This window comes from Neltuma alba, unplaced genomic scaffold (genome assembly GCF_004799145.2).
Source record: "Neltuma alba isolate B1F8T4 unplaced genomic scaffold, ASM479914v2 tig00011416_pilon, whole genome shotgun sequence".
NCBI lineage: Eukaryota > Viridiplantae > Streptophyta > Magnoliopsida > Fabales > Fabaceae > Neltuma > Neltuma alba.
The window spans coordinates 77,699-137,549 of NW_021636100.1; the positions used below are offsets into that span (position 1 = coordinate 77,699).

The window sequence follows — 59,851 nt, forward strand, 5'->3', positions numbered from 1 at the left end:
CAGTGGACGCTGTTCCCCATCTACGTGCAGGACTGGAAGAAGATCACCTCAGACAAGAAGCAGCAAGGCTGGGAAATAATGAAGGTAATATAAAATTGTTATTTATAATTTTTTTTAATTTAAATAAATGATTATATATTTTGTTTTCAAATAATTTAATTGTTTGATTATAATTTTTTATTTATTTAATTTGTTTGTTATTTATAATATTTTTAAAAGTAGTTAAATGAATATATATTTTTAATTTAAATTATTTAAAAGTAGTTAAATGAAAATAATTTGTTATTGATTTCATTAATTTATTACTTATAATAATTTTAAATTTAGTTGAGTAAAAATATTTTTTTTTTTAAATTACTTAATTGTTTAATTATTATTAAACTTTGATTATTTATATTTTATTTATAATATTGTTAAATTAGTTAAAAACTAATTATTTGTTTTTAATTATTGAAATTGCTTAATTATTTGTTTATAATTTGTTATTTAGTTAATTTATTATTTTAATCATAGAGTAAATTTATTCTGGGGGAGGAGTTGAGGGCTGACACGATCAAGAGGCTGGGGATGGCATGGAAGAACAGGAGGGCCGACCTGTGGAGGGAGAAGAAAGGTGACGGGACGAGGCCCCTCCAGGAGATACTGGCAGATGTACCTGGTGGAGTCCCGGACCAAGACTGGTCTACTTACGTCTATTTTAGGATGACGGCTGACCAGATGGTATGATAATATTGTATTAATTATAATTTCTTTATTTTTTATCCGACTTGACTCATTTAATTTAATTTTTTTACATTTTGCTTCAGGCTCTTTCTAGGAGAAATGCTAGGAGCGTCAGGCATCAGACGATACGTCATAGGGCTGGATCCAGGAGCTTTGCGATCACTTATGACGAGATTGTGAGTACTTGAAATAAATTTATTAAATATGTAGATGTATTTAATTTGTAACTAATTATTTCTTTGATTTCATTTACAGATAGAAAAGACGCAGCAGGAGCGGGGATACACGCCCACTTATGGCGAGATGTGGCCGATGGTGTATAGACCCCGAGACGGGCGTGCGTCGGATGAGGTTGAGGAGATAGCGGTAAGTAATAAATTAAATATTAATATAATATCACAGTGTAGATATCATTATATTATAATTAACTTCTTTATATTAATTTTGGTAGGCACGGATGACTCAGGTCGATTCCGAGTTGCGTGAGTCTCAGGGGTCTGCCTTGGATCCCACCGCCTCACTTTTAGCGGGTCTTGGCCGGCCGCAGCACCCTGGTCGAGTTAGCGGGCTTGGACTTGGACCTACACCGACTAGGCTGCCCCGCTCAAGTGGCGCTGGCCCTTCATATACTGCTGGGAGCTCTCATGCGAGTGCGAAGCGGCCGGGTTCCTCATCTTCAGAGGAATTGCGAGAGGAGCTCAGACAAGAGTTCGAGGCCAGGATCGTGGAGCGTGATCGTCAGTTCCAGGAGCGTGATCGTCAGCTCCAGACGCAGCTTGACCAGCTCTTGGCAGCTGCTACGGCTCTGCGTCATGTGGTGGTCAGTATAGCTCCAAACATCTCGGTTCCTGACATCCCCGACCTACACATGCCACCAGTCCCGCCCCTACCCCGCCATCCGCCAGTCCAGTCCCAGCAGGTTGAGCGGCCTGCCCACCGTCAGCCGGAGGATTCAGCAGAGGATGATCCCGATGATGCTGCTTCTGCCCCCCACCCATGATTTGCTTTCATTGTATCGGATTTTATTAGAATCTTAATTTTACGGTTTTATATATTATTTAGATATTTATCTAAATTTTATATTTATTTGTTTCCTTTATTGATTTATTTCTATAATTTTATTTATGTCAAGTACTAATTAATATTGAAATATTTATTTATTTATTACAACATCAACATTACAATTTATTAAACACGTTAAACATATTAATTACTCGAAATAATTCTATAATCATTTATTAATTTAATAAATATTTTTAAAACTGTAGAATTTTTCTAGCGGTTCTGGTGAACCGCTAGAAAATTGAGAATTTTCTAGCGGTTAGAATTTTCTAGCGGTTCACGTGAACCGCTAGAAAATTCTAATTTTCTAGCGGTTCACTGAACCGCTAGAAAATTCTCAAATTTGACCGAATTTTCTAGCGGTTATAAAACCGCTAGAAAATTCAAAACAGATGGAGAGAAAATTCCCGTTAAACCGCTAGAAATTTCTATCGGTTTGTAACCGATATTTAGAATTTCTAGCGGTTAATAACCGCTGGAAATTGAAATTTTCCGTTAAAACCGCTACAAATTTGTAGCGGTTTTGTAACCGCTACAAAAAAATGACCGTTCCTCCACCCTCCTTTATAAGCTGAAGCACTTCAACTGAATTTCATTTTAACTTCTCTTTGAGCTCTGTGGCATATTTTCACGAAATTTGAGCATTATTAGTCATGGATAGGTCGTGGATCAACTTGCACCGGTCGACTCCGCAATACTTGGCTGGTCTAAACTATTTCTTGGATTTTGCTTTCGCCAATGCTGCCGTAAATGGTAAGATTCAGTGTCCCTGTCCTAAATGTAATTTCAAAAAGTGGCATCCCAAAGATATTGTTAGGGAACATTTAATCTTTAAGCCTTTTCCGCGAGAGTACGTATTTTGGCAACTACATGGGGAACGGCTAGATATGGGTGCTGAGTCAGTGCCAGTAGTTTCACGGATGGGAGTTCGAGTGGATGAGGCCGATGCCGTGAATGATGCTGTGCGTGATGCTTTTGGTGTTCACGAAAGCTCGAATCCCAACGAAGATGAAGTAGAGGGACCTCAACCGGAGTTTCTAAGAAACGAAACTGCTCGGGAATTTTTTGACCTCATGACCGAAGCTGACAAGCCTCTTTATTCTGGGTGTACAAAGTATTCGAAGTTGTCATTCTTGGTGAGGCTGTATCACATCAAATGCTTGTGCGGTATGACTGACAAGGCGATGTCTATGTTGCTGGAGTTACTGGGAGATGCTTTCCCCCAAGCTGAATTCCCTCCGTCTTTTTACGAAGCAAAAAAGATTATTAACAAGCTTGGCTTGAACTATAAGAAGATAGATGCATGCCCAAACGACTGTATGCTATACTGGGGAGATGATGCCAACAAGAGATTTGTACGAGATGCAAGACGTCACGCTATAAGTCGGTACGAAAGGGCAAGAAGCAAAAGAAGAAACCGGCCAAAATTCTCAGGTACAAATTATTACAGCGTGTTACTTGTTCCGTCTCTAAAAATATTCGGTATTTTAAATTTTTAATATATTATTTTCTTAGATACTTTCCTTTGAAACCACGGTTGCAAAGAATGTATATGTCATCAAAAATGGCTCAGCACATGAGGTGGCACGCGACTGAGGAAAACCTAGATGGTAGGTTAAGGCACCCACGAGACTCGGAGGCGTGGAAAGCGTTTGATGCGAAATTTCCAGACTTTGCCAATGATCCTAGAAATGTACGTCTTGCATTGGCAACCGATGGTTTTAATCCCTTCGGAAACATGAGCACAAGTTACAGTATCTGGCCGGTGGTGTTAATTCCATACAATCTACCACCTTGGATGTGCATGAAGCAGAGCTCCTTTTTGCTTTCCATGATCATTCCTGGCAAGAAAGCACCAGGAAATGATATTGACGTATACCTGCAACCGTTGATACACGAATTGCTCGACCTATGGACGAATGGTGTTGAGGCATATGACTCACATGACAAGCAACTATTCAATCTCCGTGCAGCCTTGATGTGGACAATAAGTGATTTTCCCGGTTTGGGAACTTTGTCTGGCTGGAATGTGCATACTGGGTTGGCCTGTCCTGAGTGCAATTTTGATTCTGTGCCATGTCGCCTTCCACACAGTCGCAAGTGGTGCTTCATAGGACATCGACGGTTCCTTGATTCCAAGCACAGACTTAGATTGCAACGGATTCGCTTCGATGGGAAACAGGAGAAGAGAGATCCTCCTGTTACTTTGTCTGGTATGGATATTTTGCGGCAGTTAGAAGATGTTCATATCGAGTTTGGTAAGAGTGTGGATCCCGAACGATTGGGACGACGATCTCGTGGGACATCTGATACGCAACCTATGCAATGGCGGAAGAGAAGCATATTTTTCACTCTTCCTTATTGGGAATCTAATTTGCTACGACACAGTTTGGATGTTATGCACATTGAAAAAAATGTGTGCGATAATGTGCTATATACGTTGCTCAATGAAGCTGGAAAGTCCAAAGACCATCTCGCAGCTAGAAAAGATTTACGGGCCTGGGGAATTCGTGAAGAGGCTTGGCCTGATGAAAACGACAAGTTTCAGCCAGCTAAATTCACCTTGACAAAGCAGAACAAGGATATCTTCCTCTCGACGTTGAAGAACATAAAAGTACCAGATGGATATTCTAGCAACATCTCAAGGTGTATCGATCTGCAGGCTCGAAAGGTTACTGGGTTGAAAAGTCATGACTCTCATGTTCTTATGCAACAGTTACTTCCATTGGCCTTGAAAAACACACTTCCTTCTGATGTATCGGTGGTTTTGGTAGAATTATGTTCATTTTTCAAGAAGTTGTGTGCGAAGGTCTTGGTAGCGGAAGAGCTTGATCAGCTGCAAAATAAAATTATTCTTACACTTTGTCACTTGGAGATGATATTTCCTCCATCATTCTTTACTGTTATGGTTCACTTGACTGTCCACCTTGTTCGAGAAGCAAAGGTTGCTAGCCCAGTTCACTATCGATGGATGTACCCTATAGAGAGGTACTAGATTATCTTTTATTCCCGCCTCTTTAAATTTCACATTGTTCTTTCATTTACTCGTAATTATTAATGCAATTTTAACTTACAGGTACTTGGGAAAATTAAAATCATATGTTAGGAATAAGGCATGGCCTGAGGGGTCAATAGCAGAAGGTTATTCCGGAGATGAGGTCCTAACTTTCTGTTCGAGGTACTTTGATGACATGGAGACATCTTTTAACCGCCCGCGTCGCGTAGATGATTCTCCTCCCGGTCCTTCCACGTCAACTTTATTTCCTCCTGTTGGGAAACCAGTTGGAGGATATGAATTCTTCAGACTCACTCCTACAGAGAAACTCCAGGCACACAGACACGTTTTGATAAATTGCAGCCAAGTTGAACCCTTCATGCAGTAAGTATATATATCATATAAGCTCACTAGCTTTTACACTTTATATTTGTTTCTTATTGACTCTTCTAACAAATTACACTTTACTATAGTGAGTTTAGGAGTTATCTCAGGCGTCAGCTACGGGGCCGTGCGCGTTCTGCTGACATTGATAAAAGAGTCCACAAAGAGTTTCCCAGTTGGTTTACACGTCGAATACGTAATGACAACAGCCCATACACAGATGAATTCAGAGCTCTTTCTCTCGGTCCGTTAGACCATGCACGGAGGTTTACCGCGTACAATGTCAACGGCTTCAAGTTCTGTACGGTTGCACGTGATCAGGGATTGCTCACACAAAACTCTGGAGTTTGCGGGACATTCGGAACGAGATGTTATGCTAGCAGTAGTGATGGCGATATGCGCTTTGGAGGCGTCACTTACTATGGAAAGCTAATTGACATTATTGAGTTGACTTACCAGCTTTTCACCGTGACACTGTTCAAATGCTCCTGGGCAAATACGACAACTTCACGGGGACTCGCTACTGACCATTTGGGCATCACCTCAGTCAATTTCTCAAGACTTATTCATACGGGGGCATCTGAAGATGATGAGCCATATATCCTTGCTTCTGAGGCACACCAAATTTACTATGTCGAGGACGAGAAACATAAAGACTGGAATATGGTCGTTCACCTCAAGCCACGGGATCTTTACGATATGGGTGATGGTGACATTATTTACGACAGTGAACCCTTCCAACCCTCGAATTTTGAAGACTTCTTTCCTCAAGGAGATGATAATTTGCCACTTATCAGGTACACGTCTTTTCTTAAATTATTTAAATAATTAACTACTAATTACTAATTTTTTCCAAATACAACATAAATTTAACAAATTTTTTTAAAATATGTCCTTTCAGGCCGGATGATGATGGAGAGTAGCAGCATCCAAAATAAATTATTTAACAAATTTTTCGTCCATAAATACATATGTATAAATTAAAATTCGTAAAATTTTTTTAAAAATAAAAAAATTTTCATTTGTAGCGGTTATTAACCGCTACAAATTTTTCCACGAAATTGCAATTTGTAGCGGTTATTAACCGCTACAAATTACAATTTCGTGAAAATTGTAATTTGTAGCGGTTAATACCCGCTACAAATTACAATATCGTGAAAAAATTTGTAGCGGTTATGAACCGCTACAAAATACATACCTGTAAATTAAAATTCGTTCAGATTTTAAAAATAAAAAATACTAACTTTCTAGCGGTTAATAACCGCTACATATGTAACCGCTACTAATTACTAGCGCTTTTATATACGCTAGAAAATGAATAACAGCTACAAAATGTTATAAAACGCTACAAAAACACCGCTACAAATGTGTCGCTGATCTCTATAAATACCATATCTTCTCTACATTCATTTACTCCATCTCTTTTCCTTCCTCTCCTATTCTTCTTCATAATTCTCTCTTTTTTTCTTACTATCTCATATTGTGATTTTTTTCTCTTTACTCTATGGTAAGTGAATTTTATTTTATAATTAATTGTATCTTTTATTTGTTTTCATTTAAAATTTACTAACATATTTATTTCTCCTTTCCTTTCAGATTTTTCTTCTCCACATTTGTCATGCCCTCCTCAACTGATTCAAATACTCATCAACTTAATACTATAGGTTCAATATTCCAAAATATATCATCTTCAATTCAACTATCTTATTAAATATTCAATTAAATTATCTTGTTAGATTAAATTCACTTCTTTTAACACATTCATAATTTAATTACATATTTTTTATTACAAAATTTGAATATATAAAATGTAACATATAACTAATTATACAAATTAACAAAAATTCTTCAAAATAATTTATTTAATGGTTTTTAAAATTATAATATGAAAAACCATAAATTTTTTTTTCTGGCACGGTAAACATTTCTAGCGGTTCAGAACCGCTAGAAATATTTCGTCAAATTTAAATTTCGCGCCAAACTTTCTAGCGGTTAAGAACCGCTAGAAAATTTTCCCGCCATTCTAAAAATTCAATTGGTGTGAAAATTTAATTTCCCAAAGATTTCTAGCGGTTCTATAACCGCTAGTAATTTTCGCGCGCTACTGAAATTATTTAATTCCCGTTTAGCAGGTTTCTAGCGGTTACAAAACCGCTAGAAATTTTTTCCGGGGAAACTTTTCTAGCTGTTATAAAACCGCTAGAAACGTTTCCCCGGAAAAAATTTCTAGCGGTTTTGTAACCGCTAGTAATGTGTCTCCTTCAGATAATTTCTAGCGGTTCGTAACCGCTAGAAATGTTCTATCGTTTTGACCATGATGTGTAGCGGTTGAGATAACCGCTAGAAATTTTTTCTAACACCTGTTTTTCTAGCGGTTTCGTTAACCGCTACAAATGTTATTTGTAGCGGTTAAAACCGCTAGAAATGTAACACCATAACCGCTAGAATTAACATATTTTTTTGTAGTGTTTTACGGTATACGAAGCAAATATGCGGAAGAATTTGTCTCGATTTGTAGAAAAATACTTCTGTCTATTTGATTGATTTTCAGTAAAGAGCTTTCTGACTGGTTCCTACCTGTTAAAGCACTTGCTGCAGCCTTAATCTAAGATGTTTTGAATGTAATTGTTCCATATTTAGTTAAATGTGGTGTGCTCAAAGCCACTCTTGAACTCTTGCGCCGTTGCATGAATTATGTAGTTGCGATGGATGTTCTTGAATGCTTTAATCTTGTAATCGACCCTCATCATTTAGTCATTCCCTGCTCTTTTCATGCCTTCGGTGTTCCGGTGATGGAAATTTTAATCCCTGTCCATCTATGTTTTCCTCTTGTTATCCAAATTATGGCATCAATTAGGGATGTGTGGGTTTGCATTTTGGGTTTTCCTTTAATTTAAACCCTTAACATGGGGTACTATCTCCATTGATTGATTTTTAGTGGATAGCCTGCTTATTGGTTCCTACTTAACAAAAGAAATATACATACATAATAAAAAAGAAGAAAAAAACAGACATAGGAAACAAATCAGAAATATCCTTGACTTTTCATATAAACTTGCTGCTGAAATCTCAGGCCTGTACAAATTTGCGGCATAAGTTCGAAATTTGTTTGCTAGCTGGTGCATGTCAACCCTGTGAGGTCTTGCATACTGGTTGCTGGTGCTATTAGGTCGTCCATAATCTGACCATTAATTCAAGGGTTATTACGGACACATTTCTTTTTAATTTTTGTACTCGATTGAGGACCTGTTTGGAACAGCTTATAAGTAGCTTTTCAATAGTAATTTATAAAATACGAGGAAAGTATATGAGAAAAGTTTTGTCTCGGTTTAGGTGAAATGCACTTATAAGGGATTTCTTAAGTCCTCCCAAACAGCCCTGAGTGGTGAATGCTCGTTGAGCCTTGCGCTCTTTTGCTGTCAAGATCCATATGGAAAATTTTAATTTGTCTAAGCACTCACTGTGCTTATGGCTAAAACCATAAACCTTAACAAATGAGTTTAGTTTAGTACGATAACTCTGTTGGTGCATCTCTCACTGACTTTGACCTGTCCTTTCCATCTTAAAACTGAAAAGTTATTTCTCCAATTGTCCATAAATTATAGGTGTGTGGGTTTTCCTCTAATTGTCCCAATTATGTCATTTCCATTTCGGAACTGAAAAGTTATCAGCTCTGTGGGTTTCCTTCAGGTGTGCTCTCAGGAATTTTAAGCGAATGTGTTATGACTCACCTGAGGAAGCTTTGAATACGCTAAAGACCATCACATATACTCCTCCTCCCATGAATGTGGGAAAACCTCCTTTGGGTGTTTCAAGGCCATTGTTGTTGAGGAGCAAGCATTTGTTGTGCCGCACTGTCGAGAATCAACAAATGGAAAAACTTTAAGAAGGTAATTCCAGGGCTTTGGTTTTAATCCTTTCCCTTGTCATTTAACTTTTTCTTGTGTTTTTGTAGGAACGAAGCTTTTAGGTCCCCGCCATCGTGTGGGATGGTGATGAAATATTTTGAAAGCACCAAATGAGAGAAGAGAGAAAAGTACCAAAACTGAAGCTACTTCAAAGAAAGTGAAAACCAACCAGCACAATATTGAAGAAAATCCGAAGAAAAAAGTCCGTCTACCCGTTTAATTCCAACTCTAAGATCATCCAGTATCTTGAGCTGTGAACCTCCTTCGTCCAAGTCATTTGAGATGTGAGACAAGGGTGGGGCAAAGTGAAGGTGAATGTTTCTCACTATGTCTTTAAAAGGGGTAGCGCATGCTCGTTTTAAAGGGGTAACTTCGATGCTTTGGCATTCTCACTGTGTCCCGCTTTTTACCTGTATATGGTTTCCGATGAAAGCACGTTTAGGCCTCTCGCCAGAGTATTTTGTTTCTGTAATTGATACATGGGCAAATTTTAGACACTGTCCGATTTGCTAGCTAGTGCACGTTGCTTTATGTTCTAGATTACATCAGCACATTAAAGAATTTATCCACTGTCTAGTTTGGTGACGTGTTCTGCAACTTCTCAATAAACAAGGTTTTTTAGAAAAGACAAGTTCCAATCCTATGAGCCCTTCTTGCAGTGATCATTATGTGCTTCAATTAACCTCATATTCAAATAATCCAACCAATAAACTACTGTAAAGGTTACTTGAAACAAAATAAATAAATATTAGAGATAAAATGAAATTGGGATATTGTATTTAGAACTAAATTCAATATCAAACTAGTTTTTATATTGGAATCTGGAGCTAGCATGTCATCATTATACTATCTTCGATTCTAACTATAAAATTTCATTTGTCCTAATTATATGACGTTATCTATAATCTACAAACAAAATTTTATAATTAGGATTGGAGTTAATATTAATTATCACACATGAGCCCAAGTTTCATCTTCTCTCTCTCAACTCTTTCTCCTATTTGTCTCTATTACCGTATTACTTATTATCTCCCTGTAGTATTCTAAACAAAGTGTATTTTTTGACATATTCACTACTTTTAATTCATTTTAATCAAACTTTTATCTACACCATTCAATTGTTTAGATCTTATATTTAATATGAGAATTAATTGACTAATTTGATTATATTAAAAAAATTTGTTTAGTTAGTTATTTGTAATAAATAGGTGTTTTTTTTAGAATATCCTTACAAATTATGCGTGTTAACTATAAAACTATTCAATTAAATTTTTATCATATATAACTATTAAAAGGATTACTTTAAAAAAAATAGTTAAATATGAGATATAAAATGAATTGTGATCTTATATTTAAGATCAAATTAAAAATCAAATTAGATTTTATATTAAGATATAATCAAAATTAAATGATCCATCATACATATACGGGGAAAAAATCTCCTTGGTTCAAGTTGGCAAACGACCAGGCAACCATGTGTCGTTTGCGAAGCCTAAACGTTACAGTTTCCGACTTGAAGCGACAACACATTGGCACCGTTCCCCACACTTGGCTCGCCCACCAAAACAAAACCGTCATTCCCACGCCCACGCACACACAAAGAGGCTCCCATTGACGTTCTCGTGTTTTCCATTTCACTCTCTGTATCGCTCAGAATCTGAGAGAACAGTTAGTCTCAGAAATTTTCTTACCAAAAGCGCAATAATAATGACTAAGCGTTGCTCAATCTTGCAATCCAAACTCCAGGAACTTGAATCCAAACTCCACGAAGCCTTGCTTCTTCATGATCACGACGATCAACATCAATACCTCGCTGAAGACATCAAGCAGAAATTCGTGTTCATTAAGAGTCTCTTATCGGCTGAGATTTCTTCTTCTCCTCCAGCATCGACGACGCCTCATCATCTGCAGCACGTGGCTCGGAGGATCCATCAATTGGAGGACGCCTTCCTGAAATGGCACAGTTCCAGAGGTTTCTCCGGCGGCGAAGAATTCGAAGTGGCTTCGTCTTGTTCTTGCACCGAATCGTGCTTCAACGACGATGGAGGAGAGGCCGGCGGTGAATTGAACGTCGCTGAATTTGCAGAACCAGAGGAGTTTCCTGAGGGCTGTAAGGCTATGGTGGAATGGAAAGGTGAAGCGACTGGAATTAGACTTGCTTTATTCCTATCCTCAGATTCTACATGCATGAGTAACAATTTTCTATTTTCACTTGCGTTGATAGCATTCAATTTGTCGTGGAAATGTGCTTTTGGTTTTAAAAATTATTCCTGAGAGTTATTTCATTTTAGTTCCAGTCTACGTTACAAAGAGATAAGAAAATTAATTACAGAGATAAGAGATCTTATGTATGCCACTATATTCTAACTCATTTATGCTGTGGAAAGATCTTTCGTTGAAGCAAAAAAGAAGCAACGGATTTGAACCGTTTGGATTTAAACATTCCTCTGTTTATGCGTAATACGCACACATTGTAACATGGCACCACACAAAATGGCAAGTTCTTTATCTTTGAAAGACTAAGTTGTTAAACCTTCTGTCTCTTCTAAATTTTGTTCGGCCATGAGGTTCTTTTTGGGGATCATTTGATCAGTGAAAAATGTTTAAAATTTGATGTCATTTTCTTTTTCACTTCTTAATATATATTTCATGATTCTGAATAAGTTTAAATTTGAAGTTTTATTTATTTCCAAACAAATTTGATAACTTAATTACCTCTTCTTAATTGGTTGGACGTGCCTTATAATAGAGACTGGTGTGTTATATGGATGAATAAATTCAAGGATGGCATGCATGCATGCTTTTTTTTGGGGGCAAAATTATCATTTGAAGCAAGTTATGTACTATCTGGTAAAATTTCATTCAATATGCAGAAACAGAGGAATGTCCAGAAGGTTTTGATGATGAGAAGGAGAAGGCAATGGCGAAATGGGAAGGTGACGAGGAGAAAGAGACACAGAAATTGGGATCTCTGGTTGACTATGAAGATGCAAGAGATCACTTTCTTGAAGTTGAAGGCCTTGATCATGGAGGATTGGTGATTAAAAAAGAATTAGGGAATAATGATGTAATATTAGAAAGTATTGAAATGACAAGAGAGAATAGCAAGACAGGTAGCGAATTAGGGCATGTTTGTGGTGCAATGGCCTGTGGGGTTGTGCTTGGGATGGTCTTTTCTGGGTTCATGATGCTCAGAATTTTAGGCTGCTTTCAGATTGTAGATCAATCATATTTTCCAATTCCAACTTAGGAATGTAGCTCAGTGGTTAATATTAAAATGTATATAATTATATTTCTATTTTTATAGTTGAGACACTTTTATGTCAGATAGGACAAGTAAATTTTCACATGAATACTGTTATTTTATTATTAGTAGTAGTTAAAATGCATGTGCACCTGTAAATTTTCTATCTATATGATTAAATGAGTTTAATGGCACGTGATCATCAACTTTTTTATGAACTTTTTGTGAAAAACCTGGGAAGGATATTTTAGTCATCTAACATAAAGCATAATTTCACTTTTGTTCTTAAATATTTTATTAAAATTTCTGAACTTTTTAAAAACCTTTAAAATAGATAAAGAATTTGATTTGAATTTAACTGTTCAAATTTGCATAACCTTAATGACTGACCTTGGTGAACGGGCCCAATTTAATTCTAGACAGAAAATTATGTTAGATTCGATTGGAATTCTCTCTTTCTTTTGTCAAATAATAGTAGGGAGAATTTCAGTTAAGCTGATTGCTGAGGCTTGATTTCTGTTCTAAAATTACACTTCATACGAAAGGACAAAAGTAAACAGAGTGTTTAGGTTAATGTTTGACAGTATAATATAAGTTCATCTTACCTAACATTGAAATAACTTAGGAGCAATAGTTTACATTAAGGCTGCATATGGGTAGGGCTAGTTAGGATAGGACCCTTGCTCGATGCCCAACCCGAAAAATAAACGAGTTGGAAAATGTAGCCCATTACCCGGCTCTGCTTATGAAAAGGCCTAGTAAGTTCTGGCTAGGCAGGGCAGGCTTCCATGCCCAGCAAATTAATATACTATATTAATTAATTAGTTATTTATATTCTTCTAAATAGTATAATATAACTTTATATTAAAATGGCAACTTGGCCTTAACTTAGTTATTACTAATTAATATAGTATGAAACTGCATTTTATAGTAGCTAAGAGGAGTGAACTATGACAAATAAAAATGTTGTTAGTATATTTTATTAAACTTAATTGCTTTTCTAGTTTCTAAAATTTCTTAACCAAATGTAAATATTTTTTTCCATAACTCTCAAATACTCATAAGAGGATGGATCAATTATACAAATTGCCAATGGTCATAATGTTTGCATTAAAAAAGAGAATGGTTTATGCCCGATGGGATGCCAATTAGCAGAAGATCAAATGCACCTTATTCGGGATTGTTCAAACGCTAGTGATTGATGGAAATCTGTTGTGTCCTCTATGTACTAGGATACTTTTTTCTCCCTTTCGGATGCAGAGTGGGTTAAATGGAATCTCAATCATAAGGCTAGTCGCTCCTACACTAGGAAAGTACCATGGAAGATTCTTTTTGGGTATATATGCTGGGACATTTGGATATCACGCTGTAACAGAGTGTTCAACGAACAGGAGACAGCAGTGAGAAGGGATGCAAGGGACAGCTTCTTCAAGGCGGCCTTAGATCAAGACCTTTCCAACACCTCCTATGTCTATAGGGCTACTACTGAACGACGGGAAGAGGCCTGTCGTGCTGGGGAGATATACACCAGATTAGAAGTTGATGGTTCCGTGCTAAGGGAAGGTAAATGCGGATGCGGAGGAGTTATTCAAGATCATCAGGACCAGTGGATCAGCGGTTTTAGTGTGAAATTGACGAATGTTCCTGTTACATCCAGTAACATGACAACTAGGAATAAGGATATTCCTAAATATTTAAGGGTCAAAAGCGATAAGGAGAAATAGAAGAATTTTGTTGGAAAATAATTATTATAATTTTTCAAGCCAATTATGAAAGTTTGACTAATTAAGGAAAATTGGTCAAGAATAATTATGGAAAATATTTCCAAGCCTCAAAAAATTAAGAGAAAATAAGGAAAATATTCCTTGAGAATTATATGGGATTATAAAATTGGTTTTATAACCAATTTGCCCTTAGAGAAATTATAAAGGAATTTAAGGGCGATTTAAGCTAGTTTAAGGTCTTTTATTTGGAAAATTCCAAATAAATATTTGGAAGGAGAATAAAATCTCAAGAAAATTCTTATGATATCCCAAGGAAATATAAGAGATTATGGAATTAAAAGAAGGCCCTCAAGTATCCAGGATTTTTCCTAATTCTTTGGAAGAGTGGAAAAAAATCACTAAAGAGAAGGAAACTAGTTTTCCTTTTTATTTAATTATTGAGAAATTAAATTTGAGACAAAGAGGGCAATTTGGAAAGATAAAAATAAGGAGAATAATTTATGGATCTGAGAGAAAATAATTACAGAGGCCAGAGCACTGTAATTATAGAAAAGAAGTTAAACCCGGAGTAAAAGTGCACCGATAAAGTGCTAATCAGAGTCTTGCACTTTACTTGGCCTACAAGTTGCCACTTGTCAAGCCTTTAATGGGTGGTAATTAGAGCTTTCTAAGTGTCAAGCCACCATTGGAGAGGATCTTGACTTTTGAAATTAATTTCAATTGTCATTAAGTTAATTAAGAGGGAAAATTAAGAAGGAATAGGCACTTGACACTTGGCTCTTCATTAATGATGGTTGGTGGGATATTTTGTGCATTGAATGAGCTCATTTCCTCCCCTAAATCTGATCCATATTTCGTGCAAGGAGGGTTAGAGAGGAAAAAGGAAGAGCTTCAAAGGAAAACCAAGGAGAAGGCATCAACTTTAAGCATACAAGTGAGATCCAAGGTAAGTTTTCGGTTCTAAGATGTTCTCCACCTTGTTTGCTTGAGTTGTATGGTTAAAAATCATAGCTTTTCCTTCTCTTTTGATGCTGGACGAAATGTATATATAGTAGAGGAGGAAGTTTTATGGTTCAATCTTACTAAGACACAACAACACAAGTTAGATCCTAGTGTTTGCAAGTGACTATAGGTTGTTTAAAGCATTTTTCTTGGTTGTGTTACTTGAGACCCATTTCGTCCAAGACAAGATCTGAACCCTAGGATATGTTTTTCAAAGTTTTAAGGCTTCCATTGTGTTCAAAATGAAAAATAGTGTAGGGTAAACCTAAAGAACAAGTGTTGGAAGCCATAGAAGCAAAGTTGCAATTTTTGAGTTTTAAACCCTAAGGGTTTGGTCAAGCTGAAACTGAAAGAAGGAGATTTATTTTTTTAAATCCAAGTAGATATTTGGAATCTACATGAAAAACTATGTAGGAAAAGGTCAAGAGGGAATTTTTAGGGTTTATGGAAAATAACTCTAAAAGCTCAAGAACAAAGATGGAAGCTTTAAGGGATTAGAGGTTACTTGATTTATGTTGTTAATTTTTCATGAGGAATGGTTGATGATTCTTGCTGCCATTTTTGTGGATTTCCATGTTAGAGTTTGGCATTTGTGGAAGCAAGAAAGAAGAACAAGAAAATCAAAGAGCATTGGATTAAGGTAGTAAGATTTAATTAGCCTTAATGTTGAATGTTGCATTGATTGCTGTGCAATTTCATGTGCTATTATGTGGTTGAACTAAATGATGATGATGATGATGATTGTGTAGCTATACTTCTTGCTTTATGTGCCTTGGCTATTGCATGTTAGAGTGCTACATGTATGAGGTAAAGTAGTTCCCTATTAATAGCAAAAGGTTGGAATGCTTGTAATTGATGCATGTTAATGTTTTGGTTGATTGATCTTGCTACTGGGATTTTCAAAAATCTCATCCCCCCAATTATAATGTAACATTTTAGGGCCTGTAACTCTCAAGAGCAAGCTGCAGATTGGAGGCTAAATTATGGTGAAACACCATACAAATTCGTGGACATTTGGTCATGTATAATTATCTATGGTTGGTGCTGTAATCCTTAAGCAAGACGTTAGTTTAGAGCCGTGTTTTATTTAGTTACCGAGCGAATCTCTGCACGAAATTTGGCATGGTTATATTTGACGTCCTGAGCTTCAAATTGATAGGCAGAACGTTAAAAATGGCCAAGTATATGATTTTTAATGATTTTTCAAAGTTAAGGTTTAAAATCTGGAATGAAGATTTTTGACAAATAGACAGTGTTACCTTTCACAAAAACCTGACGCTTTTTCATAAGGAATTGTATCATGAGAGTATTTTTCCTTGAAAGAGGACTTAAAGAGCTTTAAATAGAATTTTGAACCACCCCAATTGGATTTTTGTGGAATAAGTTATGAATTTTTGAAGTTGGGCCAGAAAACTGGATTTTTACCCGATGAACAGTAAAAAAATCCGAAAATCAGCGTTTTTCAAGAGTTTTTGAGCCCAAGACCATCCAATGTGGTTTAAAATGGTTTTAAATTAAACCCTAAGTGGATCCAATAGTAAGGTGTGACAGTTCCCCCAGCAATTGCAGAGCTTATGGGCCTACATGGATTAAACCTATGCTAGGCTAAAGGTTTCAAAAGTATTTGTTTGTTTTTGGACTGTATTGAGGTAATTAATCTGGCGACTAGGGGATGCGATGATAATTACCCTTTCAAGGACTTGGTAACTAATGTAAGAGTAGCTATACACAGGGATTGGCATGTTATTTTTTGTCATACAGATAGGGAGAGGATTCCCTTAGCTGATTTTTTAGCAAAGACATCTCATAGGATGAGTAGTAATTTTTGTGTCTTTGATCACCCTCCCCCTCTATGTTTGGAGGTGGAAAGTGATGATAGACAGTAGGCTTAGCTAGTTGGACTGGTTTTCTTGTGTTTTTATTTGTATCTCAATTATCATTAAAAAAAAAAAGAGAATGGTTATACAAATCGCAGTAAATGATAACACGTATAACTCTCAAAATCATTTGAAAATAAATAAGTATAATGAACATTGAATATTGATGCAACGGTGTGTTTGATTTAGGAGATAAATATGCGGCAAATAAAATATATATAAATAGAACTATATATATTTTTACAGGCAGGGCCAAATGGACAGGGCAGCATACCATGCCTGATGCCCAGCCTTGTCCGACAATTTACCCTAGCCAAACATGCCCAATATTTCTTTCGGGCCATTTTTTTTAGGGCGGGATGGGTTTTTTTTTATGGGCTTGGACGAGTATAGTGGGCAACTGGCTCCATGAACACCCCTAATTTACACGCACTACCCTGGATTTAGGTTAACATTTGAGATTATAACGTAAGTTCACCTTACCTAACATGACATAACTTAGGAGAAACAGTTCACACGCCCTATCCTTGGTTTGGGTTAATATCTGAGAGTATAATATATGTTCATCTTATCTAACATTGACATAACTTAGGAGGAATAGCTCACACGCCTTACCTTTGGTTTGAGTTGAGCCTGAACTCTTGCCTAAAATTTTTTAGGACAAAAAAAGACCCAAGTAAAATTATGTTTTGATAATAAATAATTAAAATGCCCTTTTTTGATATAAATATTTGGGTAAATGACAGTAAAATATCATGTGAATTTCAAAAAGACAAATAAGGCACCTGAATAACTAAAATAACAAATAGGGCACTGGGTATCAATCTTGAATTCAGATTTTTGGCCAGAAGACAGAATTGCCCCGATGAGCAAGGTAAAAGGAAGTGAAACTGATGAGAAAATAAACATAGTAACTGGTTGAGTAGCACGTGAAGAAGGAAAGAGGAATGCTGGAGCAACACATTAAAGCTGAAAAGAGGTAAGTTTAAGTTGCTAGTCTTTGGAAATGGTATAATCTTACTCCTTCACATCACCATTTTGTTAGGATTGCTGATTTAGTAGATTTTGGTTGTGGGCAAGAGGGTTTATAGCAAGAGAGAGTGAACATGTCGCATTACGTGATGGTGGGTTTGGGTAGTTCTTTTTTTTCGGCTGCTTTATGGCGTAATGGTGGGGACGGGTGTGTTGGAGATGAGGTTTTATACTTTATATTGAGTATTTGGAATGACGTAGCGGAAATCAAAAAAGGTGGCAAGCAATTACATAGGCGTGAAGTTTGCGTTCAGGTGGTGAACATTGTTAAAATCAATAATGGAGTTGTGAAACCCTATAATAAAGTTGCGAATAGAAGAAAAGTTTCTCTCTATGCGTGTGTTTTGGGTGTCACGTACATTGATGGAAACTAATTCGCGGAGAAGTTAATTTTTTTTTATTTAATGTTGTTTGTTGTAGGTTAGCAAGTGGTGATGTCTTGTAATATTGTATCAACATCTTCAAAAAGACTTGCTTGTTATTTTCACGTAGATGGAAAGTTTGTAGAAAATGGCAATGGTGAAGTTAAATACTATGGTGGGACTGTCAGAGTAAGAGTAATAAATGAGGGGGAAAAACTTGAAGATTTGAGGGCAATGATAGGAGAATGGTTCAGCATAGATTGTAGTGGCTGTGATATTAAATACACTTTGAGTTTTGATGACAGGGTATTAGTAGATCTTATAGATGATGGTGAAGTTGATAATCTATTTGAATATAATGACCGTAATGCACATATTTATATAGCACATAAAGGTAATGACAATGTGGAGGAAGGAATGGGTTATCCAGAAACGTAAGTGAGAAATTTTTTTGGTGGTTGTGAAAGTTGATAATTGTTATAATATTGTAGTAAATATCTTAACAACAGTGGTAATTATAAATGCAGGATCTCGAGAATGGTGGGACTGTCAGAATAGAGTGATGAGCCTACATTAGAGGGAAATGCTTTGGAAAGTACAAGTTATAGAGGTAGTGAAAGACCTAATGTAAGCCTGCCATACGGAGTAGTGAGTGCACCAACACCTTTACCGGAGATGAATTCTTTGAAATGAAAGAAATTGTTGTTAGGATGGAACCAGACTTTTGCAAATGCAGAAGATTTCAAGAAGAAAGTACATAAGTTTAGTATTGCAAACAAGTTTGAGTATAAGTATGTGAAAAATTATAGGGAAAAATGGTATGTGAAATGTAATGTTGAAGGTTGTCCATGGAGGATAAGTGCAAGAGTGGGTAGAAAGAGTACTCTCTTTTTACGTGTGGCAACATTCATAAATGAGCATGTTCATAATGCTCAAGACAATCTTCGTGTGGAACATGGTGGTTTAGCTAGCTTGACATCATCAATCATCATTGATAAGGTAAATGATCACATAGACAGGCGTCCAAATGATATAAGGAAGAGTTTGGAAAGAGATTATAGTGTGAAGTTGACATATAAACAAGCATATAGGGCGAAGCAAAAAGTGTTAGAGGACATACATGGCAGGCCTGACTAGTCTTATATGCTTATTCCATGGATATGTGAACAGTTAAAGGAAACAGATAACAAAACTATAGCCAAATGGGTGGGTAATACAATAACACATTTGAGCGTGCATTCATAGCATATGGGTGTTGTATAGAAGGCTTTATAGCTGGTGCTAAACATGTACTGTACATTGATGGATGTCATTTAAGTGGACTGTATAAGGGAACGTTACTGTTAGCCTCTGCTTATGATGCTGACAATAAATTGTTACCTTTTGCGATTGCTATTGTAAAGGGAGAGACACTTGAGGATTGAACATGGTTTTTATACATGATTAAGGAGATAGTTGGGTCGATGGAATTGACAATTGTGTCAGATTGACACAATGCAATAATAGGTGCTGTGCAAGCAATATTTGGTGGTGAGAGGCACGCATACTATTACAGACATATTAAGGAAAACTTTAGTGCACAAATGATTAAATTAAATAAAGGAAAGAGGAAGACTAGTAGGAAAGCAAGGGAGGAGGGACTGCAATACCTCGATGCCATTGCATATGCAAGGCTTGACACCGAGTTTGATGGTGCAATGGATAACATGAGAAAGTTCAATCCACAACTATTTGAGTGGCTTCTTAATCATGCTGATGTTGAAAGGTAGGCCTTAAGTAAATTCCCATTTAAACGATGGGATAACATCACAACAAACCTTGCTGAGTCATTCAATGCTTGGATGTTGAAAGAGAGACGATATAATGTTGCCCAACTTATACATGAGCATCGTGAGAAGGTGGCAAAGAAGATGTATGCAGCAAGCATAACAATGAGTAATTGGAAAAATGGTGTAGGCCCAAACATAGATGCAAAATTGGGGGACAATGTTGCTAGATCAGCATGCATGTTGAGTGTACCTTATGGAGGAGGTAGGGTGTGTCTCCATACAAAGGAGCTATACATGTTGATCTTGGTTTAGGTGAATGCACCTGTGCAACTTGGCAAATGTCAAGCATTCCATGTCCCCATGCCTGTGCAGCTATTAAGGCTGTGAATTGCAATGTGTATGATTTTGTTGACGAATGCTATAAGATTATATCATAGCAAAAGATTTATGGGAGGACTGTGATTCCAATGGTGACAATAGACATGCCAAATCCTAACAACTACTGGGTGGAAAATATAGCAAGTCAAGTGTTCTTGGCATTGCCTTTGACTAGTCAACCACCAGGAAGGCTTAAAATAAAAAGACAAGAGTCACAGTTCCAAAATAGGAAGATCTACTATTGTAGCACATGCCAACAAGTTGGGCACACAAGAAGAACGTGCAAGAATCCAAACCCAAGTTGAAGTTAGATGTCAATAGATATGGTGATTTTTTGGTGTAAATGGAATGACTTTTGAACCCGTCTTAACTTTTTTGGTATATAGGTTAGTAGACAGAGTATCTATGATTTTAATGAATGGGATATTGACAAACTCAATTATTTTTATATATTTTGATATCTTTTATATGGGTTTTGTCAACTTAATTAGTCCATTTTGACCTTAATTGATTATTAATTGATTTAATATGTTTTATTTTGAATTATTATTTTTTAGGGGCAAAATTGTCATATTTTGGTTTAATTGTGACTCATTGTTTTTTTAGGACAATTAATGCTACCTTATCTTTGAATTTTATTTGCAGGTTTTTGGAAGATTTAAAAATAAAAATGAAAATTTTAAAAAATATAGATATAATAAAAAAATAATTAAAAAAAAGGGGAGCAAAACGTTGCGTTTTGCTCCCCCAACCTAATATTCATCTTCTTCATCCGGTAGCTGAAGAGGGGGACAGGCGGAGGCGCAGCTGGAGGAAAAAAAAACAAGGGAGGCACGGCGGAAGCGGAACGCGAGGAGGGCGACGCTGAATGAGCTGGGACGGCGCAAGTCCAAGGAGCATTCCTCATTCTTCTCCGTTGAACCTTCCTGGTGGCAGGGATTTCGCGACAGCAGGGGGCGAACCAGTAGCACAAAGGAACAGAGGACAGTGGCGTGAACTGAGATGCACACGAGCAGACAGCAAATCAGAGGGAGAAAACGAACAGCTCGACGGTGTTCTCTTCATTCACCATTCATCTTCTCTACGTCTTCTCACTAGTGGCAGAGAGAAGATAGCGAGAGAGAACAGAACAGAGTCTTGACGGAGGTAGAAGGAAAAAAAACAGAGAGACAAAAACAGGGAGTTGACGGCAGACGCGAGAGAGAGGCGAGGGAGCTGAGTGAGGTCCAGAGCTCGACGACGCAAGAAACAGAGTGACGGCATTATTCATCTTCATTCTTGAACTAGAGGACGCACACACAAGGACCTGGGACTCACATGAACAGAGTGAGGAGACGACGCGAGCAATGAAGCAAACGGTGGAGGCAGATACGAGCAGGAGCTTGAACGGCAAAATGATACCTCCAGATTTCATCTTCCATTGGCTCCTTCACTGTTGTTCTGCTATGGTTGTGATTATTGAAGCATACTGTGGAGCTTGAGTAATGCAGGGACTTGGCTAAATCCTTCCAATTCTCTAGAGCAATGGTTATGGCTTGAACTTAGAGCTTCAAAGAGGAGTTTCAACTCTTCTAATCTTTACTTCATTCATTCTAATTGTGATTTCTAAGTCTTAGAATGAATTTTATAATGTTTAAATGGGCTGTGATGGTTTATATTTGTATTGAGATTGGTTGTAGTTGTTAGAATCTTTGATTAGCATTTAACATTATGCTGTGATTAGCTTTTCTTTACATTGTACTGGGTTAGACTATGTTTTGGAATTATTGTGAATATTCAGTGGTAATTCAAGGTGGCTTGGTTATTGGACTAAAAATGTTAATTGTTTTTCCTTGATTCTTTTTGGCTAATTGTGCTGAAATAGTTTAATTGTGAGTAATTAATATGCAAGGTGGCTTGGTGTTGATTATTCTAATTAAACCGAGTCAAGGGGTGGCCCTTAGAGTCTTTTGAATTTAGCTAACTCCCAAATTAATTGAAGTAATGATAGCCTAAATCATTATGCTAAAGGATTGCTTTTTCATTTGTTGTCACTTGTTAATTCTCTTTGTTTATCTCATTCATATCCATTTTATAAACTAAAAATCCAAAAATTATTTACTCATTTTGCATCCTTTTAAATTTTGCCAATTAGTTAGTTAAAAAGAAAATCAATCCCTTTTCAAGTCAATTCTTTATTTTTTGATACTTAGTTGCTTAGGATTTCAAATAAAGGCTCCTCAAAGTGAAATGACCCGAGTTTTGCACTATATTGCATTGCTTGGATTTATTTTGATTGGAAACCCCAAAGTGAATGACAAAGGCTCTCATCAGATATGTTTTGTACATTAAATGACAAGAAAACATTAAGTGCTAGTTTAATCTTAATGTTAACTTGTCATTTGAATATATGTAATGTATCTGCTGTCATATGGCTGCTGGTTTTTGGTAAATACTGTTGCGTGAATGGTACATTCCATTACACATGTAGTTAGTATGAAAGTTACTGGTTTAATGTTTACTGTGATGTACTTGAGGTGCAGTCATTTCAATATATGTAATGTATTTGCTGTCATATGGCTACTGGTTTTTGGTAAATATTGTTGCGTGAATGGTGCATTCCATTGTACATGTAGTTAGTATGAAAGTTAATGGTCCAATGTTTATCATGATGTACTTGAGATGCAGTCATTTCAATATATGTAATGTATTTGCTGTCATATGACTGCTGGTTTTTGGTAAATACTGTTGCGTGAATTATACATTCCATTGCACATGTAGTTAGTATGAAAGTTAATGGTTTAACGTTTACTATGATGTACTTGAGGTGTGGTCATTTGAATATATGTGATGTATCTGCTGTCATATGACTGCTGGTTTTAGGTAAATACTGTTGCGTGAATGGTACATTCCATTGCACATATAGTTAGTATGAAAGTTAATGGTTCAATATTTACCGTGATGTACTTGAGGTGCGGTCATTTCAATATATGTAATGTATCTACTGTCATATGGCTGTTGGTTTTTGGTAAAATTCAGCGTCGAATTGTATTGTTCATGGCAGAAAATCTACCCAGCCCGCTAAAAGGTTGCAAAACCCAGTATACAAGTAGTAAATCGCACTGTGAAAGTTGTATATCCCACTATGTGTTTTGCAAAATTCATCGCCGAGTTGTATCGTTTTAAAACCAAAGTTGCCTAGCCCAATAAACATAAGGCTGCAAAACCCACTATACAAGTAGTAAATCGCACTGTGGAAGTTGTAAATCCCACTATGTGTTTTGTGAAATTCAGCGTGGAATTGTATGGTTTCTAAAAGAAATATTGCCTAGAGAAAAACAGAAGGCTACAAAACCTATTACAGAAGTTGTAACACTCACTGTGAAAGTTGTAAATCCTACTATGTGTTTTGCAAAATTCAGTACTGAGTTGTATCGTTTTAAAAACAAAGGTTTCTAGCCCAATAAACGTAAGGCTGCAAAACCCACTATACAAGTAGTAAATCGCACTGTGAAAGTTGTAAATCTTACTATGTGTTTTGTGAAATTTAGCATAGAATTGTATGGTTTTTGAAAGAAAAGTTGCCCAGAGAAAAACAGAAGGTTGCAAAACCCATTACAGAAGTTGTAACACTCACTGTGAAAGTTGTAAATCCCACTATGTGTTTTGCAAAATTCAGTGCCGAGTTGTATTGTTTTAAAACCAAAGTTGCCCAGCCCAATAAACATAAGGCCGCAAAACCTACTATACAAGTAGTAAATCGCACTATGAAAGTTGTAAATCCCACTATGTGTTTTGTGAAATTCAGAGTGGAATTGTATGGTTTCTGAAAGAAAAGTTGCCCACAAAAAAATAGAAGGTTGCAAAACCCATTACAGAAGTTGTAACACTCACTGTGAAAGTTGTAAATCCCACTATGTGTTTTGCAAAATTCAGTGCCAAGTTGTATCGTTTTAAAACCAAAGTTGTCCAGCCCAATAAATATAAGGCTGCAAATCCCACTATACAAGTAATAAATCGCACAGTGAAAGTTGTAAATCCCACTTTGTGTTTTGTCAAACTTAGCGTGGTATTTGTGTTTTTGTAGAGAAAAGTTGCCCTGCCTCTCAAAACAGGTTGTCAAACCCCTTGAAGAAGTGGTCAAATTTACTTCGAGAGTTGTAAATCTCGTTACATGTGTAATAACATTATGGAAAAATGGTTTAACATTACTTGAAATCAGGCACCTTTACATTTCCTGAAAATAGTTTGCAAATCCCCTTACATACATAACTTTAACTAAAACATCATTAAACTTAGATAGCACAATTTAGTGCCGTTATGCACGCTGCTTTTTTCTCAGTGTGGGTTCTATGGATGACAGCAATTTCAATGCTTCTTCACGCCTTGAATTGAGCTCATGATTAACAAGCCGGCACATTAGGTTTTGTCGGAAATCAGCAACATGTTCTTCACTGTAGTTAAGCATCACACCGGGCTCCCATTTGCTCAACCATATTAAAACATAAATACAACAGTCTCGCTTACACATGGCAACAATGTCCATGAGTGAAACACAAAGTAGCATTCATACATTATTACATCAACAAGTAGTACCACTCACAGATTGTTTTGTTGAGGAACAGGGGCCCAAATAATGTCACTCATCTGCTTCTTTCCAACGGTATTGGGCTTTACTATCTCAATCATGTCATAAAATCGATCCCTCTGCACAATACATACTTGCATTTGTAAATAAATTGGTAAACAAACAGCATCTTACACAAGAACAGTAACAATATTCTTACACATCTGGTGACCACAGTAATCATATCATCATCAACTGCACCTTTCTTCTTACTCTTCTTAGCAGTAAAACTTGGCTTTATTGAGTGCAGCACATAGAAATTCATTGTCTTAGGCTCAAGCATAAGACAAAACCAGTGAACACCAACAAGTGTAGGTCCAAATATCAAGTCACAGTCTCCTATGTTATAACCAACATATTCAGGCAAAAACTGCTTTTCTCGTTTTTCTAGCATCCCACCGAGATGGGTTCGCAACCAGTATTGCCTGCAGCATTGAATGATTAGTCATGTAGCAGTAATAGTTTTGTAAACATCTTAGCAACCTTACCATAAAGTCATCATCAAATATGTGTCGCTTTACTTCTCATTCGCTCTTCATATCAGCCAGTAAAGTCTTGCACACAACTGACATGAGCTATTTGCAAGTAAATTTTAGTTTTTTCTATAGGTATACGTGAGCATCAAATATAAAAGTTATAGTACTCAGCTCAAGATCACAATACTAACTTACCTGGTTACCTATTCTCTCAATTCCTCCAAGTGTCCTTAGCTGATCTCGAGTGATATCCTCATCAAATATTTTAACTAAAGGCCTAAAAATGTGTTCCCAGTATCATTATGTGTGTAGTTAATCAGTAAATAACCCATAAGTAATATCATTCACAGTCATGCGAATAGTAACTTACCAGTCACCCTCCTGACTTGAACACATGCGGGATATCATGTTAAAAAACTTGTCCTTTTCCTCCATATTCCTATTTTTCCTCTTAACAGGCATTGTCAAAATCCATGGAGAATTTATGGCCGACTTCACCTTCTTTTGTGATCTCTTGGGCTGTGCATTCTTGTCCATAGGGGAAACATCAGGGGAATCCATATTTCCTACTTGTATTCCTTCTTCCTCAACATCAATCATGTCAGTCTCGTTCGAGTCATCTCCATGATGAGGTACGTGACCTGAGTCCTGTCCATCATCATCACCTCCCTCATTTTCATCATCACCTCCCTCGTTATCATCATTACCATCATCAACTTCATCTTCTCCCTTATATTCATCTCCAACTTCACTAAGGCCCTCATCTCCCACAGTACGAGTTTCCTCCATTGTTATCTGCACCTTATGTAGCTCGTCCTCTATTGCACTAACAAGTCTCTTGTAGCTTAAATCAATTACAGCCATCAACTTTTGATGTAAGCTCTACAACTCCTGCATCACATTATTAAAAAAAGTCAAACACTTTATCTTGTTAATACACATTGAAATTACCAAGCAAAGCACACACCGAGTATAAGTCAGCGACACTTCTCCTTGTTCTCTCCTCATTCTCAACCCTAACTTTAGAGCCCTTCTCCTTATACAATAAGCCTCTATTGCTCTGCCTTTCTTTCTTTGTCATCTCCTTTATGCTCTCATCAGTCCAGAATTGAATAGCATTTATTGACCCATCTCTAACAATTTAGATAATAGGAAGTGCTTAGCAAGATATAATTGCAACATCAAATTATTAACTTTATCATCACTCTATTTAAACATACAACAAAAAAACAATGGTAATAAATACATACCAAAAAAAGGTAGATGCATCATCCGACATTGCAACTCCCTTCATCATTGTCTTCCCCTACGTTTCTATACACTTCAACATAATCTTTCATCTCTTTTCATAAGTTGTTCACAATGTATGTGACCCAATCAAATCAGTGAAATCCATTCATAGTACAACACATTACCCTTACTAGCTCGTCACTCACTGTTGTTTGTGAGGTAGGAGCTAGAAAACTCCCAAGTGTGTATAACATGAACAAGAACTCAGTTCTCTTCATTCTCCCCAGATTTAATGTCTTTGAGTATCTTGGTAAAAGAGACTTTACCATATTCATTCTTCAACCTCTTATATGTTTCATCATCATCATCCACATCCGTTCTTATCTTTTCCCCTGTGTGGGGTATATCCAACTACTCTGCAACATCTTCTGCATCAATTTCCTTGATTTTCCCCCTTATTGTAAATTGATAGTTAGGCGGATCATATGCTTGAAGCATGCGTACTATGAGGTCACGAGGGAGTCTCTCACATCCCATGTCAAGCAAACTTGAGAATCCCAAACTTCGTACCTTGGCTTTCAATCTTTCATTGTTATTTATAAATTCTACCAATGACTTGTATTGCCGAATTGAGCAACGGGTGCTAAAAGCAACTTTTTTCATTCACTTCTTCTTCGTCCCTTGCTTCTTTGGTTTGTTCACTTTATCATTATATTTCTTCCTCTCCTCCGGTGGCAGCTCCCTCCATGCCTTTGCTGCCTCCCGAATTTCTTCTCTCTTATTCCTAAACTCTTTGCTCGACTTAAATTCATGGAGAAACAACATGTACCCATTCTTCACTTGTCCACTTGCCTCTCCTTCTCCTTCTACTTGTAATACCATTTTCTCTGCTGCAATGACACCACTTGTTAGTAATTCATAATAATATATTTCTTTTATAATAATGTCGTCAATTCCAGTAACAAATATAGTCAATTACACTAATAAATATAGTAAATTTCATTAACATATCACCTACAAAACCATTGTCCAATCAAATGAATTTGCATCACTACAATGTTGTTATTCCCATAACAATCTAGTCACTTTCATTGACTAATTTAGTAAATTCTACTAATAAATGTAGTAAATTTCATTAACATATTACCTCATAACTATTGTCCAATCAATTACCAAATGTAGTAAATTCTACTAACAAATATAGTAAATTTCATTAATATATCACCTCAATATCATTGTCCAATCAATTGAATTTGCATCACAACATGTTGTCATTCCCATACCAAATCTAGTCTTTTTTGTTGGCGAATGTAGTCAATTACTCTAATTAATGTTGTAAATTTCATTAACATATCAGTTAACAAATGTAGTCATTGCCAACGCAAATTTAGTCGTTCTCGGACCAATAGTTGTTATTTCAATACGAAACCAATTAGTACTATTTACTACTTACCTTATCAAATTTACTACTCAGCTAATAGAATTACTGCTTTCTAAATTACTACAATAGGATAGCCTTTGCAAATTTTACCCACGCAAGGATAAACTTTTCAGCCTAAACCATTCAATGAAAATGAAAGTAACTTTATCATTGCCGTGCATGCAGACAAAATTTTACTAAATTCAACTTCCTTAAAATCTCACCTTCTCCACATAGAAAGCTATACTCTTTTTAGCAAAGTCAAATAACACCAACAAAACTATCCTTTCCATTTTGTTTTTTTCCTTCAAATCAAAATAAAACAATCACCACAACAAAAGCAATCCTCTGTTCCAATTAAAGGCCACCCAAAATGGATTAAACACTATCAATCACAATCATTTCCAAATGTGTACACAACCAAACACATGAGCAATAAGATGGAAACAACTTTTTTCGTCCTACAACAACTTTTATGGGAACAACAAAGATAGAACCACAAAGAGCATCACTGCATAATTATATTTTAACCTTCGGGGACCCATCGAAAATGCTCTATGAACAACAATATTCAAGTTCCCTACCTGTTTAGTTTCGAAAGCGATGGCGGCAATGTGATTTCGGAGAACCCTTTTTGGTTACTAGAGGAGCTTGGATTTGGTTTCACTGAGTGGGGGCACTTTCTGTTTTGCCGGGTTACTTTCGTCAGGTCGGCGGGTTACTTTCGTTAGGTCGGCGGGTTGCTTTTGCTGAGTGGAGGATGTAGTTCCAGTTCCTGTTTCACTAAGTGGGGGGGTTGCTTTCGCCGAGTGGGGGGGTGCTTTCGCCGAGTGGAAGCAGTTCCTGTTTCGTCGATTGGGGGTCTTGTTTTCACCGAGTAGAGCCAATTTCCGCCTTTCTCCATCTCCTCGGTTTTCAAACATAATAAGGGTAATTCAGTCTTTTGGCCAAAAATCTAAATTCCAAATTGGTACCCCTTGCCCTATTTGTCATTTTACTTATTCATGTACCTTATTTGTCTTTTTGAAATTCACATGGTATTTTACTATCATTTTCCCTAAGTATTTTTCATTTTGCTACTATTAGCTATTAAAATACATATACATTTGTAAATTCATTAATGAACATTTATAAGTTTTTGTAGTTATAATGTAAATTATGACTTATAAATCCTTATATGAGTAATTGTTATTTTGTTATTACTAATTGTTAGCACGGCTGAAAAAAAGAAGAAAGAGCATTTTGGTCATTTTCCATTAACACATAATTGTATTTTGTTATTTTAATACTGTACTTTTTTTTTTAAACACATAAGTATCTTCCTATTGGAGGCAATCCCATTTAAAACACTGTGAGGCGTTAAATATAGACACCTTTTTAGTGGGAATTTGAATTTTAGTTGTTCATCTTATGAGGGACTAGTTCTTCTACCAGACCAAACATCTCTTGGTAATATTGGACTTTAATTTCAAAATCTTTGGATTTTTTCTGGTCAAAAATGTGTTTTGGAGGTTATTTAAAACTTGAAAGCAGGCTTTATAATTCTCGCATAATAATGCCGTTTTCACTTAAAAGTTACTGGATCGGAAGCAGCCCAAGTATCGGCCCAGTCTTTCGGTGCCCGATTCATTTCAACCTAGGTTTTAATAAGACGTCCCCTCCATTAGGGTTGAGACTCTCATCTTTCTAATTCATACACCGAGGCGGGAGGCGAGCCGCACCCAGGCTCTTTCAGCTTTGGCATCTGAGAGAAGCACGCCACAACAATGGTTAGTACCCATACTTCTCAAACTTGTTTGCTTCAGCACAGCACAACATGTTTCTGGGATTATGTTTTTTTGCACTCTGCACTGGGTTCGTTTTTCCATTCCTTGTAATTTTTTTTTACTGACTACATTTTGAGTGTTTCTCGTGCTGAAGTATTTTTAATTGGGTTTGAAATCCTATTTGCTAGTGTATATTGGTGTTTATTTGAATGGAATTGGCTGTGGATTGGATAATGACGAAGCCTGTTTTAGTGTTCCGCTAATTATTGTGTTTTTTTGGCTCCCAGCAATAAGAGGGGTTTGTACGCCGTTTATGTTATCTGCACGCGATTTGTCTCATGGAATTTTATTATGATTAGAATATTTGTGCCTATTTTTTTAGGCTGATCATTTTGTTTCTGGAGCATATGTTTGTGTTTACGCTTTCTTCTCCTTACTTTATTGGCTGAATACAAACTATGAACATTCAATACAAAATTTTGATAAGATATTCGTTCGATATGTGACAATGAGGGTTGTGGATGATTGTTAATCTCAAACCGAGGTTACTAGCGTTTAGACCTGCATATAAGGATATTTTTCTTTGTTTTATGCGTAAAATTTATTTTTTGCCCCTCAAAAATTTAATTTTGAAACATGGGTTCAAGCTCTGTCATGGAAAGCCGCCTTGAGTCCATGCCCTTGATGTTGGTGATGTTTTTCATTGATACTCCTTTTTTGGGGCTATGCTCAATTTTTAAATTTAAATTTATGAATTCTAAGATTCATTGATATGTTTGCCTGTTCTATTCGTTATGATCAATTGCGTTGAGTCCATATAGTTGCTGACAGATGCGAAGAATGTCTTTCCCTGTGTTCCTCATGTTTTAATTTGTATTTGTATTGTCTATTTCAGGCCAGAGGTTTGAAGAAGCACTTGAAGAGGCTCAATGCCCCGAAGCATTGGATGCTTGACAAACTAGGCGGTGCCTTTGTATGTACATGATTAGCAGTTCTTTGTTTGATCAATCTTATTTGACTTGTTTTCATTTTTGACATGCTGTCAAATTCATTTATGTGCAGGCACCAAAGCCATCTTCTGGGCCCCACAAGTCAAGGGAGTGCTTGCCACTTATCCTTATCCTGCGTAACAGGTTGAAGTATGCTCTCACCTATAGAGAAGTTATTGCCATCTTGATGCAGCGCCATGTTGAGGTTGATGGCAAGGTTAGGACAGACAAGACATATCCAGCTGGTTTCATGGGTATGTGCCTTAAAACTTGATGGCTGCACAACATTTATTTATTTTGATGTTGAAATTATTTTTGCTTTGAGTGGGTGACAATATTGTCCTTTTTAACAATTCCTTCAGGTTGTTGTAGACATTTTTCTAGAAGCAAATTATGCTTTTACATTTCCATATGGAGCAAATTGTATTTGTCTCTGTAGCCTCTGTACTATTGTTACAACATGTTCTTATCACTGCTTCTGTGTGCTGCACTTATTTTAATGAATTGGCGGCTTTGAAAATGTAGCATTTTAACACCGTTTCATTTGTATCTTTAACTGTTACCAGATGTTGTCTCCATTCCGAAGACCAATGAAAACTTCCGTCTTCTTTATGATACAAAAGGACGTTTCCGACTGCAATCTATCAGGGATGAAGAAGCAAAGGTTTGTTTAGATTATTCCTACCTGGGTTTATGGAATTGTTTTGGATATTTATTTACAAGTCTAAATCAATGGGTATTGCTGGCAGGAAGTGTTTGCTTTTACCCTTAAATCTACTGTGGCGTCTCCTTACCCTTTAATTGTGAAACTTAAATTTCTTTCCCTCACTCATCTTTCCACTTCAGTTCCATGGATTTTTTCCCTTGGAAGCACTATGATAACGAGATTTTGCTGAATGCAGTTCAAGCTTTGCAAGGTTAGATCTGTGCAATTTGGACAGAAGGGCATCCCTTGTCTCAACACCTATGATGGGCGCACCATCCGTTATCCTGATCCATTAATCAGGGCAAATGACACCATCAAACTAGACTTGGAAACTAACAAGATCACTGACTTCATCAAGTTTGATGTGGGTAACGTGGTCATGGTGACTGGAGGAAGGAACAGAGGCCGTGTTGGCGTTATCAAGAACAGGGAGAAGCATAAGGGAAGTTTTGAGACCATCCACGTTCAGGATGCAACTGGTCATGAATTTGCCACTCGTATGGGAAATGTGTTCACGATTGGCAAAGGTACAAAACCATGGGTTTCTCTTCCCAAAGGCCGTGGTATCAAGTTATCTATTATTGAGGAGGCTAGAAAGAGGCTGGCTGCTCAACATGAGGCAACTGCATAAACTTGATTACATCATGTTGTTGGACAACGTAGCTATTAGATTGTCTTTAAGGACAGCTCTGATGCTGTGTTTAAGAATACTTTAATTTACAAGGCACCAAAACAATTTTGATTTTTGAATTAGCGTTTATGTGATCTTCTGAGTGACATGTTCTTTGTTTAAGCGCTCTCTCATATTGCGTTACAAGGCTTTGGCTGTTTGGATGGTTTTTGTGAACTTTTTATGTCATGACAGAAGTAGGGGTTTTTATCAGAATGGTTTGTTTATGGCTTTGCTGATTGTAGATTAACATGCGCCATTGTAGATTAACTTTCGTTGTGTATTAGATTAGAAGCGGGAGTGCTCTGGGAAAATATGTTAACATGGTAAATTACAGTGAGAGTGATATTTATTATTTTGAGCATAACCCCGGGATCCTTTGATTTTCATGATTACTTGCATTTTGTGTAGTAGCCTGAGAACAGCAGTTTAAACTTCTGGCTTTTGGATGTCAAAATCCTTTGACTGTTTAAAATGAAACCATATAATCTGTTAAGAAATGTTTATTGCAATTAGTACATTATTAACTCTGATTATGTGTATGATGATTTTTTTTTTTTTGGAGGCCAACTCGTGTGTATGTTTATACCTTCGCGAACTTAAGAAGAGGCGACTCGATTTCAGCAGTATTGGATCAATGGATTTGTAGAATTGCTTTGACCCAAGCCATTTTGCCATTACGGAGCATGATTGGAAATCCCACTTTCCCTTTTTTCTGTTTTTTTTTTAAGACCAGAAATCCTACTCTGTCATAAATTTTTCATCAATTATCTGATCACGGAGGTTTATTATAAAATTTTAACCTAATAATAATACCACCTGTTTGGGTATAAGAATAAACTGTTTTGACCAACAAGCTCTTGGTTAAAATAATAAGCGGTTTCATTATTAAAAAACGTACTTATTAGGAAGATTTTAATTTTAATATTCTTAACAATATAGAGTTTAGTCGTTTGTTTGAAGTGACTTAGAGATTCTGAATTTATACAAAAGAAAAAGAATAAACTTTTATGCAAAAAAGGCTTTTGATTTAAAAGATTTTAATTTAAAAGTTTCAAACTTTATTTCGTTTGATATAATTTTTTATTGTAGGGAAAATCATTTAAAAAAATTATAAAGAAACGAAGAGAAAGATAGAAGCGAGACGGCAGGGATTTCGTAAGATTTATGCGTGTAAACAAGTATTTTTAGTTTATAATGTTTTAATTTACTTAAAAGTATGTTTTCATTTTTTTAAATATTTTAAATTTAAATAAAGATAACGATCATTATTTTTCTTATCGGATATTCTCGTAATGCAAATCTACGTGTTGGATTCTTATCAGATTCAGGCACCAAAAAAAAAATTCCTTATTGGATTGAAATTTTTGAGTTAAAAAATTTTCAAGATAGATAATTCATGCATATACATATGGGTTGAATTGTGACTTTTGAGTAAAAGTGAGAAGACTATTTTGAGTTTTCATATTCAAATTAAAATTGAGGTTTACGTTTTGCGGAGAAGGCTTCTATCTTAAAAAAGATTCGATTCTAAAAGACTAGTTTATTAAGAGAGAGAGCCCTTAAACTTATAAGTCCTATGATGCTAGTGAGATTTTCTAATAGAAGACTCATAAGAGTGCAATTTTGAAGATTCAAACAATTTCATGTTTTTATTTGATGTTCAAGATGAGTGGACTCCTCGGTATCATGACTTGAAATTCTATTCTACAAAAGAGGGAATATGGAAAGGGATTGAAATGGGTTTCTTCTTCACTGGGTACAGACCACTGAGATTTGACATGCACGTTTTCATAAAAAAGAGCCTCGCTTCAGATTGTTTTCCCTTTTATCAGCAAGAAGAGCCCTTATTTCAGCATATATAATGGCTTACAACATTGAAGATGGAAGCTCAAGAATGCTTAAGAGTCCCAAAAGAAGCTACATGGGTATAGACAAATGGGGGAAATTAACAAGTTCAAATGAGTCAATTTGCTTGGTGAGATTAAGGAAAAAAAAATGTTTTTAATTTCTGGGTTTTTAACTGATTATGAAGCTTACACATGAAGAAACACTTTAAAAGTAAGGGTGAAAGCAATGGGTATGAAGGGAGAAGATTTTATCTTCATTCTTTCTCTCTCCACGTTAGAAACGGCAAAAGCTAATGGAGAAGTTCCTTCAGCCAGCGTTCAGAAATAAGCAACTTTTGCTTATAAGTCAGTTGTAAAAGCAGTACATCCAAACATGTATTTTCACTCAAATAAGCTGGTAACCTCAGTTACACCTTTCCCAAGGCACTTTTGACTTCTGTAATGACAATCCAAACGTAACCATTGTCGTGACAGGATTCACATTTATGAATGGAGAAAAATTGATTTTTGCCACAGAGAACAAGGTTTATGGATATGGATTGAAACAGGAAAATTACATGTAACTTGAAGAAATTTGTGAGCATGGGTTTGGGTATGATGCAACTTGCTTCACCACTTATTCTGATACTCTTCATCCCCGGTGGTGACCTTTCTGCAACATCACCATTATTGCTGCAACAACGTTGTTGATCTTCTTTGTTTTAACGTCACATTCTCTGTTTTTGTTTATAAGAGTGTAGTTGAAACTCATTATTTGTTAGACTGAGTTAATTAATTTGACTAAGTAATATCATCTTAAGTATAAAGTCTTCTAAAAAAAAAGATGAAAGCCAAAGAAAACACTTAATAAAATTATTAAGCGAGATCTTTTAATTAACAGTATATTCAAGGATTTGGCTTGGATAGAGTTCGATTCGATCCATGCAACTAACCCACTTAGTGGGATAAGACTTTGTTATTGTAAGTAATATTACCTCCGGTTCTAATTATAAGAGCCAGTTGACTAATTTAAGAAGATTAAAGAAGTAAGTTAAGTTAGTTATTTGTCCTAAATAGGTATTGTTTTTTCTAAAATATCCTTGCTAATCAAGTGTATGGATTGAAACTTTCAAATTGATTGGATGATAATATTAAAAAAAAAAGTTTCTTGAATTTTTTTTCCTTTTTTTAAATGCTTGAAGATATCTCCGTCAAACATGTTAGTGCCTCTCCTTGAAAAACGTTAAACAGAGTCATAACACCGTTAAGAGGAAGCGGTTTACGGATACAGCTTCTCTCTCTTCCCTCCATCTGTTCACCGCTTCAGTTGTGGATTTTCAGTTTGAAAATATTTAAAATTATATTCAGATGAGGAAACATGGATTCTTAGTGGTAAACAGGTATTCTCAGTTTATAGTATTTTAGCTTAATTAAAACTTTATTTTCACTTTTTAAAATTTTAAATTAAAATTTAAGTAAAGATAACGATCAATGTGTTCCTTATTTATTAGTTTAAAATTGGTAATGCAAATCTAAGTGTTTAATCCTCATCAGATTCTGCCGGCCAAGAAAAAAAATCCTTCTCAGATTGTAGTTTTTGATTTGGAAAATTATCAAAATAAACAATTCAGGCTTATGAATACATGATGATGAATTGAAATAAAGAAACTAAAATCAAGAGGAGGTCCCAATTATTTTTATAATTGAAATCATCAAAACTGAGAAATCATGCCCGTGCCTACCTCACTATTTTCAATTTTTCTTTTTAACTATAAAAAGATATTTTGGTTCTTTTAATGATATTCATAAATTCCTACCTGTTGCCACAAATTTGCATGGGACTAGGCAATTCACATGTGAAAGGTCAAGATTTAAAGACAAACCTCATGTATTATTATTATTATTATTTTTTGGTTGTGAAGAAATGCAAACTTTTAAATGGGTAAACCTTCAATCCTTGTATTTAGGGAGTGTTTGGGTGAAAAACAAACTATTATTTTAAAAGTAATTTTACGGTATATGAAATAAATATATGAAAAAGTTTGCCTTAATTTACAAAAAAATATTTTTTAAAGGTATTTTTATTATTTGCCAAACATCCTTTTAGTCTGTATTACTTTCCCCTGCTTAAGATTGATGCTGCATTGGATTACTTGAGTTTGAGTGGCTTGGGACTTGCATTCTTTCCTCATTTGTTTTTCTTATATTATTCTCCTCGTCCAATCTCCACTATTAAATCAATAAATGAACGGCTTTTCTAGTAAAAGGAAATTTTATTTTATTTTATTTTACTTTTTTGGCCCCAAAGAAAAACCAACGGGTAAGATTCAATATTTTGTGAAGTCGTTATATTTTCACACTTCCAATTAGTTTGTGTTTGTGAATTATCTAGATCAAATTTTAATGTTTTAAACTTATTCTTTTTAGTTTTCTTTAGTATGATAATTAATATTGTATAAGATACTTAAAAATCAGTTAATAATTACATACTAATATAAATAAATATAAAAAATAATTTATTAAGCCGTAATTTAGTAATTTAAAAATAAAATGTCCTTTGAGTTGTCACCTTTTATGAAACTTGTTTATGAATATATAAAATAAATAAAAATAATAGATCTTGTCCAACCTTGACTTAAATAGTATTATTTTTAATAAGAGGATACTTGGGAGCAATAAAAAAAAAACAACTTTTCATCAAATAATATCAGTGTTTGTGTGTAGTGAATTAAATATTTTGGACTAAAATTTGCTGGGATTTTAAGTTAAAAGGTTTTTGTTTAAACCGTGAAAATTAAAAGGTTTAAACTTAATAACTTTGCAGTTGATATTTAACAATTAAAAACTATAACTCACCAAATAGAAGCAGATGAAAAATTTAAATTATTTGCATTAACATCATTGTAAGTTATCAAGTTGTTGTGAATCTAAAATTAAAGCAACAGAACCCCCAGCATTCAACGTAATTCAAAGTGGATACAAGTTTTGAAAATCGGGACAAACCTTTACATATAATTTGCGCCGTAAGCATTGAGGAAGAAAAAATTGATCTATTGAGACGTTCCAATTGTTAAATGTAAAATAATCGATCTTCTTTTATTTAAAATAATGTATCAAAATAGCACCCCAAAAAAAATTTTATTTTTCTGGTCTTTAATATAGGACCCAATTGTTGAGTTGATTTTAATTCTAAATATAAGACTCATTTCTCATATTTTTTTTATATATAAATTACTCCTATGGATACTCCCTCAACTATAATTAAGTAAAAGAAAAAAAAGATATTAAGAAATATGATTATGGTATTTTAGGAACAATGTATCATATTTATTATAATTAACTAATTTACCTAACTTCTATAATCTAATTAAATTAGTTAAATGGATCTTATATTAAGAATCAGAAGAGTATCAAATAAAAAGGACTTAGATGCAAGACCACGATTTGGTAAACTAGCTCTTAATTACTTTTCTTTAACTTGAATGTCCACATTTGTCAAGAAAGCATAGTACTCCTCTAGTCCTAAATGCTTATATTACAAAATTAATCTTATATTTAAAAAAAAAAGAAACAAATAGAATTAAGTTCACTGACCACATCCTAATGTTTAAATATTCGTTTTGCTACAGCTTTCCTTGTCGAACGGTAAAATTGTGCGCGCGTTTTAATATAACGATGTTACGGATAACGTAATACCACTCATTTTTTCCCCCACCAAAGCACCATTTAGAGATAATATCACTTTATTTGAACCAACAACTAGTCCCTCGTAATATAATATGATGAACACCGAACTAAGATACAAATTCCCACTAAGAGATACCTACATTAGTACATTTAATACCTCAACCCACTATTTGAATTGCCCCCAATAGAAAATATATATATATATATATATATATATAAACACTTCCCTTTAGGTCAAAAAAACAAAAACCCCATTCGTTAATAGTCTGCTTGACCCGACTAAAACTGGTTTTGGGCCAAACCATGCCATAAGTTAAAACAAATACGTTCAAGTGATTTCGGGTGGGACAAAGCATGTGAGAGTTTTCTCTCAGGCTGTCCCGATTCAAAACTGATTTTGGGCCAAATCATGCCATAGGTGTTAAAAAAACAAAAAGGTGATTTTAAATTAGCTTATTTTAAGCAATGTGCCGTGCAAATATTGTGAAAGTTTTGTTTACGATTGCCTGAAAGCACTTGTTTTAAGTGATATGGGGGTTTGGTGTTTCCCAAACAAAACCCAAACTCACTTCGCTGACTTCGCATCCAATGCCCACTATGATTTCCAATGTTCCTTTCCCCTCTTTGGTTAGAGATGCCCAAATGCAGCTCATTTCAAAGATAAATGGCACAAATATGATAACTGAGGTAGAAATCAATCCACGCCATACAAATAAATTATGGCAATTTCCAACATTATCATACTAAGGGTCTATGAATGCAATTAACATAACAAATCGTGTCACGATCTTGTATACTCGAAATTTGCAAACATTAAATGCTAATCAAACATCATCAAAAATCAATACTTAACGGGAGCTAGGATCTCCAGTTGGGAACCAAGCTTGTCCTCAGCAATTTTCTCAGCCTTCAACCTTAATTTATTAATCTGCTTCTTCTTCTCATAAACCAATTGTGCTCTCTCTTTTCTCTTCTTCTCCAATTCCTGAATGAAGAAAAAACAGAAGAACATAGAATTAAGGTCTTAAACATGTAATTAGCACTTTTACGCAAAGATGCTTCTATCACAGCCATGTGTATTTGTACAGCAGTAGCCTAGCCTGGTTTCTTCCTCTCCTTGTCAGTAATATTTAAGTAAATGAACCATGGCCAGGCTATTCAACGAGCCTTGGATTTATCCCCCTCATTATCCTCTCCGTTTTCAATCTAATACCATCCAAGAACAAGGTTAGAGAGTGGAAGCTTACCCTGATGGTATCATAATAGTTCCATCCAACTTCGGAAGACAATTTACCCACCAGGCAGTACTTGTGTCCTTTCTGAAGCCTCAACACCCTGATTTAATCAAATTTGTTGAAATTTTATTAGACAAACTCACAAAGACATTTTAAGGGACAACAAATAAAATTCGGCACAACTGAAACATTAAAAACAAAACTCAGGAACAAAGACTTTACTTTAGGGCATCAGGGACAACCATCCTCTTCATTTTGTCATATGGGGGAGGTATGCCTTCATAGACCTTCAATCTTGCAAGAGCATCTGCCCCACGCTTTGTCTTATGTGGTATCATTCTAAAATTGAGAAAACATAACATCTCATAACAATAAAACCAAAACATAAAGAAATATACAATATGCAGAAAATAACAAGCATGACTATCTCCTTCTATGCAAGGACATGGGTTGTAAAAAAGCAAAGGCAATGGGGGAAAAAATAGGATCATAATATTGTTTATTTTAAAGGCCAGGAGTTCAGCCCTAATAGAAGATGCAAGGTGCAAATAGATTCTTTACGAGCATCAGTAACAGACATGCATGGGAAAAATATAACAATGTTATGTTATAAAATTATTGTTATGCGAACAATTATGCACCAGTTTTCTCATTGTAAACAAAAAGTTGGGGGAATGGTATCTTTCATTTCTGTCAATAACATGATGAGCTGCATTACTACTTACTGGCACGAAACTATCAAGCGTGGTAATAAACAATTAATTCAATCTAAATGAAAATTGAAAATTCATTTAACAATCTTAGTTAAATAGCTGCAAATAATGTAGCGTTCTAATGACAAGAGAATGATCCACTATAAGGGAAAGCATGAGTCAAGAAACTGAAGGTAGTTTGATTGGACTGTAATTGTCATTTTATCAGAACCATGAGTATATTAGCTAGTTATGATCTATTTAAGAGAACTGTGTACCAAAATGCTAAATGAAACTAACCCGCGAACGGTGCGCCAGAAAATCTTGGAAGGGGCACGAAAGTGGATAGGACCATGAGAAGGCTTAGTATTCATCCGCTTACGGAGGAATCGCATGTACTTCATCTTCTGACGGACCAAGCCACCGGAGATGCAGATCTCCTCGCACCGCACCACCACCACCTTCTGGCCGTTGAGCAGCTCCTTGGCGACGATAGAAGCGAGCCGACCTAGCATGTGGTGGCGCGCGTCTACAACCACGCGCTTCGCGCATACGCCGGAGCCTGACACCATTTTCTCTCTCCCACACACTACAGTCTCCTTTGGTTGTCACAAAAATATGGAGACTGAAGGAGGAGGCGAAGGAGATGCTCAAAATGACCAGCTAGGGTTTATGTGGCTCGGCCTTTTTTATTTTTTTAATACTGGGTTACATTTTGGGTTAAGTTGGGGCAAGCTGATATTGGACCAAACCTTCTTATGCTGGCCCAACAAAAGTATAAGCCCAATTATTGGATTAGGTTGATCTGGAATAATTTTCTTTTACAATTTTAAGACATCATTTTTTTTTCCAGGTACGTACAGATATATTTGTGATGAAGGTAATTCTATTCGAGACACTATAGAGCACTAAATATGAGCATCTCTCAATATATACATTATGCTGCTTCTGGTCCTTAATATAAGAGCTAGTTAACTAATTTGAATAAATTAAGAAAGTTTAAGTTGGTTATTTATAATAATTAGATGTTATATTCCCTACAGTGTCTTTGCTAATTATATGTACTACATCCCGTTCTTAATATAAGAGCTCATTTAACTTTTATTTTGGTCAAAAATATAAAATCTCAATTCACTTTGTCTCTTATATTTATCTATTTTTTTTTCAGATAGTCTTGTAATAATAATAGTTCTAACCAATACGCTTGATTAGCAATGATCTTTTAGGAAATATAACATTTATTCATTACAAATAACTAATTCAACTAGTTTTCTCAATCTATTAAAATTAATTAATCAGCTCTTATATTAAAGACTGGAGGAAATATTAGTTAGAACGACTATTTAATATACTCCCTCCGTTTCTTATTATAAGAGATATTTGATACTTATAGCATGTTTCTATATATAAGAGACACTTAAAAGTTGTCTCTACTTTTTCGTGTTGATTTCCTATTTTACCCATATTTATTTTCTCCAACTCACACACTCTCTCCCTCCCACTTCTCTTTCTTTTAATAATTTAATTGTTCTTTCTCATACTCTCTCTTCTTATTAATGAGGGCATTTTTGGGAAAAGAATTATACTTTTTACACATTGACTGTTCTTAACTAATTTTAACTATTTTTTTGATTAACGTAATTTGGTTATTTGTCTCTTATAATAAGAAACGGAGGGAGTAACATTTAATATGTGCAACTACTACAAAACTAATTAAAAAAGGAGGATATATATGAGAGACAAAATGAAGTGGGATCTTATATTTAGAATTAAATTGAGTATCAAATGAATACTTATATTAAGGGGCAGAAGTAGTATCACCAACATCATTTATGTCCGATATTACCCTATTAAATATAAAAACATTTTTAAAAAAATTTTGAAATGAGAAAACAAGCAGATTATATTATCAGGTGAGGAGAAAATGGGTCCAAGTTGCTTCTTTGCTTTATGGAATCAACTCTTTAGCTCTAAGGCAACAAGTAAGGATTTACTTTAGCAAGTCTAACTCCAGGTCACAAGGTTATGCATGTAAATTAAACATTTATTAAATTGTTTAGATTATATTATCTCTGGACTTAATTATAAGATCCGTTTATAGTCTATAAACGGACAAGAAGTAGTATAATAAAATTGATGATATGTGATAAAATATATATCAATGAGTTATTTTTTAGTTAATACTTTCAACTTCATCTATCATTAACCAATGTTCAGTTGGTCAAGCATGATGAGGCGTTAGGTTTCTTGAACAACGTCCAAAGTTCAAATCATGGGCTTAGGTTTCTCAAACAACATCCAAAGTTCAAATCATGGCATCATGAATGGATCTGCTGGTTTGGTAGGGTCACCTTCTATATGAGCCTCCGCAGTATTCAAACTAGATTAGTCAGCTGTCTGGGCGGGATACTCACAAAGGTGAAAAAAACTCCATCTACCATTATTTTTATAATGTACAAATAAAATGAAACACTAATTAATACTTCATTAGAACTTTAAAAGCTATAATTATTTTGAAAGAGATAATTTCATAGGCAATCTCATTGTTTCAACAAGTTAATGAAAAGGCTGGCCAAAAAAAAAAAAAAGAAAAGGAAAAATAAAAATAAAAATAAAAATAAAATGAAGCAATAAATAAACTGATCACATAATTTTTACTTCTCACCTTTTCTCTTTCCAATAAACTATCTAACTATTAGAAATGATCTCTGTATACTGTATGGTATGTGAGCTTGCTTAATATAGTAAGAATATTGCCTTACCAGTCAAATCATCACAATATATAAAGCAAGTAATCCAAATATCAATACATATATTACACATAAGAAAAATTTAACGAGCAGCATTATCTATTACCAAATAAATATATACATAAGTTAATGACAAATCATCTTAATGGCAGCATTACCTACTACATTTAGTTAAGATTCCAGACTCTAGTTTAATGTTGACATATTTGTGTTCATGCATTATGTTTAATAAATTGCACTAAACCAAAAAAAAAAAAATACACAAACAAACTCTGACTAATTATACGTTAATCGCTTGCATCTTTTATGATGAGTGACTCAATATATAAATGTGAAAGGCAACTTTATAGGGTACCTCAATCTACTACTTTAATTTTAAATTTAAGTGACGTAAAGTTCAACGCGACCTCGAGTGCCGTGGGTCCACAAACACAACGGTAGCATTTTGGTACTTTAATTAACAGAACGTTCTCCCATGGCCAATTTCTACTTTAGAGAGCACTAGTAAAATGCATTCAGCTTACACATGATTACATCACTGGGTTGGGACTGCTGCCTTTTCACTAAAGGAAGAAAACAAAGATCAGTCTTCTTCCATCTAAACATCTAAAATAACAGTAACTACATACATTACTGCATATTGTAGTGAGAATCCTTTGTTCCTAAGTCCAGGGCTACTAGTTGAGCAGTCTTTTGTGTGAGAAAGACCATACCTGGTGTATGAATCTCACCATCCACTCTATCTCTCTCCAGTTGAACTGTCTAACTGTTGAAGGGACTCGCAAACTGAGAATATCAAAGTAAATTCAGGGGCTTAATTTCTCTCCAAAATGACTTAAAGAGTACACGTGAAAAGAAAAGGAAAGAGGGGTATCGTCCAAAACCCCTCGTCTCTTCCTCTTTTCCCTGCGAATGGTCTTGAACCTGAAGAGAATCCTCTCCCTAAATTCAGTTCCTATCATGCCCTCTTGAAAAATCTACTCCCCCTCTTACCCATACCTGTCCCCACAAGATTTGAGGGAAGAAGAGACTTGGTATCTGGCCTCCATCTCAGCTCTACGAGGTTGGTAAATAGGGTTGCAAGCGCAGGAGAGATTTCACTTTCCTTTATATTCTTGCATGAGACTACTCTCAGGCTCTGAAGCTCCGACCAGGATTGAATTACAGACTCTAGACCTTCAGTTGTTAGCAATGAGCATCCTTCCAGGTGCAAGAACTTTACTCGCCTGCATAAGAGCAATAACAATTACAGCACCTGTACAGCTTTCCAGTTAACAACAAAATACTCTCACTTCGCAAGTCCATAATTTTGAAGTCTGTTACTTGACACACAATGAAGTTGTATAGGCAATACTTCACAAGCTCACGGAATCACCCCAGCACCTGGACCACATTGGTTCTAATTCCACTTCATATAATACAAGATTTCTTGGGCTAGGAGTATCAATGATGATATTATAATGCAAAAATACGCATGTGAATGCAAAAATTTCATATTCACAGGTTGTCAAACAGGGCACATAGAACAGTAAAATTCTAAGGATTTCTCAGGTCTAAATGCAAAACATGCAAGACAACAGAACATTACCTGCAAATGTTTGCAAAACTGAGCATGTTATTATCCAATCCCCAGCAGTCCTGGAGAATAATCTCCCTTGTAGCCCTGCATACGGAAAATATTGCTCTCATACTCTTTTTGTCTCGTAATTGGCACTTCTGCAAATGCAACCGTTCAAGAGCTGGACAAGAACCCAAATACTCCTCTAGTCCTGGATTAGAATCAATTTTCTTACACGACAGGAACCTCAAAGTCTTCAAATTCTCACAATATGAGAGTGCTGCTAACCACCCATCATCCATCCTATGGTCACAAAGAGTCAATTCCTCTAACATTTGGCAGCACTTGCCAATGGCTTTAATCCCATCAAAGCTGCCTTCACACCCACTAAGCTCAAGCTTCACCAGCCTCTTACAACCTTGAGCTAAGATTGTCAATCCAATATCTGAAACCACAGAGCCGTAGAATCCATCAACATTTCCAACCAATTTCAAGATTTGCAGGTTCTCAAACGCCGCAATCCCACGCAACACATTGTCGTTGCATCTTTGCAGCTCCAACTCTTGCAATGTGGGACACTCCTCAGCCACATACAATAAACCCATTTCACTGGCACCAATAATTCTTAGCCGCCTCAGATTGGGGCACCCAGAAGCAAGGGCTTTCATTCCAGCATCAATAACTTCAACAGGGAGCATATTTTCCTCACCGATACACCAATTAGCAGGAAACCCAGAATCAATATGCACAGAAACAATTCGGTGACTCAGAAAGATGCCCGAATTTCGAGGCGAAATCAGAGACCCATTAACCAAATCTACGTGGTTTAAATTGGGAAATCTATGTATCAGCCTACCAGACAAGACGAAGTTCCAGTCTAAAACTTTGAGTGACCGTACAAGCCTTCCCTGGAGATTCAACCAGCGCTTGCAAACAAGAGAGTTGGACTTCCTCTGTGAATCGGGAAGCTTGGAGAGGATTTTGAGAAGAAGCTCATCAGATAAGAGAAGGGTCCGGTCTATTTTAGCAAAACTAGGGATAAATTTTTTGGATTTGGGGTCTTTGGGGGAAGAAAGGGAGTGAAGCTGCATGGCGAGAACCATATCCTTGAGAGGATTTGCCTTGCCGTTGAGCCAGAAATCGGACCAGGTGGGTACCTTGTCGGGCTCCGGCGAGTTAGGGTTCATATTCTCCGAAGGAAACGACATGGTTGGGAAGGAGTAATCGCCCTGCTCTGCTTAGCATTTCAAACGGGCAGCTTCTTCTTCCACTTCTTACTTCAGCATGTATGAACGGAGGCTTCACTTTCAGGGCTAACGGGATTGTTTGGAAGAGGAGGGACACGCAGATGCAAAGTGGGCCTCAGAATTTGAAAATATTGCCATCATCTATTAACGAGTGGTGCCTTTTGTTTTTTCTGTTTATCTTAATAATCCATAACAGGAAGGGAGGAAAAAAATTATAAGAAGAAAATTCCACATAAAAATCTCTTTAGTAAGCAAAATTGACAATGAAAAATATTTTTATAATTCCACTTTGCTAAATTTATAATATTTTTATTGATAATTAGATTATTTAAAAAAATAGATTATTAGATTATTTTTTTAAAAATTAGATTATTTTTTTTAAAAAAAACCATACAACATTTCTTCTCCCAAGTGCTCTAAATATGCTTTTAGTTGTTTAGTTTTGAAAGAATTCTAATGTAGCTTAATTTGCACTAGATATTCTTAGCTTCTTATTACCATTCAAGTTCCAACTTTATTCCTTGTCTTCAATTTATTCCAACGTTTTTTTTAATCAAAATTTATTCCAACGTTGTACATATAATTAGGGAAAATTGATCCGCATTTTATCTAATTTTCTAATTGGGTTCTCACAGATTTTTTTCTTTTTATTGCATTCTTTCAGTTTTCTTAATTATAGATATTGATTCGTATACTTATAATTTTTCAACAGAGGAGAAAAGGTATTAGTAGCTAATATTGTTACTTTCACTTAACATACACCTGCATTTTTTTATATAAAAGTTAACATACACTTAGATTAACTTTTCTAAGATCTAAATAAAATCAAAACCAACCAGATTATGTATTATCTATAGATGCAAGGAGGTAATTATAAGTATAATAAATTGTTATTATGTTAATAAAAAATTAATTTTATTCAATTATTTTATTTAAAAAAATTCTTTTTAAGTTTATATTTTGTGTCAACTTGCCTATTGCCTAACAACAACCACATCAGTCATAATTACAAATTATGAGTAAATATTAAAATCTTCTTAAAGACCTCAATATAGATTATGTTTATTCATAGTATATAAGAATATTGATTATTTTAAAAAAATATTAATAATGACAAATAACAAATTTTAGAATGGGCAACTGCAAGTATTTGGCCACCAAGAAAATTCAAGACTTTAACTTTCAAGGAAAAAAAGCTGCGTTTTTTAACAGATAAATATAAAACTAGAGCTGAGCCCGTCCTTGTTATTAACATTATTTAACAATTAAAATTTCCAACAAGTAATTTTGTTAGGTTATTTCGTGCATCAAACTTAGTATGCGTACTATCAAATTTGTTATAAATAGTCCTAAATGTACAAGTTCTTCTTCAATTCTAATATAAGATGTCAGTCACTTTATTTTTATAATATATAATTTTTCAACTATTCTTATTTGATCGCGCCTACTAAAAGTGAATTCCACAATAGTGCAGTTCCATGCAAATACTTAAAAGAGGACCTAAAAGAAACTAAGGCATACTTTTTTTTATAAATAAGCAATTTAATTAACTATTTTTTTAATATTTATAAATTATTTATCAATTTCCTGCCTTTAGGATCAGATAGCCCACGGGCATATATGGACAATGATAACGGTTACTATAGTTGAGAGGCGCGTATTGAGTTATGTTTTTCTAAATCAATATATGTATCTATTTATAATATGCCATAATTTGATGTACCTTGATCAGATTGATATGTGTGTGTGTGTGTGTGTGTATATGTATATCATATATTTATATAGAGTCACGTTTAGATGAACATACTTAAAGTTATGCAAGATTTTTTTTGTATTATATAAAGTTTTTAAAAAAATACGTAGTATTTTATTTATGACTTTTATGAATATTTCGGCTTGATTGGCTATTGCTTGCTTGATACATGCATAAGTTTAATTTAATTATGTGGTACATGCACATTAAGTCATGTCTTTCCAGATTAATATATACAATGAACCTTAGTAAATATGATATAATATATATATATATATATATTCATGTGCCTTAATTGGATTGATTATGTATAACTCAATGTTTGAGTCATGTCTTTTCGAGATTTCTCAGGTTGACATGTACCTAAAAATAGACAATTCATGCACCTCTCTTGAAGTGATTAGTGTATAAATTCGATGTATGTAATCATTGTTTTACCATTCCATATGTGTGTGTGTGTGTGTGTATCATACCATCAGTTTTTAACATAAAAGTTACATAATTAATTTTTTAAAATTAAGTAAATAAGTTGAGTTAGTTATTTTATAATAAATAGATGTTATCTTTTCTAAAATATCCATATTAATCATATGAATTATTTGAAGATAAAATAGATAAATATTAGAGACAAAGTGGATTGAGATATACTCCTCTGATCCTATTTATGGGGCAGAGATAGACTTTTTTTTGTCCTATTTATAAGTCACTTCATTAAAATTTCATTGTGAATGTACTATTTTATCCTTTATTTATTATAATATAAGTAGTTATCTTTTTTAAAGTTGTATGTATTAAATATGAGTAAAGTTGCAAAATCATTATATTTTAATGAATAGTTGATTAATTTTAAGGTTTTTCTTTGTCTGTGTGAAATATGTTGAAAATACCTTATAAATAGGACCAAATTAGGAGTAATATTTAAGACTAAACTAAATCTTAAACGAGCTTTTATATTAAAAATAAAAGTTAGACTATATATATATATATATATATATTATACACGTGTGTGTGTGTCCAGGTAATTAATTAACTTTTTTTTTTGTTGGTTGAGCCTCAATCAAATTGAATTTATGCTCTTTCTACCCAAATCAACCATCTCATGAATTCCTTATTAGTAGGTCATAGCCTGTGACAAGAATATATATATATATATATATATATATAGTTATTTTTGGGAATTAACGAGATTCATTGTACCTAGAATATTAATTATAATTCACATGCCGTTGACTCCTAAAAAAGACAAAAACAAAAAAGACTTTTTCGAGTGATATTCATTCTTGACAAATATATATTGAGTCACGTCCCTCTGGCTTAATTTCTAGGTCTATATACTAAAGCAATTTTTTGGCCAAAATATATTAAATCAATTAACGTGTTAATTAATAACTGTGTATACAGAGCTAGTCGCGTCTTTTAGATTCTTTTTTTTTTTAACCTTTTATATCAATATCTACCTAAAATGTTATAATTCATTTTCCTATAAGAAATAAATGTTATAATCCATCATCCTTCCATAGGGTGTTTTCCCTTTTAATTCCCTTTTCACAATTAAACTGAACTCCCAACAGGTATTCTCTCTCAGCCCATAAATACCAGTGATTATTTGAAGCAAAGCCAAGCAAGCGAAAACTATACAAGTGAATTTCGAGTCTCCGGTCATCTCTTCTTCCATATACAAGTTCTTCTACCTTCTTCTTCTCCGGCCAACATCATCAACATGGTCTTAACCGTTGGAAACCCTAGCGTTGCTTTGCTCTGTAGCCCAGGAATGGGCCACCTCATTCCAATGCTTGAGCTTGGCAAATGTCTGATGTCTAATCATGGCTTCGACGTCACCGTTTTCATTGTGACCACTGATTCTTCAACCACACATTCACAGATAATCCAACAAACTTCATCAAACCCTAAAACCACAGCCGCCCTAAACATCGTCGTACTCCCACCTGTAGATGTTTCCAGCAAACTCAAGCCACTAAACTCATCACAGTTCGGAGCTCGAATCAAGATAACAATGGAGGAATCACTCCAACTTCTTCGCTCTGCTATTCTCTCAATGAAGCTTCGTCCAACAGCTCTCATCGTTGATTTGTTCGGCACCGACGCTTTCGCCATGGCACGTGACCTCCACATGCTTACCTACGTGTTTTTCACTTCCAGTGCATGGGTTCTTGCTCTTGCTGTGCATGTTCCATTTATGGAGAAGGAACTATTAGACAGGCATGTGAAACTCCATGAACCGCTTCCCATTCCGGGTTGTAAACCTGTTCGGTTTGAAGACACCTTGGAACCGCTATTGCTTAAAGATGAAGTGCCAATGGAGCACGAGATGTTCTTACAAATGGGATCAAACATAAGAAATGCTGATGGAATTTTGGTTAATACATGGGAAGACCTTGAGACTAGCGTGGTTCAAAATTTAAGAAGCGGGATTATTAAGGGAAAGATTTATCCGGTTGGACCGTTAGTGAGAGGCGCGGATCCGAACCGGACTAAGATGGATCATCATCAAGTTTTGAGTTGGCTAGATCAGCAACCAGCCGAGTCGGTTATTTTTGTGTCATTTGGAAGTGGGGGGACCATGTCGGAGGCACAAATGGAAGAAATAGCTTACGGTTTGGAGTTAAGTCAACATAGATTCATTTGGGTGGTTCGACCGCCCCATGGAGACAAAACCGCTACGAATCACGGTTCATTCTTCAAGCTAGAGAACGGTAAAAGCACAGACAGCTTGCTAGAGAAATTCTTGAATAAGACCCACGAGCTTGGACTTGTGGTCCCCATGTGGGCCCCACAGTCTGAGATTCTAGACCATTCTTCGGTCGGGGCATTCATGACGCATTGTGGCTGGAACTCCACGCTTGAAGCGATCACCAACGGTGTGCCGATGATAGCGTGGCCGTTGTATGCAGAGCAGAGGATGAACGCGGCAGCGCTGACGGAGGAGCTAGGGGTGGCAGTGAGGGTGAAGAACGGTGGGAACAAAGCAGAGGTGGTGGAGAGGAACGAAATACATAGGCTGATAAGGAGAGTGATGGTGGAAGAAGGTGTGTGCATCAAAGAAAGGGTCAAAGAACTTAAACATAGTGCAAAAATGGCTTTGTCGGAGGGTGGATCATCTTTTAACTCTTTTCATCAATTGGCCAAAAATCTCCAGTGGATATGAATTTCAATCATATATGATGATGTGTCAATATAAATCCATTAATATATAATAAAGTTTGCCGATCGAAGTCATTTTAATTTCAAAGTTAATCCTTATATATTATGCAATACATGAGAAATATTCATGTCTAGTTATTTTCGTTTTGCATTATATACTTCTTGTTAGAATAAAATAAATGGTACATGTGTAAAATTTACCTTGATCATATTTCTTCCCGAACACTTTGATGTTGATGTTATTTTTTTAGTTACATTCAGTATCTTAAAGATTCGGAATACTATGCTTGGTGCACAAAAAAGAAAAATAAGATTATAGATAAAGTTCTATCACTAAAAAAAATCAGAGTGTTGGATGCACATAAAAAAATAATATTGGAGGTAAATTTGCACAGTTACCCTAGAGTAAAGGGAAAATTAGGGATAAATCTCTCATTGAAAATTTAATTGGCAAATAAAACCTAGGATGATTGATTGTACAAGGAAAGATTAATTGCATACAAAAGATGATAAGTTGCACAACGGGAAGATAGTTTGCACAAAATATATTTGGTTATATAGTTTGCATATAGGGAAGATGACTTGCACATAAGAAAATTTCATTTGCACAAAAAGAAATTAAGTTGCACATGGCACAAAAAAAGATCATTGCACATAAGAGAAGATACATTGCACACAAGGAAAGATAAGTTGCACATGAAAGAAGTTAAGTTGCACAAAATCCTTAAGTCCCATTAGTCAATTAAATTTTCAATGGGGGATTTATCCCCAATCTTCCCTAGAATAAATGCCCAAATTCAGGGGGGGAAAAACTAAATTTTTTGGACAGAAAAAAACAAAATTTTTTTAAAAAAAAACAATTGGATATGTCTAAATTTATCCTCCTCTAGTCCTTAATATAAGACCCATTTAACTAATTTGATTAAATTAGGTAAGTTAGTTGATTATAAAAAATATGCCTAAAACACCATAATCATTTCCTTAATATCTTCCCTCCCTCTTCTACTTGATTATGATTGAGAAAGTATCTATAGGGATAATTTTAAAAAAATTAATAAATATAAGAAATAGGTTTTATATATAGGACCAAAATCAATTCAATAAATAGGTCCTATATTAAGAACCGGATGCGTATATAAATTTAGACACTTCATGCCGAGAACAAAACATGGTATTAAATCTGATGAGTATGGAATCAAATGAATCTAGCTCTTTATCAATTCTTATTGTGGTTTCATTTTATCAAATCATCAAACGTTCTGGGCAATATAATTGTGATCTCTTTATCATTTGCGGATGATAATTGCAGTGACAGCCAAAATCTTAGACTGGGGAGCGTAATTTAATTTTTCAAATTCATTATTCATAAAATAATAATTTAAATTGTTAAACATTAAAAAATTAATTATTGTAATTGCCGTTTATATATTTGACTTTCACAGATTTTGAAATCGTCGTATAACAAGCTCATTATCATTTGCAGGGACGGATCTGTTTTGGTGTCCTTGAGTTCTTCCCCACAGTTTCATCGTTTTCCCTAAAACGTCTCAATTTTTGTTCTCAAAAAAGGGAAAGAAGTTACTAACTTTGGTCCTTAATATAATATTTCATTTGACTTTTATTTTGATCTTAAATATAAAACCTCAATCAACTTCATCTTTTATATTTATTTATTTATTTTCTAAGACAGTTCTTCTAATAATAATATTTCTAGCCACTTGATTAGAAAACCTAATTTCATTTGTTTGAAAAATGGAGCTAGGTACCGCATGGCTTCTGAAATTAAAACAATGCAAAGAAGTTCCGTATGACGAGGAGCTCTACCCTCATTATCTCAAAATCCAACAAAAAATTAAAAAAAAATCACAAGTAATATTCTAGCTAGATTTATCTTTAGTTGACTTTAAAACAAGAAAAGTACTACGTAATTAGTCTTACATTAAATATAATTAGAATAACAGAAGATTAAGTAAACAAAAAAAGATCTATTAACTTAATACTTTAAGGTTTTGAGTCAATAATGTATAGTAACAAATGCGCTCATATATTTTCTCTAAAAATTCAATAGACTCTAACTATATAGAATATTTCTTTACATAATCATATATAAGCTATAAACGAACTCCCTTTGTTATTTTATATGAAACGCTTTCTAAAAGAAATTGAGGGTTCGATATATTGGTCACTAAGTGTGTCGTTAATTAACCTTTTTTTTTAAAATGTTATCCTTATTACTCCTTCGGTTATTAATATGAGACCTAACTGTTCTACAAAATAGGCCAAATCAAAGGAGTACAATTTATTAGGATAGTGCTTAAAAATTGATGTAGTGAATCTCTATGTTCTTAATTAAGGAGAGGTAGATTTAGAAAAAAAAATTATTTTTAAACAAAGTTAATGGGTCAACTACATTTCATTGGCTATGGTGAGACGCTTAAATATGACTTATGCTCCCTTCAAATCAAATTCTCATTATAATCTTTAAATAATTAATTTGTAAATAATTAAAAATCAGTTAAAACCAATAAACAAATAAGAAATATACTTTTATATTCAAATATGTTCTTACAATAAATGAGAAAATGAATGAAAATGAATGTATGGAAAAATGTGATAATAGGAAGTATAGCAAATGAGAGATAATAATAAATAAGGATAATAATGAAAAATATATATTCAATTTTGAGAGAATAACAACCGAGGACAACATTTAAAAAAATACACTAAATGTTGAGATTAACTCAAATTGAAGTTTATAAAATGAACTATACACTTTTTTTCCAAATTCAAAGCTCATAAATAAATTAAAATGAGAGGGAGGGAGTAGTAAAGATAGGCGAGGGTAAGAGCTAAAAAGGATAGGTTTTGTAGAGTAGTGGACCTTGGAGTGATAAAGACGTTAGGTTTGGCTCACATTGAACAGAATTAAAATGAAAGAGGAATGCAAGCAGCACATGATTCTAAACTTACATTTAATTAGGTGATCATCACCATGTGCATTTCAACCATGTGGAATATGCAATCCTATTTAAGCCATACTTAAAATTAAACGAAACATTTTAACCTTAACAACATAGAAATTCATAGTATATGCATCATCACGTAGAATATGTGATACTACTATAAAATTGAGAGCATGGTTAAAATTAAATACTGCTCTACTTCTATTTATAAGGTAAAGAGAGAAGGTTTTTCTTAGTTATATTTATAAGTCATTCTATTAAATTTTTAGTATAAATATGCTATTTTGTCCTCTATTTATCATAGTGTAGATAATTATTTTTTAAAATGTATATATATATATATTAAATAAGGGTAAAATTAAAAGTTGTTATATTTTAGTAGAAAGTTAATGCAATTTAAGGTTTTTTTTAGTCTGTATAAAATATGCTGAAAGTGCTTTATAAATATGACTAAAAGAGTAAGACTTAATCAATATTCTTTTGATGTTGTTTATAAATTACTTCTAATATATTTGATCAAAGCCAATAAAAACATTAAATCTCGTTCACTCTGCCTTCAAATTTGATGACTTTTCAATTTTGTACTTACCTAATATACACACTTGTAAAAAAAAAGAATCTACACAATAATAAATGAAAATAAAATAATACATTCATGTTAAAATTAAATTTAATAAAGTAACTTATAAATAAGACAAAAAGAACATTCTTTCTACATTTTATAAGTAGGATTAGAGGAGTATTTTAGAAATCTTAGGTAAGTTCTAGTGACAACCAGGCTTTCAAAATTATCGCCGCTAAGATTTGTGGTTAGTCACTTATTGTCATAACTAATATGGTTAGGCCACAACTTAACTGATTGTAGACACCCATAAGCTGAGTATAAAAATGTCTGGACCAATTCATATAGGAATAAGTCTCATCTTTATTAAGCTTTAGGCTAGTTTAGGCAGTAAACGTGATTAATTGGCAATCCATAAAACTCTCTGAGTTTGGCACCATTCCATAGTTTATTTGTCTTTTGGTTAAAGTATATTTTAGTCCTTTAACTTGACATAATGTTTTATTTTGGTCCATTAACTTTAAAACGTAAGCTTTTAGTCCTCTAACCCTAAAACTGTTAATAAAAAAATAATGATATTGAACTCTTAAATGCTGATAAAACATTGCTAAATGTTAACATATTAAGTTTAATATTAAAAATAACCATAATTATTACAAAAAAAATCATCATTTAAGAGTAACAATTTTGAGATTAAAAGACTAAAAATATATTTTTTCAAGTTAAGAGACAAAATTAAAATCTTATATAAAGTTAAAGGACTAAATAAGTAAATGTACACTTTAGTCTTATTTTCAACTCAAGAATATATTAAAAAAATAGTACTATCTTTGGTTCTAATTATAAGACCTTGTTTGTAGACTACAAACAAAGTCTTATAATTAGAACGGGAGATAATAACATATCAATATAAATACATATATAATAAACTTGTCCAGTGCTGCATTATTCAAGTGAGTTTCGAGTCTCTCGTCTCTTTTTCCATATACAAGTTCTCCTACCTTCTTCTTCTTCTTCTCCTCCAACATCGTCAACATGGTCTTAACCGCTTGAAACCCTAACGTTGCTTTGCTCTGTAGCCCAGGAATGGGCTACCTCATTCCAACGCTTGAGCTTGGCAAATTTCTGATTTCTAATCATGGCTTCGACGTCACCTTTTTCACTATGACCACTGATTCTTCAACCACTACAATAAATATACTTTTTACCTCCCCTATTTATGTCTGTTTTGAAAAATAGAAGAGAAAAAGTTATTTTTCTCATTTGTTTTTTCTCATCTGTTTTTCAAATGAGACAAGAATAAAGATTATTCTCCTCTGTTTTTTGAAAACAGACATGAATATCAACGTATTCTTGTCTGTTTTTCAAAAACAAAGGAGAACATCGAGATATTCCCATCTGTTTATAAAAAAAATAGAGGAGAATATTTTCTAAAAATTTTTTTATTTCCTTCAGTTTATATTTGTGCAATAATGTCATGGACTCATGGTCACTTCTCCATGCCTCTTGTCCCCTCTATGTGACCTCTTTTCATTGTGGCATACTTGGCGAATTCTCCCCTTCAGCATGCACCCACTTTGCGACCTCTCTCCCTTCGTACTTTCTTCTCGGCGCACACACTCCAAAGTCGAAGAAGGCATCGATGGTTCTAGTTTGATCAAATGGGTTCATGAGGTTGATGGGAGGTGAGGTTGATTGGTTAGTGGTTCATTCGTGGTTCACTGTTCTACTCTCTTATTTTGTTTTGACATTTCTTGCCTCTCTACTGTCTCCACTTCCACCTGCAAATGTGTCATTGCTGGGCTTTTGAGTCCAGGTTTTGCCATCGTTCATTCCTTTCTCTCTTGTCATTTTTTTTCTCAGATTCGAATTAAGCTTAAAAAATATACTAAAATTTCTTTCGCTCTTTCATTCTATGAGTTAGTTCGCAATTGTTACATACTTAATCCTAAACTTTCAACATTTGAATCGAGGTATATCCCTGTGATGCTCATCCCTTGTATAAATTGGGTGAGTGCTTCCTCTGTCAGTTAGCGGGTCTGTATGGCAACCCAAATTGATTTAACTTGTGTAAACTGGGTAAACTGCAGAAAGAAGTGGGAATGTGGCTTATCACCGTAATTGAATCTTGCCTTGTTTTCTTCTTTTCTTTTCTTTAAATTGAAGTTGCATACTTTCTTCAGCATTAGTAGGACTAAACATTTGCTTGCTATTTATCTCTCTCCAATCCAAAAGTGCTAACCATGCTTGCTATTTTGGGCTATGTATGAAAATTTGAATTAATTTCTAAGTTCCTCTGAGCTAAACTAACCTATCTATATATTGTGTAAACAGAATCAAAATGAATAGGCTCTTGCTAATAACGAACAAGCTATTGAGATGGCACTTCTTCTCAATCAGGAATTTAATAAATTGGAGTGTGTAAGAAAGGTAACAATTGTTTCTTTGCCTTGGGAGACTCGAAACATGATTGTATTATTGTATTTCCATCCTTTTCATCTCAAATTTTGGATTTTATAGCCTCTATACGTGCTTTCTACAGTTTTAGAGAGAACAACATGTTCCTGTATGCGGTATATTTTCCACTTATATGTGGCTAGAGATTTAGGACCTTTTGAGAATATAGAGACCCCTATATTTATATGGAAACAGTAAACTCTAGAAAATGCACTGAAACAATTTATACATGTTTTCTGTTTGTATGACATTAGTCATTGGCAGTAGAAATCATGCTTGTTTGACATCTTTGGTTGTTTTCTTTTTCTTCGTGCTGATGCATATTTCTTGATATGAGCCTTCTCATGTCCTATGATCAGTTAATTGGGACCATCTAACCATGTAGCTAACCTGTGCTTGTGATTTTTTGTCTTGTATGTTGTCACATTTTATTCCTATTCTTGTTGAAATTTTATGTTACCTGTGAAAACTGTTCCTTATACTATGTGTTTTTTGTTTTTGAAGCTGGAATGTAGAGAATGAATGTGATGGTGACTGTGCTGAATGAGATTTTTCTATGTGTACTTAGGCTAATTTGTGTGTACAAAAGAAAGCTCTAATTGCTCTAATGATAAGAATAGATTTCCTGCAGGCTACTAAATATTAGAGGGGCTTTGTACTTTGTAAACTTAGTTGACATGTGATTTGTTTGTCTATTATTCCCTGGGATTCTATTCATAAGTCAATTGGAGGGAGGGGTCTTGTGGTTCTTTACAGGAGGCAACATTTTGATTTGGGAAAGTAAAAGATTTTTTTAAACAAAATGAGTTTAAAGGTTTTTCTTGATTCTAGAGAAAAATATCTGAAGTGACTTGTGGACAAGATCGATGATAATATATATTATACATGAACAAAATTGTCAGTATCTTCATTTTTGGAAAAATCTGCCTATTTCCTCTAAAAAGAAAAACTAAAGAAGCTAAATGCAAAATTTGCATTTGGGGAGCATCTCCGTTATTACTGAATTGGATTCTTTTTCCCTTTATGATATGTAGGATTCTTATGGTGGGTATATAGTTAGTGGCATTTGCTAGATGAAAATATGCTGCAAGATCTCTATCTTTGTTTGTTGCAAACAGGACATACATTGTGACAAGTTTTACACTGGTAAGAATGTTAAATCATGGACATGATAATTTGATATTTTGGCTTTCTCATAACCTATATGAACACTTTGGATTTGTCATATTAATGGAGCCTTAGTTCATTATTAATTCATGGCTTTATATTTCTGTCAGCCTAATATCTAATGCTGCTAACATATATGAACATAATTTTTATTATTCATTAGATTTGAAGTGTTCTCATGAATGCAGATATTAGCACCAACAATTTGGTTGCATTGGATCAAACTATGGAGCTAGAAAATCACGGTTTCTTTTAATTTTTGGACTGAAAGAAAAATCATGGGTTTAAAAGGAATGCTTTCCTTCATTGAGTATTATTACTATGTTTTATTAAGTATTGAAGATTGATAACAGCCAGGCATTGAAGATTGATAGCAGCTATTTTTAATATTAATGTTTTATTGTTACTATAGATTATTTGGTATTGAACAAGATGATCCTATTGTTTTATTAGTTGTTTTTTTATATTGTAATTGACATTTGATGATTTCCTTTATTGATCATTAGATGAAATTTATTTCTTTGTTTTTTTTAATGAATGCAATGCGATTGTTTTTAATTTCATAGATATGTTAATGTTAGAGTAATTTTTTGTGCAATGATAATAAGTAGAGGGCATTTTTTTGGATTGGAAACATTTACAATCCAAAAAAATGCCCCTTTTTTTTTAAAAAAAATACTTTTTATGTCTGTTTTGGACATGAAAAGTGCCAACATGCCTTGGAGCCAAAACAGATGTAAAAAATAGGAGTTTTTACCTCTATTTTGGGTAAAATAGACATAAAAAGTGACATTTTTCACATTTTTTTGAAACAGACATTAAAAGCGGTGTATTTATTATGTTCCTTGTTTCTATGTCCCTTCAAAACAGACGTAAAAAGGCCTCCAAAACAGAGGTAAAAAGTATATGTTGTAGTAGTGAACCACACATTCGCAGATAATCCAACAAACTTTATCAAACCCTAAAACCACTGCCGCCCTAAACGTCGTTGTATTCCCACCTGTAGATGTTTCCAGCAAACTCAAGCCACTGAACTCATCACAGTTCGGAGCTCGAATCAAGCTCCCGCTTCTTCGCTCTGCTATTCTCTCAATGAAGCTTCGTCCAACGGCTCTCATCGTTGATTTGTTCGGCACCGACGCTTTCGCCATGGCACATGACCTCGAGATGCTTACCTACATGTTTTTCACTTCCAGCGCATGGGTTGTTGCTCTCGCTGTACATGTTCTAGTTATGGAGGAGGAACAGTTAGACAGGCATGTGAAACTCCATGAATTGCTTCCTATTCCGGGTTGTATACCAGTTCGGTTCGAAGACACTTTGGAACCGCTATTGCTTGAAGATGAAGTACCCATGAAGAACGAGATGTTCTTACAAATTGGATCAAATATAAGAAACCTGATGGAGTTTTGGTTAATACATGGGAAGACCTTGAGACTAGCGTGGTTCAAACTGTAAGAAGTGGGATTATTAAGGGAAAGATTTATCCAGTTGGACCGTTAGTGAGAGGTGCGAATCCAAACCGGGCTAAGATGGATCATGATCAAGTTCTGAGTGGGCTAGACCGGCAACCAGCCGAGTCGGTTATTTTTGGGTCATTTGGAAGTGGTGGGAGTGTGGGACCATGTCAGAGGCACGGATGGAAGAAATAGCTTACGGTTTGGAGTTAAGTCAATAGAGATTCATTTGGGTGGTTCGACCGCCACATGAAGAAAAAACCGGCACGAATCATGGTTCATTCTCCAAGCTAGAGAACGGTAAAAACACAGACAGCTTGCTAGCGAAATTCTTGAATAGAAGGGGTTCCATTTGGTGTTCATCAGGTGATGAGCATTTGCATTGGGTGCTCATCACCCATCTGATCTGGATGGTCCAGATTTTTTTTTATTTTTTATTTTTTAAAAGTAATTATTTTAATAGGTATAAGATAAAAAATAAAGATAGTCTCATAACTATCATTCTTTAAAAATATAATTTTTTCTATTTTAAAATAATTATTTAATAATATTAAATCTGGACCGTCCAGATTGTCCAAATTGCTCATGAGGTGATGAGCACTGGGTAAATGTGTAAAATTTACCTGATCATATTTCTTACCTAATATTTTGATGTCATTTTTTTAGTTACATTTCAGTATCTTAAAGATTAGAAATACTATGCTTGGTGCACAAAAAAAAATCATAAATAAAACTATATCACTAAAAAAATAGGGTGTTGGATGTACATAAAAAATAATATTGGAGACAAATTTGCACATTTACCCTAGAATAAATGCCAAAATTCAGCGGAAAAAACAAAATTTTTTTGGCAAAAAAAATTTGATATGCTTAAATTGATATATAAATTTAGACAATTCATGCGGAGGACAAAAAAAATGGATATTAAACCTGATGAGCACTGAATCAGATGGGTCTGGCTTTTTGTCAATTCTTATTGTGGTTTCATTTTATCAAATCATCAAACGTT

At 34.7% G+C, this 59,851-nt stretch overlaps 5 protein-coding genes across 5 annotated transcripts; 3 read left to right on the plus strand and 2 right to left on the minus strand.

Moving 5' to 3' along the window:
* Positions 1 to 10,779: 10,779 nt before the first annotated feature.
* Positions 10,780 to 12,322, plus strand: LOC114713085 (uncharacterized). Its single transcript, XM_028897672.1, has 2 exons — positions 10,780 to 11,206; positions 11,946 to 12,322. The coding sequence occupies exons 1-2, from the start codon at positions 10,780 to 10,782 to the stop codon at positions 12,320 to 12,322; spliced, it is 804 nt and encodes a 267-aa protein (XP_028753505.1).
* A 5,562-nt stretch (positions 12,323 to 17,884) lies between these two features.
* LOC114713092 (40S ribosomal protein S4-3) lies at positions 17,885 to 32,550 on the plus strand. The gene is made up of 6 exons (XM_028897678.1): positions 17,885 to 17,898; positions 29,947 to 29,961; positions 30,854 to 30,931; positions 31,021 to 31,201; positions 31,514 to 31,611; positions 31,850 to 32,550. The coding sequence occupies exons 2-6, from the start codon at positions 29,959 to 29,961 to the stop codon at positions 32,282 to 32,284; spliced, it is 795 nt and encodes a 264-aa protein (XP_028753511.1). The 5' UTR covers positions 17,885 to 17,898; positions 29,947 to 29,958; the 3' UTR covers positions 32,285 to 32,550.
* Positions 32,551 to 38,504: 5,954 nt separating this feature from the next.
* LOC114713094 (60S ribosomal protein L13a-4) lies at positions 38,505 to 40,387 on the minus strand. The gene is made up of 4 exons (XM_028897680.1): positions 40,067 to 40,387; positions 39,297 to 39,413; positions 39,087 to 39,174; positions 38,505 to 38,824 (listed from the first exon to the last, which is right to left on the minus strand). Exons 1-4 carry the CDS (start codon positions 40,336 to 40,338, stop codon positions 38,681 to 38,683), a joined length of 621 nt encoding a protein of 206 aa, XP_028753513.1. The 5' UTR covers positions 40,339 to 40,387; the 3' UTR covers positions 38,505 to 38,680.
* Positions 40,388 to 42,982: 2,595 nt separating this feature from the next.
* LOC114713093 (F-box protein At5g07670-like) lies at positions 42,983 to 45,289 on the minus strand. Its single transcript, XM_028897679.1, has 2 exons — positions 44,105 to 45,289; positions 42,983 to 43,742 (listed from the first exon to the last, which is right to left on the minus strand). Exons 1-2 carry the CDS (start codon positions 45,280 to 45,282, stop codon positions 43,475 to 43,477), a joined length of 1,446 nt encoding a protein of 481 aa, XP_028753512.1. The 5' UTR covers positions 45,283 to 45,289; the 3' UTR covers positions 42,983 to 43,474.
* A 3,505-nt stretch (positions 45,290 to 48,794) lies between these two features.
* LOC114713086 (UDP-glycosyltransferase 72E1-like) lies at positions 48,795 to 50,240 on the plus strand. Its single transcript, XM_028897673.1, has one exon. The coding sequence runs from the start codon at positions 48,795 to 48,797 to the stop codon at positions 50,238 to 50,240; it is 1,446 nt and encodes a 481-aa protein (XP_028753506.1).
* Positions 50,241 to 59,851: the final 9,611 nt, after the last annotated feature.

Coding starts and splice junctions, on each gene's coding strand:
- LOC114713085 (XM_028897672.1), top strand. CDS start 10,780: ATGACTAAGCGTTGCTCAATCTTGCAATCCAAACTCCAGGAACTTGAA. Junction 11,207..11,945: donor GGCTATGGTGGAATGGAAAG/GTGAAGCGACTG, acceptor TTCAATATGCAG/AAACAGAGGAATGTCCAGAA.
- LOC114713092 (XM_028897678.1), top strand. Junction 30,932..31,020: donor ACAAACTAGGCGGTGCCTTT/GTATGTACATGA, acceptor ATTTATGTGCAG/GCACCAAAGCCATCTTCTGG. Junction 31,202..31,513: donor ATATCCAGCTGGTTTCATGG/GTATGTGCCTTA, acceptor AACTGTTACCAG/ATGTTGTCTCCATTCCGAAG.
- LOC114713094 (XM_028897680.1), bottom strand. CDS start 40,338: ATGGTGTCAGGCTCCGGCGTATGCGCGAAGCGCGTGGTTGTAGACGCG. Junction 39,175..39,296: donor GTTGTCCCTGATGCCCTAAA/GTAAAGTCTTTG, acceptor TGATTAAATCAG/GGTGTTGAGGCTTCAGAAAG. Junction 38,825..39,086: donor ACTATTATGATACCATCAGG/GTAAGCTTCCAC, acceptor TTCTTCATTCAG/GAATTGGAGAAGAAGAGAAA.
- LOC114713093 (XM_028897679.1), bottom strand. CDS start 45,282: ATGTCGTTTCCTTCGGAGAATATGAACCCTAACTCGCCGGAGCCCGAC. Junction 43,743..44,104: donor AGTTTTGCAAACATTTGCAG/GTAATGTTCTGT, acceptor GCTCTTATGCAG/GCGAGTAAAGTTCTTGCACC.
- LOC114713086 (XM_028897673.1), top strand. CDS start 48,795: ATGGTCTTAACCGTTGGAAACCCTAGCGTTGCTTTGCTCTGTAGCCCA.